Source organism: Nansenia antarctica, assembly GCF_963989245.1.
Source record: "Nansenia antarctica genome assembly, chromosome: 13".
NCBI classification, from domain to species: domain Eukaryota; kingdom Metazoa; phylum Chordata; class Actinopteri; order Argentiniformes; family Microstomatidae; genus Nansenia; species Nansenia antarctica.
In genome coordinates, this window is record NC_137683.1 from 27,131,609 (window position 1) to 27,203,697 (window position 72,089).

Here is a 72,089-nt window from a genome sequence, read left to right on the forward strand (position 1 = left end):
CAGCTGTGCTTATTTTACCTACTAGTAGAGCCGCCTTGGGGGTCTAATAGACCCCTTTTTAGTAAATGGGCCTGCCTCCTACACAGAAGAACGGCTAAATATCTTCATACTAGCTTATCCTGATGTGAGTTTGAAAATGTAAGGATACTGGGTGGTAGAAGAACGCACATATCTTCATGAAAGGAGGGTCCTGAAATTTGATCGAGTGCAAAGGTATAAACATTTTTTTACTCACAGGGGTCACCGTGACCCCATCACGGCTCTTAAATATACCTGATGCAACGGGACAGGCACAAACCCCATTTCTATGCCATGAACCAAGACACTAGATCCACAGAATGAATAATCTGGGGTACCAAGTCAGACAGGATGAATGACTGACCAGCACCAGTGTCTCTAAGAATCTGAGTCTTGGATCGACCCTTCAGACCTTTACTGACATTAGACCGTTTAGAATGAATGGTTTGTAGCTGAGGTCTGGAGAGTCAAAATTACACACACTAGACATGACTGCCACAGGCTGAGGAACGCATCAATCCAACCCTCTTTGGCTGCTTAACAGGCCGTGGATGATTTATCTTCAAAGTTAAACAGTCAGCAATGATATGGCCCGCCTTATGACAATGAAAACATTCCTGCTCCTCCTTCCATAAGGAAAGCAATATTGACACGCCAGACTGAACCGTGGGAGAGGACCTTATCTGTAGGAGTTCTACCGACAGTACGAGAGACACATGAACAGGCTTGTGTGTACGTACGAACTTGTCCACGAGCACAGCTGCCTGGGACGATGACAGGGACAAATCACGTGTTCTTCATTTGGATCATTAAACGTTAACGGTTTAACCGTAAACGGTTACGCTGCTCTTAAACTCTTCCAGCAGAAGTAATTCTCAGAGAGAAGAAACATCAGCCTTACTGGCGGTGTACCACCGCGATCAAACAAGGTTTCTCTCTCACGCTCTCTCGAACTCATATTAGGAGACTTTCTGTGATTTATGCTCTTTTGTCTATATGCCTCGGGGACTAGCTCGTAGGCATGGAGAACGTTGCTTTAACCATCTCATAATTTGAACTTAATCAATTACAAATTAAATAATCAAGTACAAATTTGTACTTCATTACTTGAGGTAATCAGGTGTGCTGGTGGTGGAACAGATCAAACATGTGGAGTGGCTGGGGGTCCCCGAGGAGAGGTTTGAGAACCACTGACTATGGAATATAGCTCTTTTTGACATAAGTTAATTTGATCCATAGGTGGAGCTGCCAAAAAGCTATTCAAATTAAAGGTAGCCATAGCTACACCACAAGCATGCAGTAATAAGCACAGGAGCTTATCACATACAAACTACTTGCACACCTGCACTTACAGAACCTACACCTAACTACTAACTTCCCCACAATAAGCTTGAGTCCTATGATTAATGTACTGTATGTTGTATTATGTTCCCTTGTGTTCCTGAAAAGTCATTAATATCTGATACCGTGTGATTAACGGACAGTGGTTACAGCATACAGAGTTCTGGCTGGCAGGAGATGTGGTCTTCATGGAGCCGTTAAGGTTTTGACACCATTGATGAACTCAGCCTCTCTGACTAAACCAACGTTAAGAGGGGGGGGGGGGTTACGCCTGTGTGGCAGTGTGTGTGTGTGTGTGTGTGTGTGTGTGTGTGTGTGTGTGTGTGACGGGGGGGGGGGGGGGGTTACGCCTGTGTGGCAGTGTGTGTGTGTGTGTGTGTGTGTGTGTGTGTGTGTGTGTGTGTGTGTGTGTGACAGGGGGCGGGGGGTTACTCCTGTGTGGCAGTGTGTGTGTGTGTGTGTGTGTGTGTGTGTGTGTGTGACGGGGGGGGGGGGTTACGCTTGTGTGGCAGTGTGTGTGTGTGTGTCTGTGTGTGTGTGTGTGTGTGTGTGTGTGTGTGCGCGTGTGTGTGCGTGTGTGTGTGTGTGTGTGTGTGTGTGTGTGAGTGTGTGTGTGTGTGTGACGGGGGGTTGGCAGGGTGGTCTCAGAGGATAGCCGTTGTCTTTCTTAGAAAAGTGAACCATCTCTCCAGAGAGACAGATGAGCCGTGTGTTAGAGGCTGTGGTTTAGGGACAGAGAACACAGAGGTTTCCATTGAATAAAGAAGATTCACACTACACAGAAACAACTGACAGTTATGCCTGTTTGTACCACCAAGTCAATATCACACAGGCAAACATTTGAAAACAAAGTTATCACTGGGACAGCTCCAGAAACTGATAAACACACTCTATGTCAGTTGTAAATGTTGAAACAACAAACATTTGTGGGGGCAAATATGAACAATATACTTGAATCGAAAGAGAGGGTCAATCCGTCAAGCACACCAGTGGACACAGTCTGGTTGCATGTCGGCAACCAATCAAAATGTTCAGACCTTTATTTTGAAACACAGAACTACGTTTCAACGTTGTTGAGAATCACAGACAAGAATCACACACAATACTGCATCTGGGCATCTCTGGCACTGCACACTCCTGGTTTGCTTCCTACCTGGCGGGCCGCTCCTACCAGGTGACTTGGAGAGAATCAGTCCTCTCCATGAACCCTCACCACTGGGGTACCCCAGGGCTCTGTCCTAGGGCCCCTACTGTTCTCCCTCTGTACCAAGTCTCTTAATCTCGGTAATCTCACATGGGTTCTCCTACCACAGCTATGCAGATGACACTAAGCTCTTCCTGTCCTTCCCCTACATGTGGCAACACGTGTCACTGCATATCTTGCTGACATCTCTGCATGGATGTCAGCCCACCATCTCAAGCTCAACCTGAACAAGACTGAGTTACTCTTCATCCCTGGGAAAGACTTCTCTATCACAGTGGAGAACTCTACTGTAACCCCCCCCCCCCCCCCTCCCAGACATCCAAGAAACTTGGAGTGATCCTGGACGATTGCCTATACTGTTTGGAGAACATCGCAGAAATCTCTTTTTTTTTACGATGACTGCCAATGGCCCCTGGCCTGAGCTAGATTACTCTTCCTGCTAGAACTGGTGAGTTGATGATTCACTTGCTTAGTCAAATGTATCGATTGTAAGTCACTTTGGAATAAGGAGTCTGCTAAATGCCAAAAATGTAAATGTAAAAAATGTACTGCAATGCAATGGATTCGGTGAGTAATCCCCACTGCTACCTAGTTAACTATAACACTACTTTACATTATTAGCAGGCTCACAAAACAAACTGTGTTAGTTGACTAGCGAGTGTGCCACTGATTTTCAACAACGTTGACATTTTATTTACATTTTTCAGATGTTCAAAGTCTGAACATTTGATCGGCTGCCGACTTGTTTCCGGTTTCACAAGCAGCTGTCACATATACAACCTAACCTAATCTAATAAATACATGGGACATCCGCTCCTTTGCCTAGTGAAATAACAGAGGCATATCTGACTGGACAAGAATGGGGAATGAATGATGAATGGCCAATTGCAGACGGACACCTGAATGTAGAAGGATAGTGAGAGCGGAAACACAGAAGGCATACATAAAAGACAACAAAGACACACATGCATACCGGTGTGGACCTAACAGTGTTGTTGGTAGTTTTGCTGTGTTTTGCTGTAACTATCCCGCCTTAAGCTCTGGGACCTAGTTTCAGCTGAAAGCCATCTGTTTCACATCACATCGACTCACATTGGACCAGGACCGAATACATTTGGAATTGAGTGGTGAAACAGTCTGATCGTTAACTGATCATTAGTTGGGAGGGTCTGCAACCCTGCTAGTATTGTGAATATTGCTTAAGTTGCGTGTGTCGGAATGTTTTTTATTGAGACAACCTCAAGAACTCAAAGGACTTGTCATATGGGCTAGGTGGAGTAATCTAGCTCCCACCCTCCTATAATCAACATCAGTGTCTGGGAAGACTGGCACAACAAGGCGTTAATGAATGGTCAAAGGGGTTTTACAACAATAAGCTCCAGGAAGGCAGCCAGGACTATGGGCGCCTATCCTTTTCCCCTTCTATCCTGAGGCAGGCTCCTCCACCATCCTGTCCACTCTTTCCTCATCCTTCAATTCTCTCTGTCCACTGACCTCAAAGCCAGCATGTTCCTTTCCACCCGCGCCTTGGCTGTCTGAAACCCTGCAAACTTAGAAGAAGAATAGGCCTGCACGCAACTGAGAGGAAATGTAGATGCAACGGCCTCCCTGATGACACAAACCCTTCTCTCTCTCTCTCTCTCCTCCTCGACGACACCTCCTCTGCATCAGCTGCTAAAAGCTTCTTACTATCATTCTGAAATTCAAACCTCCTCCTCCTCTGACCCAAGGAAAGTGTTCTCCACAATTTCCTCTTACTTTGAAAAGATGGTTGATGACATTAGCAGCTCTTTCTCTCTACCTCTCGCCAACACTCCCAGTAAACGTCCTAGAAAGACGCCGCCTGGACGTCCTAGAAAGACGTAATCTGAACCCACATTCCGGCCTCTCTGAGGACGTCTTTTGGACTTTGTTTACTGGGCTGCTACCATCCCTCCCAAACCCACTGCCCTACACTCAGTCTCTGGTTTATCAGCTTCTCCCTCCCTCTCCCCCTGACGATATTCTAAAACTGGTCACGTCTAACAGGCGACCACCTGCCCTCTCAATGCTATCCCCTCCCCCCTTTTCCTATCGATTTCCAAAGACCTCCTTCCTTACCCCTATAATCAATTCCTTTCTATCCACAGGATCTGTCCCAGCTGCCTGTAAGACAGCCAGAGTCAAGCCTCTTCTCAAGAAACCAACTCTTGACCCGTCTGCTGTCTATCACTACAGACCGGTATCCCTTCTCTCCTTTTTATCTCAAACCCTTGAACACACTGTCTCTAACCAACTGTCTCACTATCCTTGTTCCTTCAGAACAATCTCCTTGACCCTCACTAATGAAACTGCTCTCCTTACTGTTACGGAGGCCCTCCATTCTGCTCAAGCTTCATCCCTCCCAGATTCAAGACCCTGGTGCTCGCCTACTGGGCGGCTAAGGGAACCCATCCCAACTTGCAAGTAATGGTAAGTCCCCAAACCCCTGCCCGGTCACTCCACTCCTCGGCTGGCCTAGAATCAATACTAGACGTTATCTGCACAAATGATGTGACTGAGCACACCTGACCACCCAGAAACACCTGTCAAGCCAATTTGCCAATACTTTTGGTGCCCTGAAATAGGGGGACAACATATTAAAAAAAGGGTTGCAATTTCTAAATGGTGAAACCAATTGGAGAAAATCCCCATTGCATTAAAGCTGAGAACCTGTACTTTAACCTCATAATAATTGTGTGATTTCAAATCAAATCAAGAGCTTCCTCTTTCCGATACTTATGAAGGGCACTGTTTGTGTAGCCTTATCATCAGCAACCTGGCAGAGCTAATAAAGGGTGGCATTTATCTTATCTATTAATGCTGGAGTTCTGTTGAAATCCTGTTCTGTTTATACTGTATAGACAGTTGATGCTGTCACTCAGTGCAGTGTAATGCTTTATGACCTATCAGGGTTTATTACACTACAATACATGATTCAGACATATACGTCACATGCTCCTCCTGAGACATTACTACCCCCAGCACTGTGTCTGCTAAGACACCTGCTTTTCCCCTATACTGTGTCTCCTAAGACTTCTACTGCCCCCCTTGTACTGTCTCTCCAGTGTCTTTCTTTCTTCTTCCATCACGACGACTGCCAATGGCCCCTGGCCTGAGCTAGATTACTCTTTCTGCTACGACTGGTGAATTGATGATTCACTTGCTTAGTCAAATGTATCGATTGTAAGTCGCTTTGGAATAAGGCGTCTGCTAAATGCCAAAAATTTAAATGTAAAATGTTTATTATACAATTATACAATTAAAGAGTCTCTCAGTTTTATTAGGGATATTTCACATGTGAACGCCAAACTATGAAAACAAGCATTCGACCAGTCTGTAGAATCTACCATTGTGACTTCATTTCATTCCATTGGAGTTGGCGGAGGTCCTGATTCTAGTGTTGGACCCAGATGTAGTGCAGAACACAGTAGACGGAATGCGAAAGTAGAATTAAAAAATAAAGGTACTCTTTATTGAGCAATCGGGCAATAATCCATCCGAACTATAAGCGGCACAAACAAAAGTCGGAGAAGGTAGTCTCCAAAAATACTAATAAGTGCGCAATGCAGTTAAACAATCTCAGCAACAGGCCACAACAACAGGCCACATAACACTCACGTACATGAAGTGAACAACCGACACAGAGGGAAAAAAACAGGGGAACATAAATAGACCAAGACTAATCATTCACACCTGTTACCAATCACAGACATTAGGACAGACAGAGAAACAAATCCACATCAAAGGGGGCGCCAAAGGGTCGCTCAACAGTAGAGCGATCCCCAAACCTTACAGGTGCCGTCGTCGTTCAGGTGGAGGCGGCCCATGATGTTCTTGGGCTTGCTGGTGTTGGTGTTGGTGTGCCAGCAGAGGGAGTCCTCCTTGGTGTACATCACCAGGTTGCAGTCGTTCTGCATGCACAACGTTGGAGGTCGACAAAGATGACAAAGTTGCCATCCTCCTGCAGGGACAGGTAGACTTTAATACAGCCCCCCCCCCCCCCCACCCCCTCGCAGGACAGGTTACAGCGAGATAGTAGCCAGCCCGAAGAGCGCATCGAGAGGAACTGGGCTGGCATTTTTACATTTTGAACAGTCCAAATCTCAAATGTCATGGAGTTAGTCACAGAAACGTTTTAAACAAACAAAGTTGCAAATGTCACGCAGGCAGAGTTATAACAAAACCTTAAACAAATATAATTCCAAATGCCATGAAGACGGGGTTATAGCAAGATTGTAAACAAACATATTTTCAAAATGTCAAGCAGGCGGAGTTATGGACGGTCATCTGAGTTGGCAGGTGCGCACAGAGTCTTCCTGTGCAAGCTGGGAAATGACCATGACCAACTTGGGGACCTTTTCACCAGACCCTGTCATATATTTGTACATACCTCATCTTTCATTTTAGTTTAATCCGTATACACCATACTCTACATAACACATAACTGTACATATCTTATTGTTATCCATCTCTTGTATATACCTACTGTACTTATCATACTGTTCTTATCATTTCACAACTGTACATATCCTATTTTTGTCTACACTATCATGTCCTTGCACTACATATCTACAATATAATGTTTTGAACTATATCACTATTTGCTAATCACTATTAGCTTGGGTTAGATGCTAAACTGCATTTCATTGTCTGGTACTTGTACTCTGCAATGACAATAAAGTTGAATCTAATCTTATCTAATCTAATCTAAAAATGTATTAGATGGTGTGAATTGTGTTAGTATGTAAGTGATACATTGTAATATTCTTACTATAACTGGTGAAACATTTTCCTTATAGAATGTTATAAACAGTTTAGTAGTGCTTTCTCATTGCAGTTTCATGCATATATGTGATATATAAAGCAAAAAACATGTTAAAAAATGAATTAATAGACTAATCAATAGACTAATTGGTCAAGACCTAGGTTCTGGGCCCTGGACAGTCTGGACGGATTGATGGCAGCTGCTGGACTGAAAAAATCAGGTGTAGTGCTGAGGCACAAATATGTAAATGTCAAGCCTGCAAACTGCGACACTTTAAATAAATGTGCAATAACACTATTGTGCAATATGACAACCCTAGTCGTCTATCTGTACAGTATAGTATAGTGGATAGTGTACATAGCCTTTATTTATGTAAACCAGCTCCTTCCCTTCTTGTGTTTTTTAAAAGTGTTTTTTTTAAAGTTTTTTTTTCTTTTTCTTTCCTAACACCAGGGGAGCCACCCCTCCTAAATGTCGTTGTTTGGTACCTGTACTATAGCAATGACAATAAAGACCATTCATTCATTCATTCATTCATTCATTCATAATATATTTGAAAATAAAGTTGATGACAGACTAAAGGATAACACAGTATGTGGAAGCTATCAGTAAAGAAAACCCAACACTCACAGGCTGCAGGAAACCACAGATGCTGCTCCCCTGAATGAAGTGTCGAACATCTATGGAGACCCAATGATATACCTCTTGGGATAAGATGTTCTTACCAGTTATTATATAATGTTGCTGCTCAGATAATGAAAGGCAGACTTTAATGTTATCTGTTTTCTACTTGGTTGTGTAATCGGGGGGGTGGCTCTGATTTTTGAGTGAAAGCAAGCCACAAGGAATGTTTGTACATCCTGCAAGCCCACTCATTCCACTCTGCAGAGAGCTATCCTGCTCTGGCGGTTGACCATGTGAATATCAAGTGACCTGCTCAGAGCCCCTAAAACCAGATATTTTCTTCGCTTTGGAATGCGCTGTTGAAGAAAAAGGTCATGAATGTCGTAGGACAGAGGAGGTCTGAAAAAGAGATCTGTCTGACTTTCGTTAAAGGGGCAATCTGAGATTCGTACATCCGTTTTCGGACTACGGTGATATTGTAGCGACGGGGCTAACACAGTTAGCATTATACCTTCATGTTCCCAGCATGGATTGTGTGCATTGTTTTTTTTGTGGTGAAACCATGCGGTGATGTTGCTGTTTGTGTTCCCAGCATGCATTGCGTGTATTAGGTACAAACCTAAGGTTCAGCTTACTTGACCTACGGAGCGGCTACTGGCAGGTGGAGCTGGCACCAGAAGCCAGACACAAGATGGCCGTCGCCCTCGGCCAAGGACTCTGGCAGTTTTGTGTGATACTCTGCGGCCTCTGCAACGCCCCCCCCCCCCCTCACTGCATGGTGGTTTACCTTCTGGTCCATGCCACTGACTTCGAGATGGCCATGGAGAATCGCCGCCAGGTCTTCCAAGCCATTCAGGGCTACGAATGGGCTCCTGCCAGGGTGGAAACGGTTTGGTATCACCCTCCATTTCCACCTAGGGGGCACCAGTGCCTCCCTCTCTCTCCTGTCTGTCCCTGTCTGTTGTTTATGTTTGGTGTGGGTGTGGCCAGGCTCCAGGTTTCCATCATCATCATCTACCACCTGTACGTCAGCATACCTGTTCATCATCTACTCCATCACTACCAGTATTAAAACCCTGGCTTCCCATCCACTCATCGCCAGATCGTTGTGTAAACTCACTCAAGTTAGTCTTGTTCTCAGCCAGTTTTTCAAGTGAAAGATTCGCCAGTCCTTGTATGTTTATCGTGCTGACCTTTGTTCTTTAGAAAAAGAATGCCTCGCTATTGTCATTGCATGAGACAAAATCGACCAATACCTTCATGGCATGGTAGAGCATCACGGTGTACAGTGACCACAAACCACTCGAGGTGATCTTCCAAAAGTCCCTTCTCACAGCCCCCAAGAGGCTGCAGAGGACGCTACTGCGGCTCCAGCGCTATCAGGTGCAGGTACAATATAAACAGGGTAAATTGATTTTCTATCCAGAACTGCTCAACCAAATACAACACACACACACATGCAAACACAAGCCATGGTCTACTCTGCCATAGGCCTTGACCACTGAAGCCCTGGAACACGTGGATCACAGCAGCTGTACCAACATCTCCACAAAAACGCTAGAGTCCATCAGTGCCGGCGCCATGCTCAAAGATCCCTTATGTCAGGCTCTGTGTGCCCCGAATCTCTGGAGACTGGCCCACCTCTAAGCGGGGGTGATAGTCAAACACTGAGACCGTCCTGGACATTCAAAGTGGAGCTGGCAACCGATAATGGCCTGATATTCAAGGGTGACAGGGTGTTCATCCCAGAGCTACTACGACACGACTTCCTGTCGAAGATTCATTCAGGTCACTCTCAGGCAGTGAAGCCAGCCTCCCGGGACGGCACAGGATACGGTATTCTGGCCAGGAATAACAAAGGAGGTGAAGGACTATGTCAACAGATGTAGCACATGCACAACTCCCTTCAGAGGAGACAACCAAAAGAATCACTCAATCCCCATCATCTCCCTAAACTCCCATGGCCTAAGGTAGGCATTGACCTATTCACTGTGAACCACTCACACTGCCTCATAATGGTTGACTTCTCGGATTACTGGGAACCGGATGAATTGGAGCATCTTACTGTCATCGATCGCTGCAAACATTAGTTTAGCCGTCAGGGCATAGCTCACACTATCATCTCAGACAATGGCCACCCACTTCTCGGGACTTGACTTTCACACCTTCTCAAATTACTGGGAATTCAGACACGTAATGTCATCACCATACCACAGCCAAAGCAATGGCAAGGCGGAGTCAGCAGTTAAAATAGCCAAAACACCACTGAAAAAGACGGCGCTGGCAGGAGAGGGCCCATGGAAGACAGGTAATTTGAAGTGATGGTACATGGTAAAACATACCGAAGGAACAGGAAACACATCCGTCCAGTGGACGAAACACTCAGGCCATCACTGTCTGAGAACCCTGAAGGGGACGATGACTGGGGTACATGGGGTCAAGCTGAAGGGTCTGATAATCCGTAGGTTTGGTCTCAACATTGGTAGGAACACAACATCAGAATGATGTAATATATGACTTCACTCTGAAGATAATGCGAATGAGTTTGCTCAAATATTGTCCCTACCGTCCATATGCAAACCTACTCCCTTGGGAGAAATACACCAAAGACTATGTGACTTGACCATGATAATAATAATAACAATAATAACAATAATAACAATAATAATAATAATAATAATAATAATAATAAAAAATAAAGAAAAAAATAATAATGAGAGAGAATGATAATGTAATGTTTATCTGATTTGTTCATTGTGTATTGAGTAGTCATTGTGTGAGGACGTTTAGCTTAACATCTCTGAGAGAATCGCCTTTCACTGATTTACTCTTCATTATTTATTGAGTAACCACTGTGAGGACTAACTGTTTAAATGTAATATCTCTGAGAGATTCGCTTAATTTGTTATGTGAAGGGAGATGTTACGAGAGTTGGCCTGCAGGTGGCACCACCTACTTACCAGTGAGCTTGTTGAAGGTTATTGATTGATTATTATGCTAGCAGCACAAATGTAAGATTCTGTATTGTCCCTGAACTGAGAGTAAAAGCTATGCTTACAACCGCATCTGTGTGGTCTTTTAACAATGACATGTTCAAACGGGTTGGCACAGGACTGGACCTTTTGCTGCCCCCTGCCAATGTTGTGACGTCCACAGCTTAGACAGTTTTCACAAAATGTTTGTGAGAAATTAGTGAATGAGTGTGTATGCCAGTATCTGTTTACCAGGTCCAACATCCCTCCTTTTGACACACGGTCCCTACTCCCTCCCCTGTGCCAACCTAGCATAGCCTGGAAACAGAGACATAGGTAGGCTAAGCATTGTTAGCTGGGCCGTCCGTACCAGACACTGTGTCTGTACGTTCCGCCCTTGCTCCATCTGGAGCTTCTCCTGTGGGGAGGCATCCTGTTGACACGAGATTAAATCATCAAGAGAAGCAGTCAGAGTTAATTCAGGGTTTTTCCACATGGGAGACATGGGAGGTTTGGCTTAACGCTGCAGCAGCCTTGGCTCAGCCTCAGCATCAGCTCTCGCGTTGCCCACTGATACACAGCACTTGGCGACGGAACACTGAAGAAACAAAAATAAAAAAAACAGGGTTCCAGAGACGTGAGTCCGCAGGGTGTATAGTCAGCACTCCAGTTGGGGGGGGGGATGGCATCTCCCCCCCCGAAATAAAAACAGTCCAAATCATCCCCCTTCTAAAACTGCCATCCCCCCTTTCCATCCCTTATGTCATTTTATCAATGAACGTGGTATTACTGCTATTTCAACATTTAGTTTTGCGCATATTGAGTAAAATACTGTGGGCGAGGGGGGGGGCACGCACACATGCAATGACATTTTCACCAAGTCACTGACGCTGAAGTCACTGACGCTGTGGGGATGCTAACATTGTCCCCATATGATAAAATCCACCATCCCCCCTGACTTTCTTTTACAACTTGAGTACTGGTGATACAGCATCAGTACGACCTGTGTGAGCAGCATATTTGCAAATAGCTATTTGTTTTGGTAACAAAACAGCATCAAGCAGGTTGTTTAGTGGTGACATCCTGGGCAGTGGCGTAGCGCAAAATCCCGGGGCCCCCCCGCAAGGTGGCGGCGGGGGCCCTTTCGCAACGGAGTAAAAAAAAAAAAAAAAAAATGCGTTTTTTAGAGGCCGATGCGTTATTGACGTTGCGAAATTTCGCAATATGCACTCTACATTCTAAATGCTTGACTTAGCAAACGGTACAAACAAGTGAGAGCAATAGCCTATAACTAAATCCAAATGGTAGACTACACTACATCAGTAGAATGTATTATAAGTAGAATAGTACAAGCTTTATTTATTTTAACAAAGTGTGGTGTGCACAGCAGTGTGATATCTGTAAACATATCTGTAGACTCTCCGCTAAGGGTTGCCAGATGGGATTGAGAATTTCCAACCTAATCAATCTAAAAACTTCTAAATCCACCAAAAACCAGCCAATCTGGCAACCCTGTCTCCGCTGCATCAGAGTCTACTTGTTGCGTAAAATTGGCCAGGGTTAGTCAAATCCTTTGTTGGACATCTCGTTTCTTAAGTCCTGGTATATTGTGACATTTCTTTACTGTTTGCCATCTGGTCTAGGAATACCCAGGGAGACGCAGACAGCAGAAGTAGAATAGAATAGTAGAATAGAAAAAGAAACAGCTATATATAGCCTAACCATGCTGAATTATGTACCTGTATGATGCACTGACAGCCTGTGACTGTGAACCTGGCCGGACCCTGCCTTTCTGCCTGAGTTTGAGTATGATGCTGCCCAAATAAATGTTATTGTTTAGTGCTGTACGCTTTCGTGGTATTATATTGTGTGAATTATCATCTGTATGTTGTTTTTCTTTCACTCGACTAACCGCCGAGATAATACTTGAGACATGTACTTCCGTAAACATACATTTTTTATTAGATTTTTTTTACAATATCGGACCGACAGTCCCACATTTAGCGGCTATAATGTCCGAATAGAGAATCTATCACCACCTAAAGAATGCTTATTGTACTTTGTATTGTATTTTCGCTTGCTCATTTTCCTTGTGTCTCGCTGCCTACGTGTGACGTCAAAGTCATGTTGCTATTGGATACGGCTAACTATGTATATATTTTTAAATATAGGCCTATATATTAAAATTAAGGTTGACACAATGAAGGGCCACTTATTTTCTTTGTTTTATATTTTTTTAAATTATAAAAAAAAAAAAAAAAGGGGATCCAATGTTAGGGGGCCCCCTAGTGGCTGGGGCCCCCCCGCGGTACGTCGCTTGCGGGCCCGTCCGCTACGCCACTAATCCTGGGTGATGTTGCTCTGTGATTTGATGAGCCCATCGTTAGTTTCATGTTAAGTAAGTCTTCCTTTTAGTCAATAAAGTAACTGTGAAAGCACCTTTGTGTCCTACTCAAACGATCGTCACAATATAGCCCTTGTTCCTTGAAGAATACAACATATAAATGCTTCACAAGCTTAGTTCAAGTGTCTAACTCCATCATAACCCAAAATATAATCTTGTTTTATTCCATTGTTTTATATCAATGTAATTCTAAACTAACACTGTATTTTTTTTAAAAAGTAAGGAAATGAAATATTATGAGTTTGTGTCTCACACACAAGCAACAATTGTCTCAATACATTTGTTTTCTACTTGGTTATGTAATCAGGGTTGTAGCACTGATTTCGCAGCTGGGCTGTCAGTCAAAGCCCAGTCAAGGACCTTGTTTTTTCTACCTTCTGCCTTTTTGAATCAGCAAGCCCACTCATTTCACTCTGCAGAGAGTTAACTCGCTTTGGCAGTTGACCATGTGAATGTGCTGTTAAAGAAGAAGGTAATGATTGGTCTTGGGACTGAGTGGCCTGAGAAAGGGGTCTGGTAGTCTGGCCATGCTTTCATGAACACTTAATCAGCCATTTGACCCCTGTGAGTAAAAACAAAAGTTATATCTTTGCACTCGATAACATTTCACGACCCTCCTTTCATGACTTTTCCTAGATATGTGCGTTCTACCAGCCAGTTTCGTTACATTTTCAAAATCACTATTAATCACTACATAAACGAGTATAAAGCTTTTTTGCAGTTTTTCTGTGTAGGAAGCAGGCTAATTTACAAGCGGCCAACTAGTGGTCGTTGTGTGTAAATAGCAGCTTAGCATTGTAAAGACTATGGTCATTTGACCCCTGAGGCAGTTCTTTCAGTAGGTAAAAAAGGCACGGCTGTTCTAGTGTTTTAAAGGACATTTTAGGACTATGATCATACAGTATATAGCCCTTGCTGATATACACCCCTAGCCCTTGATATACAGCCCCTGCTTCACAAGGTTAGTTCAAATGTCTTACCTCATCATAACCCAAAATATAAGCTTGAAGCTTAAGTTTTACTCCATTGTTAGTAGACAATGTCATTGTAAACTAACTCTGTATAGCTTAAAAATCCTTAGCTCTGTGTTATGAAACTGAGAGTGGTCACATTTCTCCAGCCCAACCCCTCAGCTGTTGACCAAAAACAAAAAAAAGTAGCGGGGATAAAGCTTTATTGTTTGAATCCCAGATTACATAAGAGAGTAACCCTGAAGTAACAGTTATGTAACATCATCATCCTGAGAGAATGAACTGCAGGGATCGAATTAATGTTCTTGTTAGTATCTAGACCTCTTACAGCACAGCCGAGTCAAATTAATTAGTTTGTTTCCCAGAAGCCTGGTAGCAACATGTTTGTTTGCTCTAAACCTAGCAACGAACAGCAGCATGAGACCTATGTGGCAAAGACAAAAGGTTTGTTCATTTTGTTACGTTTATTAATGACTTCAGCACAGATGAGATTGTGCTGAATCTACTATACAGACATACAGTACACAGGCTGTTTTATCACTGTGTTCTAGATGATTCCTGGGGCTAACCCAGAGAAGTTGGTGATTAGGTAGTAGCGATGGAAGCCAGAAGAGTTGGGGCACCACTGATGTAACTCATTTTGTTACAGTGTTGAACTCTCGCTATCTTCATAGCCTGAAATGAAATTAAAGAACATTCCAATTACTTTTTAATACCAAAATATGGGTGGTTCACAATATTTAACAGAGTAACATTACTTCACAAAACATTCATGTGATACCTTATTGTTCTCTTTAGAAAAGGTAAATAAATTACCTGTGTGAGTTTTGGTTTGTGGATACAGTGCACATAAGGAGCAGGGGGGCTTTCTATCTCTCCGGCAAACAGTTTGTAGCAAACGGCACAGTCCATCAAAGGCTGTAACAATAAGGAAAAAAAAGGCACACCAGAGGTTATTAACTGACTCATGTAACAGTGTAGTGTGCTAACATAGATGATATACTTGATTGTCATTGAAATAAGTCAATATATTTTGGGGAAAAGCTTTGACTGTTTACAGTTGAAATCACCATGACAACAGTACTCACTCTGTCATTCCTGAAAGGGCATAGCCGAGGATCTGGGTTAGCGGCTCCCTTGGCACACTTAGTGGCTTTCAGGTAGAAGTTATGGTAGAGGTATCTCACACTGAACCCAGACTGAAATAGAACACAAGCACATTTTGTATTCTTCATATTCTCAATAGTTATATACTATTAAATCACTACTTTAGTAACACCTTCATCTAAATAATGATCTCATCTCAAATTCTTCTAGTGTTGTGGTTACCTGCCCCCATCAATATGCAATATGCACTAAGACACAATAAGATAAAAAATCCTAGGTTTATTATTACCTCTATATCTGATTTCGAGAGGCTCCTGAGGAAAAGAAAATGGTGCTGGACTCCAGAGTGAGAGTGGAGCTGTTGAAGGACGAGGTCGACTCCTTTCTTGTAGTTGTCGGGGAGGCGGTTATAATCCTCCTGAGCTTCGGCAGAGAACAGCAGAGCCCCAGCACTGATCAGCAGCAGCAGCAGCAGCAGAGCGGCCATCTTCCTCCTCGTGTGTGTGGACAGCTACACTGAGGGGACTGCTCTATTTATCTTTGGGTTCTTTGCCTCCTTGCCTCATAACAAGTATTACTCAGACTCTGGCAAGTAAAAACAAAAAGCAAGTGAAGACATGCTAGCAGCAACGGTGTTGCTAAATTGTTGACATTTTTCATCATCCCCCACCTTACAAGGACAGAATGATATACAGTACAACCCCCCCACTGCAATGTGTAATTAGACAGGAATGTAAACGCATAATGAACAAAGGAGATGAAAGCTTTATTGGACATGAGAGTACAATTAGAGTGAGAATACACAGTTGTTTAACTACTCCCCAGGGCACACAACTAGTTCACAATTAGTTCAAGTAGAATACTGAAGAGGTAGAGTATAAAAAACATGAACATATACTGAAACAAATTATTAACATAAGAAACAGCACTTTAGGATAAAGATTGATAAGATGAAGATGACAAATTGGTCAATTCAGAGCTTAAACTCCTCAGATTGAGAAGATTGTGATCATTGATCACCTGATTCATTGATCGCCTGATTATTAATGCTATACTCATACTTTCAATTGATGATAAGATGAGTGAATAAGTGAATACTCATCATGACTCATCATCAATCATTTAACCTTTACACAGACTTATGTATGTATAGTGAACTTTTCAACGTAAGAGTCAACGTTGGCTTCTCCTGAATGTTATGTGGTTACTGTTGCAATAACCGTTTGGGGATGACGACCCTATGACCCTATGATGAGTAGTAAGGAGAGGTGAAATGTGACGTCTGGTAAAGACTGAGGAGGACAAAGAGATGGTTGAGTATAAAAACTGTGTGAGGAGTTTGTCTTTGTTCATTTCTCTGACTGTGTCCATGTGTAGAGTACTCTGTGATTCTTCTATACATGTGATTTCGGTGGATTGAAAAAGTCCTGTGAACTTGTGGCGTAATAAATTATCTCAGAATTAACTTTCTTGATGCCTGAATATGTAATAATTGCTAGACTGTGACAACCTCATAAGAACTCAGTTGGAGGGATTTTTCCTCCACAAAACTTTGCATAGAGGAAACATTGAACATTGGCTGTCTACGTTACAGTGTTTTAGTTCACTTGTGGTGGTTAAGTTTTGGAGGCCAGAAGAGTGGGAGATCCACTGGTGTAGGACATGGTATTACAGTGGTTCACTCTTGCTGTCTTCATATCCTGAAATAATTCAGATAAATAAAATTAGACACATAAGGAAATTCCCATTTTTTTGTGCTTTTTGTAACTTTTATCATTCTTTTTGCGTTTCCAATTAAATCTTTATTCTTATATAATGTAGTAAATGTAGTTTAAAGTGTGTGTCGTCCCCCCCCCCCCCCCCCCGCCAATAATTGACTTAAGAATAGAGTACATCACACATGTTTATTGGTTCAACAAAAAATCTACTAATTGCTTTTAGCGGATTGGGACTTGTAAAACAGTTTAGTGCTGTGTGGAGAAAACTGGTAGGCCAACATACCTCAGTGAGTGCTGGTTTGTGGACACAGTGGATATAAGGCTTGGGATCCTGCTCGATTTCTCCAGAGAATGTTTTGTAGCAAACTGCACAGTCTATCAATGGCTGTCAAAAGATAGCAAGCACACAATCAGAGACCCAGCAACCAGGTATACATGTCCTCAGGGGGGTATTCCATCAACGTCGCTAAAGGAAAATCCAGGCTTATTTTGATACGTCTCACAAGACTTGTCAAAATAAGCCTGGACTGTCCTTTAGCTACGTTGATGGAATACCCCCCCTGGTATCATTTCAATACAGATGTCTGACAGATGTCTGACTCTGACTCGTAAGCTGCTGTCTTGTGTTGACCATGCGAGTACTCACTCTGTCATTCCTGAACTGACATTTCTTAGAATCGACGGTTCCTTTCGCACACTTGGTGGCTTTCAGGTAAAAGTTGTGGTAAATGTAGGTCACATCAAACCCAGGCTAGAGGAGGAACAACATGTATCAAGGACATTATCATCATTGAGCTGACTAAACAAGAACAAACAACACTTTAACAGAGTAGTAGACAAACAAAACAGCATTCCTGCCACACGTCCTTCCAGCAAATGGATACTGTAGTTAACGACTTCAATATGTCTCTCACACCCCGACTCACACGCATGTCAACAAAAATAAACAACAAAAAAACAACAAACAAACAACAAAACTAAACAACTAAACAAAAAACTAAACAACAAACATAAACAACAAACAACAAAACAAACAAAACAACAAAAACAAAAACAAAAACAAACAAACAACTAAACAACAAAAATAAACAAAACAAAAATAAACAATCGACGCTGCATCATAGCATACCTTGATATCAGATTGCAGGAGACTTTTTAAGAAGAGAAAGTGGTGCTGGATTCCAGAGTGAGAGTGGAGTTGGTGAAGGGCGAGATCCACTCCTTTCCTGAGGTTGTCGGGGAGTTGAGTGTAGCTCTGGGCTTCAGCAGAGAGCAGCAGGGCTCCAGCACTTATCAGCAAAAGTAGCAGAGCAGCCATCTTCCTCCCCGGGTCGGTGAAGCAGCTTGAATGAGGGGATTGTTCTGTAACGTAGACCACCCCCACTCCACCACTAGGACCCTCTAAACACAGAGAGACAGAGAGACAGAGAGAGAGCGAGAGAGAGAGAGAGAGAGAGAGAGAGAGAGAGAGAGAGAGAGAGGGAGGGAGAGAGAGAGAGGGAGAGAGAGAGAGAGAGAGAGAGAGAGAGAGAGGGAGAGGGAGAGGGAGAGGGAGAGGGAGAGGGAGAGAGAGGGAGGGAGAGAGAGAGAGAGCCTCTGATGTTTTTTTGGATAGGAAGTTTCGCAACACTGGGGACAATGCTTATGCTTTGACCTCCTTTTCCCCTGGTTAACAAGCTGAGGCAAGTTTCAACATGATGGAAGTCTGCATATCTGAGTTTCAAGTAATGAAAGTCCTGGATTTCTAAGTTTCAACATGATGAAAGTCTGGATATTTGAGTTTCAACATGATGAATATCAGAATTATTTTATGTCAACAATATGAAATGTTTAGAATTGTCACAGATTCTTTTGGCAAAAGACCTCAAAACAAACAGCCTTTATTTTCTTCTGGGATTTCAGCCTCATACGTCTCTTTGACTTTCGTTGACTCTCTTTGGTCCTCATGTTGACAGACACCAATAGCAGATTCCTAAGGCAAAGGCAAAGCCTAGAATCAACACTAGACATTGACAGCTCTCTTACGCCTGCACCAATGTTTTGATGGAACACTGACTATCTATAAACCTGTGTTAAGACAATTGTCATCATATTACTTTTGGTGCCCTGAAACAGGTGGACTATATCATTTCTATCATGTGCTCAAATACCATCAAATAATAGCTGAGAATCTGTACTTTAACCTCATGGCAATTGTTTGATTTCAAATCCAAATGTTTGGAGTTAAAAGAAGGCAAAATGCTTCACTGTCCCATTACATAACTATATCTCATCATCTGTGATATATTAAGCAGTAAGAAAATATTTTAAAAAAACAAGTAGTGTGAAGTGTAGACATCTTGTTATGACTATGTTGGTGGAATGACAATGACACTCATGTTAAATAGAAAATTAACTTTATTTTTCATCAATATTTGAACTACAGTATGTATTTACAGAGAACATAAGCAACAAACACCCAGAATGTTCTGCGTTTTCTTTTCAAATAGAACTACAGTATTTCAACTTGTATGGTGGCTTCTACGAGTCATGTACAGATATAATACCTTCCCTCAATCCATCCCTGGACCACAGACACAAACGGCAAAAAACAGATCTCGCACCCTACCAACAAACCCTCTTCATTTCCCTCTCTAGTCTACACAGGGTCCTCCTCCTCGTGATCAACTTCTGTAAGAGCTTTAAAAAACACCTCCAACCCTAACTCTCTACTAACCCTAAAGGTGCAAGCTCATATTGAGCTTGTGTGATATTCTGAAAACAAGTTTGTGTATGATAAAACAAAAATACACCTGGTCACCCAAACACGTATAGCATACATACATCCATGTGCTGCAGCTATCATAGTGATAAAGACATCATGCATGCTGTACCATCTGTGGCGCTAATACTGGACATGACACAGCCAAGCCTGGAGTGATGAGGACCGTAGTTTAGACTGAGGTGAAGAGAAGTGCATCACATATAGAGAGGTAAGAGGGGGAGGCATGGGACCCAGTCACCACACAATCAAACCTTGTATTTCATGTGAAACATATGTCCATAGCGTCTTATTCCAGACATGTATCCATTCCTAAAGAAGAAACACAAGACGTAGTAAAGGCCTTCCTTGCTGTGTGATGCACAGGTAATGAGATTGTCTACACAGATTGAACGAATGGACATTTTTGGTCAACAGTATCACTGATCACCCGCCGCACATGAATATTTCTAACTTACAATTGCAACTGCTTCTATTCCAACACTTAATTGATTACAATCACTAAAATCTAGAGTGTTTTTAAAAAATATAGCTTATGATAGACCGTGGAATGTTGCTAGGAGGGCAATGATGCTGAACCCCTTTGCCACCTCATAACTCAAACCAGGAGACAACATTTTGATTGTTCTAATCAACCACACGCAAAACCAACTTACATGACAGGGGTTTGGCAAGAAAGGAAACCGAACACACAAACACACACACACAAATAAACGAGTGCTCTCTCCTTCAACTGATACATTTTACACTAGACAAGTTGACAACTTGCACACACCCAATGAGCAATGAGAACTCAAGTGACCCGAAACATACAACATACACAACATTGCCCTTAATCTTAACCTCACAAACGTATGTTGATGACCTTCCGAGGGGATTCAGCAGCAGATGAGACTGCTAAACTGCACCATATTCAATAACAATAACACTACACGGAGGCTATGTACTGTAGCAAATGCGAATAATAGCAAATCACTGTTTTAGTGTGTATATATTGCACTTCAGAAATGTGTTGAGATGTGACACGCACATCAGAGATGTGATGACAAAAACAGTACCTGAAATGAAAAGTTGGGGGAAATACAGACCAAAAGTTTTCAGTCAATATGTATTATATATCCCAAAATATTGTTAGCACTTAAAAAAACATTTATTTGGTACTTTAGTTTACAGACCACAGTCTCCCCCTGGTGGAGAGATGGAGAATAATCACTGAGGAAGAAGGTATGCCTTTTTCATATCCTCTCATGGCTATACTCAGATATGACCTCATATCCCATCACATGCCAATACCAATCTGCTGTGACCTGTCGAGGTCAAATACCAGGGCGGTATAACTATAACCACTGCCTTTGACATAAGCTGATGCGTCTGTCTACCATCATACATTCGTGTCCACTTTACAATCACAGCGAATTCAATCAAAATCGCCAATCTCTTACTTGTGGATTTCTCTGGGGGGAAAACAATCTCTCTTTTTAACAGCTAATAATATAGATAATTCAATATGACTATAACGGCACTTTGTAAAGTAAAATATAAAACATTTATAATAATAAAAAACTAACTTCGTGTTCCAGATTTGGGGGTCTTAAAAAGTGCTGGGCGCTTCAGGGAGCTTGTTCAATGAACCAACGAAACAGCTTCAACGAACAGCTGTCTAGAAGGAAGGCAAAAAGGCGAAGGAAGGCTGAGAACGTTTCTCTGAGTACAGCTAGCGTTTTTTCTTCATAAGGCGCTTAGTGAGCTAAAAGGAGCAAAAAAACAAACAAAACAAAAAAAGCAAACAAACTTTTAATAATAAAAAGCTCAATATGTTAAATATATTGACTCAAGGAATGTATCCCATAAGATCCTCCACACATTCAATGTGAACCAGAGCAACCCTTTCTTTCGAGGTTGAAAAACGAATCATTGTGTACCACACTACCTATCATATATATATACTGTCATTGGAATAAACATTGAACATAAAAAAAATCTCTTCACGACACACAAACCGTTGAATTTGAAACCTCTCTTTCTTTTTCCCCCTGAAAACGTTTTTTTTAACATGGCAAATATGTTGAAATATATAAAAAACGACAATGTGTGATGAAGGAAATAAATATTCCGAACTGATTTGGAGAAGTCATTCATTCATTCATCCCCCCTGTGCCACAAAGTGCTCTCAGGTCAGGATAGGACGCCGCGCACAGGACAAAGAAGCTGTAATGGTTTCAATCAACTGTGTCCCCCGTTTCCTGAGGATGGTCCGTGACTCAGAACTATCCCGCTCACCACTGCCCCCGGTGGTTTGATTAAGGATTGACAGGGTGGGGGGGGGGTTATGAGAGATTTTTTTTACCCCCCTTTCTGGCAAAGCTGGATCTCAGAGAAACTCCTACATGCCACATCTTTTTCCCCTTGGGGCAGGTGGACCAAAGGACCAAACAGGGCTCGATGTAGGTGGACCACATTGTACCGTTCACTGGGGTCATTGCCTGTCGTTGCAGGTCGTTAACGTCGTTTTTTAGGCTCTTTGCTTGTGGATTCCTCTGGCAGGCATCCCATTGGCTGGTAAAGTGATTGGCAGGTCGGTGTAGCCTCTGAGGGATGAGTGTGGTGGTATCAGGGCGTCGGTCACACAGGCATGTGCATCTCTGTGTACTCGTCCTGGCCCTCTTTCTCGTCGAAGGTGGGCTCTGCTTCGTCCGCGTCCAGCTGTCACACAGAGGAGGAGACAGGATGGTAAACGGTAAATGGACTGCACTTGCATAGCGCCTTTATCCAAAGCACTTTACAACGGCCTCTCATTCACCCGTTCACACACACATTCACACACCAAAGGCGGCAAGCTGCCATGCAAGGCACCGGCCGTCCCGCTCACTGGGAGCAATTTGGGGGTTCAGTGTCTTGCCCAAGGACACTTCGACATGTGGCCAGCCGGGGCTCAAACCGCCGATCTGCCAACCTTGCGATCATTAGACGGCAGCTCTACCTCCTGCGCCACAGCTGCCACAGCCGCATAGAAAACCATACAGGGCTGTATTTTCAATCAATTCAATTGGAAATACATCTTCAAATACATTTATCACAAAGCCCTTCTCATCATCATCAGCCTGGGGCCTGAAACCCCCCCGAAGTGCACAGCACAACAGACACACAGACACACAGACACACAGACACACACACACACACACACAGACACACAGACACACAGACACACACACACACACACACACACACAGACACACACACACACACACACACACACACACACACACACAGACACACAGACACACAGACACACAGACACACACACACACACACACACACACAGACCAAGGTCAAAAACCTCCCTGGACGTTTCATCTGAAGGTGCTGTTCTAGTGATATAGAGTCCTAGCCCTACTGCGCCCCCCTGTGGCTGCACTTACACACTGCATCTCCCTGTGGGAGAAGATGCGCGGCATGAGGAACATCTTGACGGGGACGGTGAGGATGAGGACGAAGGGGAAGGCCAGCGAGGCCACGGTGGACATGACGGCCCACAGCGAGGCCAGACACACCAGCTGGATCAGCGTGAACAGATGCATCCTCAGGGTCCGCACCTGGGGGGGGGGGGGGGGGGGGCAGACACGGGAGAGGCTCATTAAATGGTAAATGGACTGACTTATATAGCGCCTTATTCCAAAGCGCTTTACAACGGCCTCTCATTCACCCATTCACACAGACATTCACACACCAATGGTGGCAAGCTACCATGCAAGGCGCCAGCCCGCTCACTGGGAGCAATTTGGGGTTCAGTGTTTTGCCCAAGGACACTTCGACATGTGGCCAGGCGGGGCTCGAACCGCCGATCTGCCGACCTTGCGATCATTAGACAGCGGCTCTACTTCCTGCGCCACAGCCGCCCCATTAGATTAGATTCAACTTTATTGTCATCGCAGAGTACAAGTACAATACAACAAAATGTAGTTTAGCATCCAACCAGAAGTGCAAATAGTGACATAAGGGCATGATATAAATAGAACAAGAGGTAGCGATAGGTAACTTTAGAATATACAGTATGTGCAGAGGTAGTATAGTAAACATCAGTATAGTTTATAGGGTGGACGACCCAATAAAGGGTTGAATGAAATGATAGTATTATGGTCCTGTGTGGCTTAGTTGGTAAAGCGTGGCGCTGAGATTGTGGATACGATTCCCGCCGGGATCATATTCAGTAAAAACAAAACAAAAAAACGGACTTTAGGCACTCACTGTTCCCTAGTCACTTTAGATAAAAAAAAGATGTCTGCTAAATGATATAACGCACACGCAAGACCAGACACAATCAACATGCAAGCGACACAATGACCCACTGAATAATAATAATAATAATAATAATAATAATAATAATAATAACGCCTTTCATAAAACCCAAGGACGCTTTACAATTGAAATGGTCGGACAGACAAAACAGAAAACAAACCAAACAAAACAGAAACAGTGACTAGGGGCCAAAGGCCTTGGTGAACAGATGGGTTTCCCTATGGGGAGAGAGTGTGTACTCGCCGCCTCACCTTGCGCACGTAGGTGTGGTCGGGGTGGTACTTGGGGGGCATGAGCAGCAGCATCAGGCGCTCTGTGAACTGGATGCCGTTGAGCGACATCACCCCCATGTAGAGGAAGATGCCAAACAGGACGGCGATGGGGATCTTACGCAGGAGGTCTCCGATCACTATGGACATGCCTGGGGGAGGGAGGGGGGAGGGAGGGAGGGAGGGTTTGTGATGGAGAAAAAGAGGGCATTGACAATCTGATCTGCAAGAAGACATTAAGTGTTTCAGATGCTGAACACATCAGCAAGATTCCATTCCAGATGTTCCAGATCGGAAGGCAGGGTTGGAGTAAAAGACATAGAGCGTGTGCTGAGTATAGCACGACTTCATGTCTTAAATAATAACAACATCAACATTATGTCATTGTTTGACACAAATTCTAGATTTCTAGATCTGCACATTCCATCACTCCGCTCTAGACACCCACCCACGAGAACGGCCACCAGCAGCCCCGTGACCCTCTGCTCTTTCACTTCCTGGATGCGGGGCTTGTCGCCGGGGGCGACCGCCTTGCTCATGACGGTGAGGGCGTTGGCGTGGGTGACGGAGCGGACGGTGGCGGCGGCCATCCAGGGGAGGCCGAACAGGGCCGAGGTCCCGCCCAGAACCACGATCAGCAGCAGGTCCAGGTGGAACCCGGAGCCCTTCACCAGCATACGCTCCTTCTTACTCACTATCAACCTGGGGGGGGCGGGGGGAGAGGAGGGGGGGGGAGAGGAGGGGGGGAGAGGAGGGGGGGAGAGGAGGGGGGGAGAGAGAGTGAGAGGAGGGGGGGGGGGGGGAGTGAGAGGAGGGGGGGGGGGGGAGTGAGAGGAGGGGGGGGGGGGAGAGAGAGAGAGAGAGGAGGGGGGGGAGAGGAGGGGGGGGAGAGGGAGAGGAGGGGGAGAGAGAGAGGGGGGAGAGGGAGGAGGGGGGGGGAAGAGGAGGGGGGAGAGGGAGGAGGGGGGGGGAAGAGGAGGGGGGAGAGGGAGGAGGGGGGGGGAGAGAGAGAGAGAGGAGGGGGGGAGAGAGAGAGAGAGAGGGGGAGAGAGAGAGGGAGGGAGGGGGAGAGCGAGAGAGAGAGGAGAGGGGGAGAGAGAGAGAGAGAGAGGGAGGGAGGGAGGGGGAGAGAGAGAGGAGGCGGGGAGAGAGAGAGAGAGGAGAGGGGGAGAGAGAGAGAGAGGAGAGGGGGAGAGAGAGAGAGGGAGGGAGGGAGATTGGAGGGTAGAGAGAGAGGTGAAAGAGAGAAAAAAGAAGTGAATAAACTATCTTTTTGACAAAACATTGTCATATTATGATAACACACATACTCTCTCTATATATATATATCTTCCGAGCCATGTCCTTTGGCTTATCCGAAAGCAGCTAACAAGCTACGTCAGAGGAGTTCTGCTCTGCTGTGTGACTCACGTGGTGATCTGCGTCTCCATGAAGATGAGGATGAAGACCAGCAGGGCGGGCAGCAGGCAGCCGAACATCATCCAGATAGGGAAGGTGTGGTCAGAGCCCAGGGGGTTCACCACCCAGCCTCGCTTGTCTGGACTCGTCACCGAGAAACCACTGGGCACGCTCAGTTTCTGCACAGGGACGGAGAGAGGAGGGGGGGGGGGGAGAGAGAGAGAGGGGGGGGGGGGGGGGAGGGAGAGAGAGAGAGAGGAGGAGGGGGGGGGAGAGAGAGAGGGGGGGGGGAGAGAGAGAGAGAGACAGAGAGAGAGAGAGAGAGAGGGGAGGGGGGAGAGAGAGAGAGACAGAGAGAGAGAGAGAGAGAGAGAGGGGGGGGAAGAGAGAGAGACAGAGAGAGAGAGAGAGAGAGGGGAGGGGGAGAGGGAGAGAGAGAGAGAGGAGTGAGATGATTAAGAGACTCAGAGTGTGATGGAAAAACAACCTGATGTCTTGGGGGAATGAAATTATTTGAAGGGGAATATATGGAGCGGTATTCCACTGACCTGTGTGTAGGTGTCCTGTAGGCTGTAGTCCACCAGGACCATGATGAGGATGGCTATGGGCACCCCGAAGTCTCCAATGACCCTACGGAGCTGAACAACACACAACACACAGGCTTGAGTGCAACAGGCGAAAGTCTGCTACAACTAGACACATCTACTCTCTGTGGTCACTCGTGTAGTATGACCCCCACCCATGGCTGTTCTAGTGTTAAGATGACGCCTACATTTGCCGGATTACATTTATGAATTGTAACGATGCACACCTGTTTCTATTGAAATAAATGCTTATGTTGGCATATTCACAAGGCTCAATGATCTGAACACTGATCCCATGTTACTGGGGTGTACATCTTTCTCGTCACCAGTGTTGCCAGATGGGATTATTTTCCAGCCTAAGCCCAGTCTAAAAACCGCCTAGTGTGATCATAAGTAGCCCAATTGGGCGGGAATACGCCCAATCTGGCAACACTGCTTGTCACACACAGTGTGTACTCTTACCCTGCCAGGGAAGAAGGCACTGTTCTTGAACTTGCGCAGGTAGAAGGCTATGAAGAAGGTTCCGGACATGAGCACCAGAGAGAGCAGCGCCGTGTTGGGTTCTCCTGTGATCTTCAAGGGCCCGGGCGAGGAGGTGCTGTTGCCGAGCGACAGCGGAAGGCTGGCATTCTCTGCCTCTGTCGAGACGTTCCCCGCTGTGCTGTTGTCAAGGGAACAGCGCCGCAGTGGGTGCTCCAGGAATGTCTGCCCGGCGACACAGAGTTCATATTAAAGCATCACACACACACACACACACACACACACACACACACACACACACACACACACACACACACACACACACACACAGATACAGATACAGATACAGACACAGACACACACAGATACAGACACAGACACAGACACATGACACATGACACATGACACATGACACACAAGACACACACACACAGACACAAATACACCACCACACATGACACACACACACACACGACACACACATGACACACACACACAACACACAGACACGACACACAAATACACCACCACACATGACACACACACACGACACACACATGACACATACACAACACACAGACACATACACAACACACACACACACACACACACGACACACACACACAAATACACCACCACACATGACACACACACACATACACAACACACACACACACACACACACACACACACACACAACAGAATAAACATCACTTCAACATCAACAAGGCTTCAGAGGGATTACCACTGACATCATACCTTTCGAGGGGTACATACATAAACACTTTGGGGGAGAATGGAGACTAATCCACACACACACACACACACACACACGTCCATTTCAAGTCTGTGCTACAGAGCTCTAGACTATAAATAGCAGCAGCATTCCTAAAATCATAAGCCAGGATAATAGTTTGGCTCTCAAATCCACTTAACTCTGCTCCCCCTGATCAGGGCCACTCAAATCACAACAGATCTTAAAGGACTGCAGCTGGGGAAAACACGTACTGGGGTTGGACCCTATGTTCTGAGTTTAGAGCCCAACGTGGCATCGGTTCCAGTCAGAATCGTTAGGATCGTTCCTTGACGTTCAGGTCGTTAGAGAACGCTTAAACAAACCTCCTTCATCACCTGTGATATCTCTCTTTCTTTTCCGCTCTATATCTAAATGATGTATCTTACCTTATCTTATCTTATGTGCACGTGATATTTTTGCTTGGAATGTGATTTCTACTAGGTTGTTCCTTTTAAAAATATATATAATTATTTAATGCTGAGTGAAACATGAAACATGAAACATGTCTTATTTTATTTGATCTGTGATCTTATTTGATCTTGTGGAGCTTTTTAATGTACTGCCCAGTTGTCTAAAAGGTAAATTGACTGACTTATATAGCGCCTTATTCCAAAGCGCTTCACAATGGCCTCTCATTCACCCATTCACACACACATTCACACACCAATGGCGGTAAGCTACCATGCAAGGCGCCGGCCCGCTCATTGGGAGCAATTTGGGGTTCAGTGTCTTGCCCAAGGACACTTCGACATGTGGCCAGCCGGGGCTCGAACCACCGATCTGCCGACCTTGCGATCATTAGACAGCGGCTCTACCTCCTGCGCCACAGCCGCTCCTGCGTCTTGGTTTGTCTGTTTGTCTAATGTATCTGTCTTTCATGTTATGAAAAAAAAAAAAAAGTGTAGCCTACCTTGCCCAGCTTGGAGAAGGTCTCGTAGATGAAGATGAGGGAGATGAGGAAGGAGAAGATCTCCTGGGTGAAGCGGGAGACGAAGCGCACCAGGAAGCTGCCCTCCAAGGCCACCACCGCCACCACGATGATGACCAGCCAGAACCCGATCCACACCCGGCCCGTCAGGTACTCGATCCCGTTGCCCTTGCAGAACTGTGGACGTACGACGACACACACACACACGGACGCTACGTCAAGACACACCCACACCCGCACAACACACCCACCTCCACCGTCCAAACACAGATCACAATCAGTCGCAGGAACATTATGGCACACTATCATGTCCTTGTTAAGCATCGAAGCTTAGGATGGTGTCTCAGTGAACCGATATACAGTATATACGTATATACACACCCTCAGTCTTCTATATAAACTCCTCAAAAAAAGTTTGGAAACGTTATTTCAGTCGATTCTTCCTCCCCTTTAATAATACCAATTGGTATTGTATTTTATATTGTTGGAAAGCCTGATTAGTCACCTTTACAACGAGGTACAACTTGTAAGGATCATGCATTCGTGGAATGAGTAACACAGCTAAACATGTGGGTAGCGGCCCAACATTTTTTGCCAAAATCCCCTGCAATATTCTTCTGAAATAACGTTTCCAACGTTTTTTTGAGGGGTTTATGTATATAATAATATATGCCATTTAGCTGATGCTTTTATTCAAAGCGACTACATTTTTCAGCATATACGGTCCCAGTGGGAACCGGACCCACAACCTAAGCGTTGTTAGCGCCGTGCTCTACCAACTGAGCCACAGAGGAGCGAGGATGTGATGTTATGTAGTTAGTTACTCACAGAGTAGAAGGCCTCTTCAAACACCAGCAGGGGACCGGAGAAGCCCACCACCAGGAGAGGCTGGGCCCCCAGCAGACAGAAGATCACCCCCTGCACCGCCGTGGCGATGATCAGCTCAGACACCCCGATCAGACCCTCCGTCTTCTCACCTACAACCAGGCACACACACTCAGCTCAGGCAACACTGTCTGCTTTAATATAATAATAATAACAATAACAACAACAATCATAATCATAATCATAATCATAATCATAATCATAATAACTTGTATGTATAGCACTTTTCCTGCAAAAGTTGCAGCTCAAAGTACAATCATTATATAATCATAATTTAATTATTTAGTCATTTAAAGGCAATATTAAAAAGATGGGTTTTTAGTCTTGACTTGAAACTGGCAGTGCATTCCACAATTTGGGTGCATAAAATGAGAATGCAGCCTCACCAAATCTCTTCTTTTGTACATTAGAAAACCAGCGTCAGAAGACCTGAGAGCTCTACTGGGCTGATATGCTAGCAAAAGGTCTTTCAGATATTCTGGTGCTGTGCCAGTGAGAGCTTTATAAACAAGCAGAAGGATCTTAAAATCTATAAATTCTATAAATAGAAATAAATCTATAAATCTATGAAACCTTTAAACACAAGCTCAAGTGACTGGTTGTGATGAACTATTTTGGGGCTATTTGTCGTAATCCCAACATTCACACCCACTGTTTGATTTGAACACATTCTTGGGTTTCATAATAATAATAATAACTTGGATTTACATAGCGTCTTTCATAAAACCCAAGGACGCTTTACAATTCTAAAGGAAACGGTCAGACAGACAAAAACAGAAAACAAACAAAACAAAAACAGAAACAGTGACTAGGGGCCAAAGGCCTTGGTGGACAGATGGGTTCTGAGGGCTGATTTGAAGGAGTCCAGGGGGGTATTCCATTAACGTTGCTAAAGGAAAATCCAGGCTTTTTTTCTCAAAGTCTCACGAAATTGATCAAAATAAGCATGGATTTTGGGATAAATCTCACGGGATTTATTTGAATAAACCTGGATTTTCCTTTAGCAACGTTGATGGAATACCCCCCAGGTCGAGCCGGTAGATTGGGACTATCGTGGGCTACAGTCTCTACTATCTGGTCATCCTCCATTCAGACTCACCCAGTAGGCCTCCGAAGGTGATGGCGGGTGAAAGGGCGGCAAAGTAGATGAAGATGACGGCGGCCATGCACTGAGGGTTCAGGGCGTCCTTGAAGTCGCTGACGTACTTGGGGTAGCGGCGTTTCACGTCGCGGATCAGCCCGCCGAACGGCCGGCCCGTCCTCTGCAGAGGGTCGTCTGAGGGCTTGAAGGGTGTGAGGAGGGCCTCTGAGGTGACACACAGAGTCAGCTATGGTTAGACAACATTAGTAGACACTAGAAGAGCACACATACCTTTCTCCTCCTGGCTCTATGTCAAACTAGCTGAGGAAGAGGAGGAGGTGCCTCACCTTTCTCCTCCTGGCTCTAAACTGAGGAAGAGGAGGAGGAAGAGGAGGAGGTGCTCACCTTTCTCCTCCTGGCTCTTAACTGAGGAAGAGGAGGAGTCACCCTCACCTTCCTCCTCCTGGCTCTTAACTGAGGAAGAGGAGGAGGAGGTGCTCACCTTCCTCCTCCTGGCTCTTAACTGAGGAAGAGGAGGAGGAGGTGCTCACCTTTCTCCTCCTGGCTCTTAACTGAGGAAGAGGAGGAGGAGGTGCTCACCTTTCTCCTCCTGGCTCTTAACTGAGGAAGAGGAGGAGGAGGTGCTCACCTTTCTCCTCCTGGCTCTTAACTGAGGAAGAGGAGGAGGAGGTGCTCACCTTTCTCCTCCTGGCTCTTGGGCTCCTTGGCCTGCAGCTTGCCCTCCTGCTCCTGCCTCTTGTGCAGCATCTCCTTCTGGAAGCGCGCCACGGAGCGCAGCAGCTCCTCCCCGCCCATCTCGGAGGGCGGCAGCACGATGCTGCAGTCCAGGAAGCCGTTGATGGCGTTCAGCAGGTCCTGCCTGTCGTCCGCCAGGTAGGCCGACTCATGGAAACTCTGGGGAGGGGGAGGGAGAGGGAGGGGGGGAGAGGGAGGGGGGGGGGGGGGGGAGAGGGAGAGACGTGAGATTCACACGTCATAGCATGGGGCGGATGTGGCTCAGGAGGTAGAGCTAGGTAGAGTCTAATGATCGCAAGGTTGGCAGTTCAGCGGTTCGAGCCACGGATGGCCACATGTCGACGTGTCCTTGGGCAAGACACTGAACCCCAAGTTTCACCCAATGAGCAGGCCGGCTATTGTAAAGCGCTTTGGAATAAGGCGCTATATAAGTCAGGACATTTACCGTTATAGCCAGTTGAGTGTTAGTTAGCATAAAGTAAGTGCTGAACACGAACGTAGTAGCAGTGTATAGATTTGTTCAACAATTGGACGACTATAATAGTCGGTATATAAAAAGCGACGACACTGAAGATGAAGGCCGCATTCGTAAATTAGCTCTGAGAGCACCGGAGCGTCCACGTGACTGCCTCTTATCCAATCAAATTACTTGGTCCCTTTATTTGATTGGACAAGAGGGAGTCACGTGAATGCTCCGGCGCTCTCAGAGCTCATTTACGAACACGGCCGAAAATAGAGACAAATAAAAGGGTTCCTACTGAACCTCCGTCCATATACGGTCCAAACGCTCTGTCCCACCGCAGCGCCACCTCTTACCTTGTCAGACATGAGTGTGGAGATGGAGCGTCCGATCTGGTGGTAGTCCATGTCGGTGCTGGGGGGCCCCAGCAGGACGAACAGGAACCTGACGGGCACGGGGACCTCCAGGACGGAGTCCAGCTCCACCGCCTCCTGCAGCCTCACAAACGCCATGGTGGGCTGCTCCAGGAAGTCCACGCTGCCTAGAGGAGGGGGAGGGGGGGGGGCCGTCAGGTCACAGGCTAGCAGCCTACAGATACATGGTATGTCAACAGAGAGCAGAACATTGGAGCTCTTGTGAAGAGAGGAAGGGAAACGTTTAAGAAAAAAAAGCTATCAGGGGAGGCTGGCGGAGGTAGAAATCTGGATGGAGGATGGACGTGTTTGATACCATTCCTAAAGTTATTTTTTCTGGGCTGTCCCACTCATATTTTTCATTTTATTGGACAGATACAGTGAAGGTAGACAGGAAAGTAAGGAGAAGAAGGGAGAGAGAGGGCATGTCAGCAGGGCACGGGCCGGATTCTAACCCATGCCGACATGGGCATAATATGTGTGCACTGTAGACCGTGGTGCTAGACCACTGGACCACCCCAGGCCGGCCACGTTTGATTCCATTCCTGCATTACAATGAGCCCAGCCTCCGATTTCTGCCTCCGCCAGCCTCTTTCTGAGTCGATAACGAGGAGGTAGAGAGAGGGTTACTCACCCACGAGGACCACGGTAGCCTCGGCGTTCTCTGGGATCTTCTCCAGCAGCTTGAGTTCATGCTTGGACTTGGACCGGTGCATCCCGATGGCTATAGAGGCCTCTTTCTACAGGGACACACAACGGCTGAGGTCAGATATAACACTTAATGTCAGGACCCTCCTTTCATGACTTTTTCTGCGTACTACCACCCAGTATCCTTACATTTTCAAAATCACACCAGGATAAGCTTATATGAAGCTATTTAGCAGTTTTTCTGTGTAGGAGGCAAGCCAACTTACAAGGCGGTGAACTAGTGGTCGATGTCATTAGTCTAGGTCATTACACTAGGTAATTTGACCCCCGAGGCAGCTCTTATAGTAGGTCAAAAAGGCACAGCTGTTCTAGTGTTAACAGGTTTTCTCCTTACTTCACCATCAAAATAAAAAATAATCATATGTGACAGGGACTGCTGAAAAAGTCAGAGTAGAGTAAGGGCAATTTTTCACATTTTGACAGATTATGAAAGGGCTGATTGTAAGCTTTCAAATGATGCGTCACATATGATATTAATTTCTATATTCTACAACCACCTGCACACAAATTCATACCTACTCTCTACGAGTCATTTACATTTACATTTTAGGCATTTAGCAGACGCCTTATTCCAAAACGACTTACAATCAATACATTTGACTAAGGAAGTGAATCATCACAGTCCACCAGTTGCAGCAGGAAGATAGAAGATAAAAAAAAGTTATTTTGGGGTTTTTCATATAGACACTGGGGAAACAGAGAAACAGTACAAAGGGGGCAGTAGAAGTCTTAGGAGACACAGTATAGGGGAAAAGCAGGTGTCTCAGGAGACACAGTGCTGAGGGGTAGTAGATGTCTCAGGAGGAGCAGTTAAGGTGTAGCCTGGAGAGATGGGTCTCTAGTCTCAGACTGTCAGTCAGTCAAGATACCCTGCCTTAGCACCTGGCTACATTCTCAACCCCTGTGTGACAAGCCTCGTACCTCGTTCTTGTCGTTCTTGTCCATGTCGATGTGGATCTCGGGATCCCCCCCGGTGCTGGTGGTGCCCATGAGGGGGTCGGTGACGGAGGGCTCGGGCTGGGACACGTGGTTGGTGCTGTGGTGGTGGACGATCAGGCTGCCCAGGCTGGCCGCCGAGATGTTCCTGGGGAAGGTGCTGTTGTGGTGCTCCTTCTCATCGCTCGGGTGACTGAGGGGGGGAGGGAGGGGAGGGAGGGAGAGGTTGAGCAGGAGATACATCCTCTCTTAACCGGGCCACAAGACATCCACTAAGGAACGAGGCCGTGGGGGGGGGGGGGGGGGGGACCTACATAGGTTATGTTCGAAAACATTATGGGCGATCAGTGGTGATCGTGTTTGATGGGTACAGCAACCAGCCATCTACAAAGGATGGTGCCCATAAAAGGGGGGTTGTCCGGAAGGTTTCATGGGGAAGGGGGGGGGGGGGGGGGGGGGGGGGGGGGTGGTATACTACCTTTGCACATATGTCAAGTCTAATGTCAAGTCTCATGGAGTTCTGATAAATGGGTAAAGTGGCCTTTCCACTAAGCTGTCCTTGCTGGTTTAGTCATGGTAAGGTGAGGTTCTAGGTTACCTGTGTTTAGTCATGGCGAGGTGTTACCTAGGTTACCTGTGTTTGAGCAGCAGGGCTCGCAGCACGTTGGAGCGGTCCTCGGCTTTGATCTGGTCTGAGATGATCATCTGTTCCACCACCTGGTGGGCGATGCCAGGTAGGGTCTTCTGGTCCAGGTCCAACAGAACCGCCCCTGGGAACACAAGGCACAATCACACTGGGTTATAGCAGGACAATCTCTCTCTCACACAATCATTCTCCCTCTCTCACTCTCTCAGTCTCTCACTCACACTCTCTCACTCACACACTCTCACTCACTCACTCACACACACACACACACACACACGCAGGATCTGGGCCTGAACACAGCAGCGTGTGACTGGATACTTGACTTTCTGACGGACCACCGACAGGTGGTGATGAAAGTGGATAATTGCACCTCCTCACCGCTGACCCTCAGCATAGGAGCATCACAGGGCTACACCCACGACTGGCAACACAAGCTTCAAACATCTGTAAAGTTTGCGGATGACACAGCGGTTTTGGGGCTGATCACCGACGGCGATGAGACGTCCCAACAGCGGTCGTACGGCCTCAGGCGTCTAAAGAAATTTAGCCTGAGGCCTCAAATAGTCCCAGACTTCTACCGTGGCACCGCAGACAGCCTCCTGACGAGCTGCTTCACCACCTGGTGCTGCAGCTGCACCTGCAAGGACCGTCAGGCGCCGCTGGGAAGGGCGGTGGTGCGTGGGCGGGAGCTGCCCAGCCTGCAGGAAGTGTACAACCAGCGGTGCCTCAGGAAGTCCCTGAAGGTCATCAAGGACCCAGCACACACCCACACACACACACACACACACACAGACACACACACACCCACACAAAAGCCTGTTCTCCCTGCTACCCCCGAGCCGGAGCTACAGGAGCCTACGTCACGCACAAACAGACTGAAGAACAGCTTTTTCCCCCAGCGTCATAAGGCTAAATAAATAACACACACACAAATACACACACACAGATACATACATAAACACGACCACCTCCCGCACACCACACATAGAAGGACACCACACACACACACACACACACACACACACACACACACACACACACACACACACATACACGTACACAAAGTGCTATCCAACTCCTGTACAATATTCTGATGATTGTATATTTTGTGTATCTTTCTTGCCATAAATGTATTAATTTTACATTTTAAATTAAATGTATCTAATTTTATTTGATTATTTTTGCCTCTTATTTTGTATCATATTCTTTACGTCTTTATATCTACCCTCAATGGAGCCCCCTCAGCGAAAGTATCTCACCCGATTGTACTAGTGTGTAACCAGAGTGACAAAAACACTTGTATCTTGCAATCTCTCACACACACACAGACAGACACACAGACACAGACACAGACACACACACACACACACACACACACACACACACACACACACACACACACACACACACCACAGACACAGACACAGACACAGACACAGACACACAGACACACCCACCCCCACCCCCACCCACCCCCTCCCCCACACACACACACACCCACCGTGTGAGATGGTCTTGCGGAGCTCTAGCAGGCTGCGGAAGGAGAGCGAGGCGACGTGGGGTTTCCCCCAGCGGTCCGTCTCCTCCTCCACGTCCTCCTCAAACTTGATCCAGCGGGCCGTCTCCCTCCACTGCATCTCCTGGTTCTTATCCATGATCAGCTCGTTCAGCTCCACAAACACCTGGGACGCACACACACAAGTGTTAGCCAGGGAGGGGTGAAGAACACGGGGAGGTAGCGATAAGGGGTCGGGCAGATCTTCATGCATATCCAACAGGTTTGAATTGTTAATGTTTCGAACCAGCTTCCTCCTCGACCTCGACCGCTTTAAACAGCCCCAAAACCTACGCGGCATTTCCAGCTTCGGTTGACCTGTTTTCGTTTTCTTCTCAGACTTTCTGATGCTGAGAAAGTGAACTAAGACTGTTTCTTAAAACCATGCAGGAAAAGCATGTTGATGTCAAAATGAACATACTCACCAGTGTTCATCGGTTGCCATCAACATTTGGGGGGCAATAATTAATAGCAAAAATGAGCAATCTTTCAATAGGTCTACCTTCATTGGACAGAGCAGCCTGACATCCATGCCCATGTAATGGATCCGGAGGAACCTCAACAGCTAGAGACTGCACTCTCAACGACCTACTGTATGTGAAACGACTGGATCTTAGATGTACGGTATTCGCTTTTTTGCAACTTTGCTATTTTTTGCTTATATTTGGACAACGTTGATAATGCTCCTCCCAAATGGAAAATAATGCAAAACGTGAAGCGTCTTCCGGAGCCTCAGGGCCAAAACTCAGACGACAACCGACAGCTACGTCCCCCAGGCCATCAGGCTCATGAACAAGCCAACTGTAGACAATTTACACACCCCATGTATAAGGACTACCTAAACCTTAAGCTCACAGCCACTTTACTACTTGAACTTGATCTATTTTATTACTACTAATTGTATCCTGTCTTATTTGTCACTTGTGTCCTGTACTATTGTCACTTTTTTATCTTGAATTATGCCTATTGCCTTATTGTCTGCAAATTGTCTGGATACTGCTAATTGTATCCTGTATTATTTATCACTTGTGTCCAATACTATTGTAATTTTTTCTTAAATCTTGAATTATGCCTATTACCGTATTGTTTTGTGCTGCAATGTCAGGAACCGAAGCCTTTTAAGGAATACAAATAATTGTACTCTCTTACACTTGTGACGTAACAATAAAACGTGAAACGCAATACATTAATGTCATGTCATTAATTTGATCAGAATTCGTTCATCTTATTTTGTTGGGACCGTTGAGCGTCTCTCCCTCTGTCTGCCTCTCCTAGTGCTCCTGTGTGTACACACACACACACACCTCCACTGGCCTTACATGGCCTCCCACCACCGTATCTTCTAACCTCCAGAAAATGCACATCCCCCTCACAATATTCTGCGTGGCTAAGTACATCCAGAAGAAGAGAAGCAAGCTTATAGCTCCACGCTGAAATCTACTAAAACTAACACGTGTCGAGGTGTCCCTGAGCAAGGCACTGAACCCCTAATTGCACTGGGGGGGTCGCTTTCAATGGCTGTGACAACCCATTGCCTAGATGCCCCCTCTAGAGCATAAATGCATGTCGTTGTACTTGTTGTGCAATGACAAACTTTTAATCCCTGTCCCCTTTTCTAGCGTGCGCAAGGTTTCTATTAATCTCTGCATTACATCTCTTACATCGTGCGGTGTGTTTTGTCTGTGAGCGGAAGCTCTAATATAAGCATTGTTTCTATGTGAGACATAGTGCACTTAGTAAACCTTTCATCTGTGTCAACCTCAACAAATGTTCTTCTTATTTTTTCGCTTGCCTGTCCTGATCAATTTGAATGTGGATATACAAAAATGATGGTTGCTCATCGGTGCTCTATGCGGGGCTGGCGCTACACCAGGTGTTATACCCTACCGGCTGCACAAGGGCCCTGATGAGCATGTGTGGGTGCTCGGCACGGAGCGTCTTAAATACAATACGTTTCTATCTGATACGCAGGCGGAAAACAGCTGCTCGCAGACGCCTGCAGACACATGCGGGTGGTGTGGTGATGAATTGATTCATCTATATGTTGAAATACTTGCATGTTGTTGGAGTGTGATACTCGTATCATTGAGACCTGTTAGTGCTGCATTGTTTATAAAAAGACAGAAATATGGCACATTGAAAAACACGATATAGCAAATTGTAGCCTAGGTTTTTTTTTGCATAAACTTGCAATAGGACCATTTGAATATGCTATTTTTTTTTGCATAAACTTGCAATAGGACCATTTGAATATGCACTTTTTTTTGCATAAACTTGCAATAGGACCATTTGAATATGCTATGGTGCCGTGTCATAAACTGCAGAATGTAAGCATAACTGGACAAACTTTTGAAAACGTGCCGGATGGTAAATAAACACAACACAGTAAACACGTCTTTTCACATCCGATGTGGACTGTTTCGCCCCGAGATTACAGGTGTTTTGCCCCAAGTTTTCAAGCTAAATATTTTATCTGAGTATTCAGTCATTTGCTTAGTTTTTCGCCCCGAGGTTAAGTTTGCCAGGTAAATATTAGACCTCACTAATAAACTCTCGCTTTTCTCCTGCCTTTGATCTGACTGTGGATGCTTCGCCTCTAGGTTAACGTTGTCAGGCTAAATATGTAGTTATCATAATATGGAATGTGGAATGTCTATGATTATGACAAAACAATACAGAAGTCGGTATAACTTTGTGTCGTCGGTATAACTTTGTGCCGCCCTGCTAACAGCGTAAATAACAAGAGTATAGGCTCTACACACATCCAATGTTGTAACCTCACCAGCTCACCAGGCTGGCTAGTGGCTACCAATGGAAACTTGATCAAGTCGGCTAAACACAAAGGCTGGGTTGCAACAACATGGATTAACTTTTAAACTGGATTAAATCAAGGTTTATCAAGGCTGATCATTGCCACGTAGGAAGGGGCAATTCCCTTTGCTGCCAGGTAGGCGACAAGGGTCTTAACCTAATGCAAGCTACGACCGGGAGCCAGTGAAGGGCACGGAGGAGAGGGGAGGATTTGAAGACCAGACGGAGGTTGAACACCAGACGGCCAGTAGCATTGTGGATGAGTTGCAGAGGTCTTTTGATATATTTGATAAGTAAGTAAATAAGCAAGTTATGACAGGAAAGAAATTAGTATACAGTTAGGGAATTTATCACTACTTTGGCTGATGTGATGTGGCTTTGTTCGGCTAGTTAACTAGCCAACTCAGTAACATTACTGTAGGAAATTACTCACAGCTTACTTACAGCTGTTTTAATATAAAATGGCCCTGCCAAGACAAAAGCTATAGCTGACTAGTGAGCCTGCATCAACCTTAATGCTATTCAAGTGCGAGACGCTATCTATAATTTATTTAGGGCCATATTTATTTAGCCTACATTGTGAATTTGTTTACATTTTGTCGGAATCCAAGATGGCGGATTGTTTTTTTTATCCTTTATCCTACTTTAATCTTGGTTTAAACTAATTCACATCTGAGTAATTTTAAACCTATTTTAAACCTAGATTTACTAAACCTGGATTAAGAGGCGATTGCTGAGTTTTTGCAAACATACTGTACAAAGCGAAATGTATGTACACTTACCTAGATGTTTTCATAGCTACATACAGTATTGCAGTATACAGTATGTATCTTGTATGAGAAGTGGCAATGACTTTTTTTCAACCTGGATTTAAACCATGTTGGTGCAACCCACATATTTGAATAAAACCCATTATTATTCAAATATTGCCATTTTTCAATACCTACTTCGTGCACATAATAAATATATATAAAGGGCTGTAGTGTCTGCAAAGAGAAAGGAAGACAAATCAAAATGTATTTCATTATTACGTTATTTGTTAGTAACTAAATTCCATTCCTATCCAACCGGTATCTTTCAAGGAACTCCAGCTTTGTTTGTGGAACATCTCCCCTCTCTGCGGGGCGTGACCACACCAAGCCTGCAGCCATCGGTCAGTAACTCATAGTCTACTCATAACAAGGAAGGACAGCTCTTGAGGTCTCCTAAATACTTTTGGTGTAATGAGAACCTGAGTATCTAAGCAATGTTGATAACTCTACGATAGCTTTATTTTAAAATTCATAATTAATGCTCTGAGAGGCTTGATAACTACTGGCCCTGATACAATATGAGACAAAACAGAGAGTTCGCTGGGGTACGAGGAGTGCATAATTGAGGGACCCTACTCAGCACCTATGCCGGCGTTTTAATACATTAGTAACATCACATATGCAATCAGTTATCATCATTGTCAAGGTACAAGGTGTCAAGGTACTTTTCAAATACACACCTTAGTTTTTTTTGCACTGCAAACCCAAGCAAATGCAAGATAATACTCCACCAAATGCAACATTATTCTAGTTAACACAAAAGCCCATAAATCAATCAGCACAGCAGGAAATATCAAACCCACATATCCATTAAAATATCACACCACCATACAGTAGTAGCAATCTTAACCTAGTTAAAGGGCTAGTTAGAGGACATTAGTCAAACACCATGCTGGTACGTTAGGTGTTTACCACTGCCTGGTTTAGTCACATAACCTGAGCTAAGTAACAACATAACTAATCGATGGCTGTACCCATACGTGCGTAAAGAACGTAAACAACACGCTACATGCACACACGCAAAAACACCCCTGGAACCTGGCTTTGGCCCGTTAAACCGACCTTCTGGCGGTGAGCCACATGGCTGGAGAAGTCCAGCAGCACCATGCCGTCAGGCCGGGAGGCTGAGCGGTACAGAACCACCGGTACAGACTGGAGGAGTGAGAGGGTGGAGGACCGGGCTCAAACAGCACACAGAGACACAGGAACTCTTACCTCTCTCCCCCCACACACACACATACACACACACACCCACCCACACACTCTGACTCTGTCTCTCTCTCTCTCTCTCTCTCCCTCTCTTGTGCACACACTAACTGCCTGAGAGGAACCTGTTGTTTACCTGACTGCTGGGGGCCTGTGTGTGTGTGTGTGTGTGTGTGTGTGTGTGTGTGTGTGTGTGTGTGTGTGTGTGTGTGTTTGTGTGTGTGTTAATAAAACATAGCTCCCTCTCTCTCAGGAGCTCCTTGGATCTAGTTACCTGAGCTCCTCTCTTCCCCTTTCTTTTGGGTGTGTGAAAGGAAAGAACTCATTCATTCATTCATTTTTAATTGTGTCGTGCCCCCTGTCCTATCCACAAAAGACAGGGGGGGCTGCGCCAAAGTTGAGAGAGGGAATCAGGGGAAAACATTGTGCAGGACTGCCAATCCTAATTCATTGGTTTCTAATTCATTATCTCTCTTCAGCAACAATCCCCCTCGTCTAATTGTTTTATTAATTTGATCTGCATGGGGCAGAATAAGAAAATATCGACCCTCTATTTCAGTCACTATAACACCTTGTAAAATGTTGCACCTGCTCCCTCCCAAGGAAAATCTTCACCCATCCCACATTAAACAAGGCAACAACAACTCTTTTTAAACCTCTGTTTAACCCTTCACCTAATGCACCCTTAAGCCCAGCAAGTCCCAATATTCCACACATCAGGAAACCCATAGAACCATCTGCCAACTATTACCTGCTCGTATCAGTAGTAATGCTGAAAGAGCACATGGGGTTGAGTGACACTGCCCTTACGTCATACTATGACTGTGTATGGAAGCGCTCGTCAGTGGCGTCTCACCTCATGTGGTGTCCGGTTCTTCTTCTGGCTGCGTGTGCTGGGCTCCTTGTGGTCCTTGCTGACATGTACCACTTGACCCTTGGTGCTCTTCCTGACCAGGTGTCTCCGTACCCCAGGGACATCCTCAAAACGATGGCCTAGAGAGAGAGAAGAGAAAGAGAACAAGAAGACAAAGAGGAGGATGAGTGCGAGTACAACCATAGCAAAGAAAACAAAAAAGGAGACAGTGGACAACCTTTACACAGATACCTTGAGAATTACAGCGTCCCTTTATATAATGGTCGTGAAGGACACTCAGATCCCAAGCACTATGACGAGACATCTTACAGTCGTGAGCGTTCGCCATCGAGGCAAGACGAGGGAGCCTTTATAAGGCGACTAGGCCACTCCTATTCATTTTAAGGCTGGTTTTCCCAAGCAGAGACCGTGTACTCCTGGCTCTGGGGTGACCTCACCCCCGCAGATCAAATCTCAGCCCAGTCACAGAGGCCAGAGCAACGTCTTTGTTCGGTTGTCCCCTGCTAGAGGTAGGGTTACCAGGCTGGCCAAACAACAAGGACAGAGACAGGGAGACTGTGAGAGACAAGAGACAGACATCTCACTATTGCCAATGGGGTCGGTACCTCACAGAAGCACGGTAGGTGGAAAGGTGAACTTTGTTGCACCAACAAAGTTGAAGAAAAAGCGAAGTGCATGAAAATAGAGGCAAACCGACCGACCAACAATATGAACTTGTGGGAAGTAGGAATGACATTCAGTACGATGTAGTACGATGTACCGAAACAGGTCCCCAGGAGTAGAGTGGAGTCAGTATCTTTCAGCCACAGCCCCGTCCGTCCCTCTGGAACGCTCTCCCCAACCACATCAGACAGGCCAACACCCTCCCAACATTTAAACAGGCCCTCAAAACCCACCTCTTCAAGCTTGCCTTCACCGGTTAACCCTCTCCCCCTCCCCTTCCCATGTGTCCCCAGCACTACCTGAATTAGGCCCCTATACTTTCTTTTTATTACTACTACTCGATCTTTTCAGTTTGTAAAGCGTCTTTGAGTGTCTAGAAAAGTCTAATGTATTATTATTATTATTATTATTATCATCTGGCCTTACCTCCGTCTGTGGTCCTCTCCTCCGTATGAGGAACACCGTGATTGTTGTTGAGCTTCATCAATGTTTGCACTCATCTCCTAAAACTCTGATATCTACCAATCTACCAGGGACTAACAAGGCCTGAGAAGAATGGCAAAAGGTCAAGTGGACCCTCCATCTTAACAGCTCCAGGATATGTCCTGCTCCATGTGTGTGTCTGTGGTGTGTCGGGAGTGGACAGCCCTCGAAGGAGTGGGACCAGGACCTGACTGGCACTCTTGAGGAGGGAGAGGAGATTTGTGGTGGGGGCGGGTAGGGCTAAAGCTGAAATGGGCATGAAGAACTATGACCTCATGCTTGTCCAGTCTCCGGTTCTGTGTGTGTGTCCACAGCGAGTTTTGGAGAAAAAGACGAAAAAGCTACCGTTCCTTTCTTGACCGCCACCTCACCCTCTCCGGGGTTGAAACCGTCCGAGTGCATTAGCCGGGAGAGGTGCAAACGACGGAGGGTCGGACAAAAGGGGAAGGACAGTGATCTAATAATTCCTATTGTTGAGCAGTGGCCAGCCACAAAAGCCCTTTTCCCAGGCTGGTTTGACAATGGCGGGAAGCAGATAAAAGAGGAGGAGGACGCACCAAGAGGACCTTCTGATGCTGTCAGGGACCGCTAATAAAAGCCCCGCCCTCGCGTCACAAAGGCACGACTTTTCCCCGCACTGGATCACAAATCACATCAATCTGACTCAGATTCCCTGTCATGTTTCTCTGACTACTTAGCTCTCGCCCCAATGTTTTTGCGTCACAAAGGCACGACATTGAACCCGGAGCACCTGGACCACAAATCACATTTATCACACTATCATCGACATCAATCTGACTCAGATTTCCTGTCATGTTTCTCTCATGTGTCCCTGACTACTTAGCTCTTCGCCCCAATGTTTTCTAATCGGCACTAATGGCTCCCGGGCGAACGGGAGGCGAACTGGCGGACCTGGGACAAGTTTTCTCAATTAGCCACTGGGGTTGACTTTGGCCCGGTTCCAGGGGCCTCAGCTGACAGCAGGGAACGGCTAATTTAATTACGCGGGCCGGTCTGACACTCTCTCTGATAAGCTGCTGCTCTCCGCTGAGGGGTCGGTCCCCTGACGTAAATCACCCTGCCCTGTCGGGGGGGGCCAGGGGGGTCGGGGGGGGGGGGGCGGGGACAAGGGACGTCACAGGGCAGCAGGGGGAGTTCCAGTCGGTTCCAGTCGGTTCCAGTTGCAGCACCGGAGTGACTCACCGGTGCCCCTCATTAATGTACCCCTGTGTGTGCCCCCCCCCATCCCCCCGCCCTTCACCCCCACCTCTCCTTACCACCACCTCTCTCTGCTCAGAGCATTCCAGCCTTCACTGAGGCCAAAGCCTCAGGACTCCAGCACTCTAATCAAGGAGCTCAGCTGGAGGGACAATAATGTAGGATATCAAACGGGGCCGAATTCAACACACACACACACACACACACACACACACAACAGTCACACACACACACCAGACACACACACACACACACCAGCCAGAACACGGTCCACACCCGCCCTGTCAGGTACTCTCTCATTGCCCTTAAGAGAACTGAGGACATGTGTACGTGTGTATGAACACACACACACACACACACACACACACACGCACACGCACACTACACACACTACACACACTACACACACTACACACACACAGGATAAAAATGCCAGGCCCCCCAGAGAAGCGAGCAAAAGATATTAAGCACTCGATTAAGTCGAATTTAAAAAGACATCTTTAAAAGTTCATCTGGCACGGCAGTCCTGGCGAACTCTCAGGGAGGTCAGGCAGAGTTCAGAGCACCGGACTCCCAGCGTAATCTCCCCACGGACAACAACAGACTATAAAAGGGCATCTGGAGACAGGAAACCTTCCGGAACACTCTGAGGTAAAACACGTTATCTATACACAAGAACATCTCATTTCATTCAATGCCCTGAAAGTCTTATATGATTACAAACAATGTCAATAAAGCGACTAATCGCTTTTAGTATAACTGCTTTAACTGCTCCTCCTGAGACATCTACTACCCCCAGCACTGCGTCTCCTGAGACACCCGCTTTTCCCCTTTACTGTGTCCCCCAAGACTTCTACTGCCCCCCCCTGTACTGTTTCTCTGTTTCTCCAGTGTCTACAATTTAAGGTTTAGGATTCTGTCTTTTTTTGGTTTCTTCCTGTTCCTTCTATCACGGAGACTGCCAATGGCCCCGGGCCTGAGCTAGATTACTCTTCCTGCTACGACTGGTGGATTGATGATTCCCTTGCTTAGTCAAATGTATTGATTGTAAGTCGCTTTAGAATAAGGCGTCTGCTAAATGCCAAAAAATGTAAAAATGTACTCACTCTTGATGCCGTCCAGGTCGGCTGAGACCAGCGTCTGGGCCTCGCTCTCGTCCGTGGGGATGCGCTGGTACTTGGCCTGCTCGGCGCCCGTCATGTTGCCCGTGCGCCGGCGCTCCGTCAGGTCGTAGCTGCGGCTGGCCGAGGAGACCCGGGCCAGCGGGTTGGCGGAGGTGGAGGCGTCGGAGGTGGAGGTCGGCCCGCTGGAGAGGGCAGGGCTGGACACAGCGCTCGGAGTACTGGGTGCGGCTGGACAGGGCTTTCTGTGAGAGAGAGAGAGAGAGAGAGAGGGAGAGAGACAGAGACACAGAGAGAGAGAGAGAGAGAGAGAGAGAGAGAGAGAGAGAGAGAGAGAGAGAGAGAGAGACACACACACACACAGAGAGAGAGACAGAGAGACAGAGAGAGAGAGAGAGAGAGAGAGAGAGAGAGAGAGAGAGAGAGAGAGAGAGAGAGAGAGAGAGAGAGAGAGAGAAAAGAGCGAATGACTTAAAGGTCAACGTGAGATTAGAAATGAACCGGAGGCATGCAAGGCAACTAAACACAGAAAAGACAGAAGACAGGGCCAGTAGGTGACAGGAGGAATGAAATGTTCTGGGCTCTGTACTTCTTGTAAAAACACACATTACCAAAACACAGAGGAAGCTAATTTTAGAGTACAGTAGTACAATAGCACAGTTGAATCAAATCGTTCTAAATTAAGCAAGTACATGTCTACTTAAAACTTCAACTTAGTATTCATTAGGACCAGAAGGTCTAGAAGATTCTAGAAGGTTCTAGAAGGTTTTAGAAGGTTTTATATGGTTTTATAAGGGTCTATAAGATGCTATAAGGTTAAGCAAATACATGTATACTTCTAGAACGTTCTAGAAGATTTTAGAAGGTTTTAGAAGGCTCTAGAAGGTTTTAGAAGGTTCTAGAAGGTTCCCACTGAAACCAAAAAGCACTCACCTTTTCCCTTAATGAGAAACCCTCTCCAAAGCTGTTCAAGGCAGTCTCAGAAAAAAACTTTGGAGGTCAAAATCCTCAACTTTATATTTCAAACCTCCCTCTGCTGCAGTCAAAGTAATCCACTATTTGACCCCTCTGTCTTTCAATCTGTGGTATTATCAAGTATTATGACTCGAGTCCACAAAGACCAAGAATACAATAGAATAGAGAAAAGAGAACCAATCCGGCTAGGTTACATCCAAGACAAGACGGGGAGCTAATGTGCTAAGAGACTAAAATGCGAAAGGTGGTGAAGGAGGGAGAGAGGTGTGTTGGTTGGTTGGAGAGGTCAGTGTTTTCTATGGAGACAGGTGATATATGGGTCTCTGTGTTGGGGAATGATTCAGGTCTATTAGATCAGGCCCCAGCAGGCTCCCGAGATGCCTCTGACATGGTAACGTACAGTATGTGCCCACCAGCCAGTCACAGCCCAGGAAACACACTCACCCTCGTCTCTCTGACCCAATCAGTGCACTCTAGTGTGTCTAGCGCTATGACTAGAGAGGTGCACTGATGGGGCCTCTTAGAATGAGAATTTAGAATGAAAAAAAAAGAATGTTTCACACTCGACTTCCAATTGTTACATCATTACAGAATTGTGGTAATGATATGACAAGGGAGTGTAGGGGTGCTTAGGTGACGTAGCGGGTTAAGCGTCGACCATTAAACCGCAGGGTTCCTGGTTCGATTCCGGCCGCGGACATATCCTGCTTGTCATCCCTTCTCTCTTTCTCTCACCCATCCTTCCAAACATAATATACTGTCTCTATCAATAAAAAGAGAAATACGAGTGGGACTGCCACACTCGGAAAAAATAACTTTAAAAAAGAATAAAAGGGTGTGTGTTCAGAGATGAGGGGTGGGGGAGACGTACTGAGTGGGGGCGGGGGGGTCCTCTGGGCCCGGGGGGGCCTGGGGCAGGACGTCCGGCCCCCGGGCGGGGCGGGGGCTGTCTGTAGTGGGCGTGGCCGAGCGGCGGTCTTCATCGGACAGAAAGAACTATGGAGGGAGGAAGAAGAAGATTTAGGATTCAGGATTTCAGAGAGGCCATCTCAGTTCAACAGTTTTAAAGTACTTGATATTACCATACTGAAAATTGTGATAATTGTGTTTTAAAATAAATAAAACATTTGATCGTTTGACAAATTGTTTGCTTTGAGAAAAGCGTGGGGATAATGGAGGCGGGGGCGTTATACAGTATGTTACAGGTCAACACTGGTCATGTTTTGTAACCCCAAACGCAGTAAATTAATTATTAAGCCCCCCCGATGAAATATTCATAGAGGAACATATGACAATGCTGTGTGTGAAAGGGTGAGTTAATCCGCTAGCTATCAGGAGCGCCCTATAATTAAATCAAAGCCGCTATCTTAATTCTAGCGGCGCTCAACCTACGAAAGACAAACTTTAGTTGTGTGAAGTTATCGCATGACAGTGCTTTCCCATTCTTTCTATCGCTGAAGCAATAGAACTATCGCTAAGCCACCCACACCCCAAAATAGAAATTGTCCAATCATATCACAGCAAAAGTCACTACAGGCAGAAAACTCTGACAAAAACTCGCTAATATCTGATGGTGAAAAGCTTCTAGACAAAATATTCTTGTCATCTTTAAAAAACATGTCTATTACTTGCTGTGGTAAATCTGAAATTTGAACTCCCGCCATTGTAAGTCATTGAATGTCTTGCAGTCACGGTCGGTCAGTCAGTCACCGTCAGTGAAGCGTTGTTTGTTTGTCCGAGTTTTCAAAGGGGGCGTGGCTTAGCGATACGGTCAATTGGCTTGTTACTACTTGTAAAATCTTCTGAAAAGAGGAAATTAATAGTTAGTTTGACTATAACTGTTATTTAAGCTCTCTGGTGAATGTGAAACGTCGTTACCTGCACATCTCCTTCGACGGCATCACCGTCTGTCTCTGCGTGGCCCTCTGTCCCCTCTTCCTCCTCCTCCTCCTCATCCTCCCCTTCCTCTATGGTGAGGGCTCCGCTGGGGCCTGGGCTGCCCTTGCGGTCTTTGTCCTTTTTCCTTTTCTTGCCGCTCTTCTTCCTCCGGCCCTCCGAGGGCAGCTTGGACAGCGGGTGGTGGATGTGGTGGGAGGAGTGGCGGTGGTCTGGAGGGGGAGGACAGGGGGGGGGTCAAAGTGTTTAATCATTTCATGTGCTTTTCGGGGAAAGTGTCTTGAAAGAAATGTATTGTTTGCTAAGATGGGGAAAATCCCCCACATTATTTCTGTAAATTGAATACAACACTTATGTTCTCGTCTGTGTGTGTGTGTGAGAGAGTGTGTGAGTGAGTGAGTGAGTGAGTGAGTGAGTGAGTGAGTGAGTGAGTGAGTGAGTGTGTGTGTGTGTGTGCGAGAGAGAGTGTAACACCGAAGATGTTGGTGAAATGGTCAGACTACTACTAAGGGGATGTGTAGATAGATAGATAGTTTATGTGTTATGTGTAGCCATATACGTAAAACACTGTAGCCTGGTCTGACAATATAACACTATTATTATTATTATTATTATAACACTGTGAGAGTGAGAGAGAGAGAGGCGTGGTGAGAGACGCCTGGTGCTTACACTCAAAGTCCTCCTCATTGTAGGTGCGGTGCTGCTCGTCAGGGACTCTGGGGGCGGGGCTGAGGATCTGCTGGAAGCGCTGGACCCCCAGGGATTTGTTCAGGTCCCCTTCATCCTCCTCCTCTTCCTCCCGCTGCGGCCCTCGCAGGGATGGGGCGGGCGCCTCCGGCTGAGAGGGAGGAGATGAGAGAGAGAGAGAGAGAGAGATGAAAGAGAGAGAGAGAGAGAGAGAGAGAGAGAGAGAGAGAGAGAGAGATGTCAGCTTAATCGTGGGAAGAGAAGATGAAGGGATGTGGTGGCTTCAAAGTTTACTGATGAAATTAAATATCCTTCAGCCAAATCTCAGTGACTCGCACCGAACCGACACTAGAGGGAGTTCTTGTCATGAGGAAACACAAGCGCTCGCTTGTGCTAGGTCCTTTACTCCACGTGCTATATCAACATCAGCCTTAGATTCCAAAACAGTGAGTGAGTACGAACTTTGACCAATTGCTGGACTTGAATGGTAAAAATAGATTATATAGCGCCTTATTCCAAAGCACTTTACAATGGCCTCTCATTCACACACACATTCACACACACAAACGGCGGCAAGCTACCATGCAAGGCGCGCTCCCCGGCCCACTCATTGGGAGAAATTTGGGGTTCAGTGTCTTGCCCAAGGACACCGACACATGGCCAGCCGGTGGATCGAACCGCCGAACCACCGACCATTAGACGCCGGCTCTACCTCCTGAGCCACAGCCGACCTTTGCCTTTGACACGGTCGGGCAGTAGTGGTCGTGACTGAGGCCATGTGGGCAGGTAAGTGATCTGTGTTCCCCTGCAGGGCTCCAGGCGGGCTGCAGCCCCGTCACCGTGGGGGGGCGTGTTGTACTACCAGCAGGCCGCAGAGGTGGGGTGGGTGAGGAACGCACCCCCCCCGCTCAGGGATATCCTATGTCCGGGCCAAGCAGATGTTGCCATAGATACGGCACAGATCCCGTGGCTCACGCCGCGCTCCCCCCTCCGGCGACGCAAGCCTGAGAGACAACGGCACCACGCCTCATTGGACGCCCCTCCGAATGTGTCTCAGACCATTTAACACGTCATTAGAAGATTAAATTCTTCCCCGGCGCTGGAGGGAACCGTGGAAAGTATCACGGGCTGGTGATCAGCTGTTTGACGACTGCTCTCACCTGAAGCTCCCGGCTGATCAGTGAACTTTGACCAATTATCACAGGGTTTGGCCCTTTTTAACTGACAAACGTTCACCAAATATCAAAGTTTTGGTCCATTTAACTGACAAACTTTCACTAACTATCAACGGTTTGGTCCTTAATAACTGACAAACTTTCACCAGATATCAAACGGATTGGCCCTTTTTAACTGAAAAACTTTCATCAAGTATCACCTGGAGGAAGCATTCCTGACTGATAAGGTGAAAACAACTAGAAGCATATTTGAGGGAGAATGCATATTCTCAACTTGCTTGAATATGGTGTCTATGCTTTTTAAACTTCAACATTAGAGTTATAAAGTACCTTTATGGAAGTGTCAGCAATGGCGTCTATGTGTAGGACATAAATTACACAGACAAATACAGTCCACAGTCATTTAACGATGTTAACACAAGCGCAATACTGTTTATCTTCACAGCTCTGGCTACCAGGTCTCACACAGAGTTGTTGTGGTTGAACTGGGTCGTGAACACAAAGCAGACAGACACAGGTTGGACCACAGAGCCCTGTTGGCACTGAGAGGTGTCTCTAATGGGTCTCCTCGTTCTGAGAGCAGAAGACAGAGGGGCCAGGTTGCACACATTCAATATTGACCCAAGGTGAAATTCCTCTTAAACCCTGGTCAATCACTGGTTTTGACAGTCCCATTTTTGTCCCTTTAAGAAGACTGCGTGGAACTCCACCCTTACCTCAGTGACCTCTGAGAACCTGCCATTGGTGAGTCAAACACCCATCCATTACCACTATTTTCTTGTATATTTTTTAGTTGTCCTGATGGTCTGAGAGTTGCTTGCTGTGTCTGTGTCTCAAGCCTCGCTTCCTGCAAAGCTACAATCTAAAATTGGAGTCTGACTCCACCAAATAGTACTTGTAATGTCTGAGTGGCAAGGTGATGGTCAGTTACTTAACTTCAACAGTTGACTACGAAAGCGATCGTGGATTCCAGACCCACAACAGAGATCACATGCACCATCAATGCTATAAATCTCAACCACATAATAAATACGTTAGTAAATATTGATTTAGAAGAGCCAATTATGACAGTCAGGTCAACCCTCGGAAAGACAGATCTCCCATTCAGACACATTGTTGCTCCTGGAGCACTGAAGACGACGGAATTCATTTTGCTTTTTTACCGTCGACTCTCATATCGTTTCTCGGTAAATCTCTAGAGCTGGAGAGGATATGTGAGGGATTCTCAAAGAGGTGAAAGAATTTCCCCCAACCAGAAACATGTGCAACAACAAACCCCAGAGTGGTTGGGTTGCAACACCGACCGAAAGGTAAGACCGACCGGTAGGGACAAATCCATGAAAGGGCTAAAAAAAAAAAAAAAATCACAACTACAAATCAAATGTCCCCAAAACGAAAAATACTGCTCTATGAAATGATTAAACATACTGACAATAGACTTGCTAGTCTAGTGCTCCTCAACAATCAAAAGTGTTTTGTGGGACTTACCAGACTCATGGTGTAATAGGCAAGACGACGCAAAGGCAACTGAAATCAGGAGCGTCGGCGGTTCGGGTGGCGAGTGTTTCCTAGTCTACGTCCAACTCTGTGGAGTTCTGAATCTCAACGCCTCTATAAACCACTGCAGGTAGGAGAAAAGCCCTCTCCCCCTTGCCCACCTGAGACACGGCGTGTGATTCCCTAATCAGACCCCCTATCTCACAACCTGGCACTTACACCTATCTGCCTATTGTGGCATTGTAGAATAAACAAGCCTCTTGTCGCTCATGCGAGGACAAACGTCACCTGAAAGGGCACGCCGTGCTTGAAACGCCTCAAACAATACCTCGCATTCATCTCTGCGTTTTACCTTGGACACATGGTCAATATTGACCACGGTGCTTTTTGGTGCCCCTCAATCTCTGTTTTCTGTCAGAGAAAGCCCTGGAACGTGCTGCGGCCGCTAGGGGAGGACTGTGCTAACAACATCGAGCAACGCTGCACGGTACTGGAGATTTACAAGACGTCTAACCTCAGGAGAAGGACTGTACTTACAGTGTACTACTGAAATGCCACGACCTTATTTAAAGGAACGTTCTGGAAGCTTTATCGTAAGAGGACACGCACTGAAAACGTGCTGTTGTTAGTTGAGTAAGCAATGGGGTTTTTCTATGACTTGCTGTCTGGGTTGTAGCAGTCATGATACATTAAGGTATTTACATTTGCTGGACTTAATGAGGTCAAATAAGCTGCTCTAATGCTTCACTATAAAACATTGGACAAGTTTAAAACAAACAAATTTGAGCTCACAGACATAGAACAAGAGGACTAAAGCCCAATGCACACAGCGTGCGATTTCTGTTGCACGACAACATTCCATTGTTGTCATGAATGGAATCGAATTTTCGCCATGCGATTAAAATCGGGGCCGTGTGCATTGGGATGCGATTTTCTCATAGACTTCCATTCAAACTTCAAAATGGAATGTTGTCGTGCAACAGAAATCGCACGCTGTGTGCATTGGGCTGAAGACATAGAAAGATGTCCGACAGGCTTCAGAACAGTTTCGTCTTGTGCATCTGGCCCAACAAGTACTGTTGTTATGGACATTTTTACTTTGGGCTTTTATTTGGGATGACTTGTGTTTATGTTTGAATGTTATGAGTTTGTGTTTATGTTTGTGTTTGTTTGAATGTTTTGAGTTCTGTTTATATTTCATGATTAATGTTTATTTTATGTTTTGGGTTATTTATGTTCTGAATAATGTTTCCTTTTTGGTTATATAATTATTTGTGTTTTATTCGTAATTGATTGTCACGTGGTGAGGTGACAGCATCAGCCCAGGTGTATATTAGATAGACACTTAGTTGCACCTGGGCCAATGGAAACAGGTTAGTTTAGGAAAAACATTATTTTGACCACGATCACGCTACTCTTTAATCTCATACCTTACCGTCAGCTTTGTTACTTTTCTTTTCGCAAGTCATTGTCCACAAAGACTAAACGCTTCACCAAAAGCTTCTTCCCCATAGCCATCAGGACTCTGAACGCCTCCCTCTAGCCCCCTTCTCTCTGTCATGACCGACATGCATACCATGATTGTCTGTTGTTGCCTATTTTTTGTCTGATGTTGTTTATTGTGCACTTGTTTGTCTGTGTCATTTGTGTGCTGCGGAGATGAATATGCTGTACTGAGAACAAAGGTCAAACTTTGGTCGTGTGGCCAATAATCTGTCTGTCTGTCTGTCTGTCTATCTAGTCTGCGGTCCCGTGTACAACTATAGATTACTGTGGTCATGATGGCTTCAGTTGCGACCTGGGGTGGTACAGTGGTCTAGCACAGCGGTCTACAGCAAACGCACATGTCACATTGGGTTAGAATCTGGCCCATGCCCTGCTGACATGCCTTACTTTCCTGCCTGACTTACTTTCCTGTCTTCACTATCTCTACCTCTATCTCTCTATCCAATAAAATGAAGAATGTGAGTGGGACTGCCCCAGGCTTCAGTCTACCAATAACAAAGCTTTGCTCAGTATCCCCATGCTCTCATAGATACTGTGCATGTCCTAAATATAACTGTGACCACCTAAGAGGTGTCTGTGACATTGGGAACGAGGCCTAATGCAGTAGACGCATAGATGCAGCAACGATATGACCGAAAGTGAAACCAGTTCATACATAGAGTGCAGCTATGACAACATGAACAGGGGAAGAACCACTTTTGGGGGGAAAAACCACAATGTTGTAATATCTATGCATTGATACAGTCAGGCCAGTCACTTATAGGGTCCAGTATGTGTGCCTGCACGTGATAGTTAACAGCTAAACATGTGTGCATCATGTTCATATCAGGCTGTGGAAACCGTCGTAAGCTAAGAAAGAATGCTTCGCTAGGAGGTAGGTTGAGGATGGGCAAAAAAAGACATGCAAGCCCAGTTAGCGTTGGGACAATTTTGACAGAGTGCTTTTAAGAAGTGAAGTACTTACTTTTTAAATGTATTTTTTTACTATTTGGAAGTGTGCCCGATTTCACACTATAGTAACGTGCAGATGCTATCGTTTTTTTGCAGGCACTTTTTGCTAGGAGACTGTATCGGATACTTTAAGTACCCTCCCTCCAGCACCAGTATAATTACCACTATCAAAACGAAACATCAAAACCCACAAGTAGTGGAGCAAGTAAAAATAGAGATACAATCAACCACACATGACGTGCATGTGTTACCGAGAGCCCGCGAGAAAGCTTTCTGATATTTTATTTCACTTTCATTTCTGTATTCACTTCAGAGAGTGAACACAGAGAGTCACGTGCCACCTTACAGTTTAATATTAACCAGATGGGTTACCTGCCAGCAGCGTGTAATTGATCCCCATACAGAAGGCTGTAGAAGAGATTATCTGCACGGTGCGATGGTGGCTCACGTCCCACACAGTCAGCGTTCTGAGAGGCAGACAGCGTGGCAGGTGGTCTGTAGATGGAGTGTATAGGATCTTGTAATACCGTCACTGAGGACGGACGTGGGTCATCTGAGGCCAACCTGAGGCCAGCTCAGCGACGGTCCGCCTAGTCTGCCTGCTTGGTCAGTGGTAGGGCTGGGACGACGCGTCGACGTAGATACGTCGACTTGCGTAATGTGCAACGGTGCGTCGCAAAAAAAAATAGCTGCAATTGCGGCACTGCGCCGACGTGGTGGCGGGGGCGCTGTTTCGCAAATAAGTTAGCTTTCATTTTTGCTAGCGAAATAGCTGATAGTATGTTGACTGCTCAAGGAGAATACATATTTGAAAGTACAGAATGCCCGAGAGCCTTATATTGCATTATATTATATTATATTTTGAATGGTCATCTGGTGCCTGAATATTGTGTTTTGCTTTACATAAATAATGACATTTCCACCATAAATTGATGCAGAAAGGGCACAAATTGGTGCATATCAATTCACCAGAATGCAAGAAATTAAGTGTTTGATGTTTAAGGATCCCCAGACAGCCCTGCTTCATGGGTCCCCCCCGATGTCAAACACCACTGGTACCACCTCCGCCTCATTTTGAGCCAGGAAAAACCCTGATGGCCATGTTGGCATTCAAGTTGGCTAAACATAGCAGTGATTGGGCCTGTGTCTGGGGCTGTTTGACTGAGGCAGTTACAGTAGTAGTAGTAGTAGTAGTAGTAGTAGTAGTAGTAGTAGTAGTAGTAGTAGTAGTAGTAGTAGTAGTAGTAGCAGGTCGCCGAATTAAAGGTGTCTGGGTTTAATTGCGGGCCCACAGACAGCTCCCATACATCAGCTGATCATTTAAAGGGGTGGCCGTCTGAGTAATGTGCATGTCACACGCTGCTTTGTTTTATAAGAGCAGCAGCTATTACCCAGAGTGCTTTATAAAGACACTGTTAAACAGAGAGAGACAATACAGCCATTATTTTGGGGGGAATTAAGTGATACATTAATCGAACAGTAAAAAAATAATCGTCAGACTAATCGTTAAATTAGTCGTTAGAGTAATCGACTAACCGGAAAAATAATCGCTAGATTAATCGTTAGAAAAATTGTCGTTTGGGACAGCCCTAGTCAGTGGTCACACCCCCTATGGAGGGTGGTATTGTGGAGCTCACCACACATGCATGGCCTACCGTCCAATTACATCATCAACTTGCGTCGTCAAGTTATTGACGATATAATAATAATAATAATAATAATAATACATTGGACTTATATAGCGCTTTTCTAGACACTCAAAGACACTTTACAAACTGAAAAGATCGAGTAGTAAAATAAAAAGAAACAAAAATAGATAAAAGAAAGTATAGGGGTCTAATACATTTTTAGATTACTAAATCTAAATCTAAGTGTCTTTGTAGGACAATCTACTCTGTATACTGCAATTACACCTCGATTTCGGGCAGAGAAGCGGAGAACAAGCAACGCCAGCGTCCTCTCTCGACCGGCATTTTTGAGAAGCTCAAATTTGTATCAAGGTTTTATGAAAGTCCTTGGTTATAATTTTTTGATCACTAAATCTAAATCTAAGTTATGGAGGGTGTTACTGTGGAGCTTACCAGACATGCAAGGCCACTGTCAATTACATCATCGAATTGCATCGTCAAGTCATTGACGATAAGAGGCTGCATTCTCATTTCATGCACCCAGATTGTGGAATGCACTGCTAGTTTACATTAGGGATGCAACCTCAGCAAATATGTTCAAGTCAAGACTGAAAACCCCATATTTGTATTATTGCCTTTAAATGACAAAATAATTAAATCACGATTATATAATGATTGGAGCACTTTGAGCTGCAAGGTTTGCAGGAAAAGTGCTATACAAATAAAAGTTATTATTATTATATTATTATTATTATTATTGTCTCATCACCTAAGGCTTTGAAGGGGGCCAATTAAGCATCGGGCTCAGAGAGATTTCGAGTCACTCAAAGGACACTTGAGGGGAAACACAGCAGCCAACTAGGCCATGACTGGAACTGACCTAAGCGCTATCACTGCTGCGTATTACCTCACTGATAAGGGGATATCTCCTCTGCTGCTACGTATAAGGAGAAGTGAACCACAGCACACACTGAAACGTGTTCCTGAGGATGGATGGAGGACACTGGATGAGTCACGAAGGACACGCCGAAGGGAGGGGGGGGGGGGGGGAGTCAGGGGGAGGGAGGGAGGGAAGAGAGGAGTCAGGGGGAGGGAGGGAGGGAAGAGGGGAGTCGGATGAGGGAGGGAGGGAAGAGAGGAGTCAGGGGGAGGGAAGGAGGGAAGAGGGGAGTCGGAGGAGGGAGGGGGGAAGAGGGGAGTCAGGGGGAGGGAGGGAGGGAAGAGAGGAGTCAGGGGGAGGGAGGGAGGGAAGAGGGGAGTCGGGTGAGGGAGGGAGGGAAGAGGGGAGTCAGGGGGAGGGAGGGGGGAAGAGGGGAGTCAGGAGAGGGAGGGGGGAAGAGGGGAGTCGGGTGAGGGAGGGAGGGAAGAGGGGAGTCGGGTGAGGGAGGGAGGGAAGAGGGGAGTCAGGGAGGAAGAGGGGAGTCAGGGGGAGGGAGGGAGGGAGGAAGAGGGGAGTCAGGGGGAGGGAGGGAGGAAGAGGGGAGACGGGTGAGGGAGGGAGGGAGGGAGGGAGGGAGGGAAGAGGGGAGTCGGGTGAGGGAGGGAGGGAAGAGGGGAGTCGGGTGAGGGAGGGAGGGAAGAGGGGAGTCGGGTGAGGGAGGGGGGAAGAGGGGTCAGGGGAGGGAGGGAGGAAGAGGGGAGTCGGGTGAGGGTGAGGGAGGGAGGGAAGAGGGGAGTCGGAGGAGGGAGGGGGGAAGAGGGGAGTCAGGAGAGGGAGGGAGGGAGGGAGGGAGGGAGGGAGGGAGGGGCGTAATTCTGATACCTGTCTGCTGGCTTCTATGGAACTTTACTAGCGGTGTGTCACTTCCAGCGGAAGGGTGACTCACTCAATCACTAACAGCCTGGGCTGTGTGTATAACACTGTTGACATAAATGGCGATTTATGAGAAACACTTATTGTAGTCCGCTGTTGAGAGATCCAGCACACTCCGATTGCTGGCAGCGGCGGCCGAGGGGGGGGGGGGGGGGGGGGGGGTGCCTTCAGTAATCACTGACGCATTAAGATAACCATGAGAAGTAATTATCCCCTCAGTTCACAGAAACCCTCGACAGGTCGATTGGGCTGTCGCCAAAATAACAAGACCATCACAGATGCCTGTCGAGTTGGACGCCGGTGTGACCAGGTTCATGTGTTGTAACAACCTAGTAGCTCATTATTTTCACTGTGACTAAGCTAAAAGAAACAACCCAAATTAGAAGATGCATTTTTTTTTGCCTGAAATGTTCCAAAATTATAAAACAAATCTGAGGAGGACTCATTCATATTCTTTCAGCCTTGAAAAACCCTTTAAAGATTTGCTGCTGGGCACATGTTGAGTGGACAGGAAATTAAAAGAACACCAGCTCCAAGTCCACAAAGGACAGGAGAGGGACTGCTGCACGGGATCCCACACCGTGGGCAGTCTTACAATATGTTGCAACTGTCTGCCTGTGTTCAAACCTACAGACTCACCTTGTGTGTGAAGAGAAATTCCATTCAACTCCAGACCGGGTTTTCTCAGTCAAACTGTCACTCTTGCGACAGTTATTTCCCCTATTTTTGTTCGAAAAATAACAACCACACACGACACGGTAACCACCGTCTAACCTCTGTCTCCTGTCACTTTAAGTTGCCCCCCCCCGAGTCACATGACAATGGTAGTAGCATCGTGACAGGAAGAGGACATCATAACGTTTCACAATGCTGCTATGCCCATCCCAAATCCAAACAGAATTATCTGAACTCTCCTTAAAAACACACAACGCATCGTTTGGGAGATAATTATTAACTTTAAGGGGAGCAACCGCAAAGAAAACGACCAATGACGACCTCTCCTCCTTGCCATATAGCAAACAGAGTTATCTTTAGTTAGTTATCTTAGGTTTGTCCGACTGGCTTTGCCTTAACCCCTCTGAAACGTCCATATATTGGTTAGCAAAGAGGTTGTATGTTGACTGCAGTGAAATCCTCAATAAGTCGTTAGATGTCGTTGAGTCGTAGATGGCTGCCAACAGTCTGACTAAGACAGACAGACAGACAGAGAGAGAGACAGAGAGACAGAGAGACAGAGAGAGGCAGACAGACAGAGAGACAGAGAGGCAGACAGACAGACAGACAGACAGACAGACAGAGAGACAGACAGAGAGACAGACAGTGAGACAGAGAGACAGAGAGACAGACACACAGACAGACAAACAGACAGACAGAGAGACCGACCGACCGACAAACAGACACAGAGACAGACAGAGAGACCGACCGACCGACAAACAGACAGACAGACAGACAGACACACAGACACACACACACACACACACACACACACACACACACAGACACACAGACAGAGAGACAGACAGACAGACAGACAGACAGACACAGACAAACAGACAGACAAACAGACAAAGACAGATAGACAGACAGACGAGACGGAGAGAGGCAGGCAGGCAGGCAGACAGAGAGACAGAGACAGAGAGACAGACAAACAGACAAACAGACAGAGAGACAGAGAGAGGCAGAGAGGCAGAGAGGCAGACAGACACACAGACAGACACACAGACAAACAGACAGACAGATTCTGCCCCCTGCAGTCAAAGCTAAGTTCCCTGTAATCCTACCCCTAAGGCTATCAATCACTACCGAGGAGAGGGAAAGGCCAAGGGTGAATAAAGAAATAATGTCACAGTCAATGGGACAAGTCTCGCAGGACATAATTACGAATTACCAGTCATGCCACTCCCAGGGCGGAAAACATGTCACATACTGTCTAACACACAACACACAACTCATTGTGTGTTCATGTTGTTAGCGGCTCTGCACGTGCACTCTAGACTGCGGCAGCAGGATATGCAGTTCATTAGCGTGTTGTTCAACCAGAGAACTCTCTCCCTCCATGACATCGCAACCTTCTACTACCAGAGGGAGAGACTGTAGACATAAGCAGGGCTGGTGGTTGTTTATGCCCAGGGAGAGTCAGGCCTGGTCCCCAGGGGGAGGCTGTCAGGCCTCGGGGGAGGTCTGGGGGAGGTCTGGGCTGCAGCAACACATGATGGTGTAACAAGAGAGGAAGCATGGCTGAAAAATGCCCAGCTAAGGAGAAAAGCAGGCATTTTCTGCAGGGGTAGTAGATCAAGTTGTACAGTATATTTATTCACTAATGTATTGGTACTGTATGTATATATTGTCTTGAGTATTGTTGTGTTGTCGTCTTGTTGTTGTATGTACCGTAGCTTGTTCAGCATGGTAGAATACCAAGTCATGTTCCTAGTGCACTGCACATGGCGAATAAAGTTGAATTGAATTGATTGCAATGGCTGGAATACAGCAGCGTGTGTCTGTGTCTGTCTGTCTATGTGCACATAAATATATGAATCAGATTGGGGAAAAAGCATTATGGGAGACATGCACTCAAAATGACAGAAAACGTTGATTTGTTCTTCTATACAAACAAGAGCACCCACTCAAAGGAGTCCACTAAGAGAGTAAGCAAACTGATTGAATAAGCAACTCTTTGTTTTCTTCATTGATTGCTGAAACAAAGCCATCTTAAGAGAGACAGTGTGTTTTTTAGGACTAACCTCTATTGACTATTTCTCCTGCCAAAGCAACTCAATCTTCCTGTTAAGATGATCTTATTTTTAGGACGACTCTCTCGAATGTAAGGCTCGCCATTGACCTCGATCAAAGCCAGCTGGCTCTCTGAACCCTTACTTTACTTCTGAGCCCTCACCACAACGCTTCTTCTCCATGCCAGTACGTCTAAATAAATAGCCCTCATGACAAACTGCACATTTGTAAATGCTTAGAGAAACAACAGCAGCTATTTCGGTGCGGCTAGTTCCGTCTAACAGGGCGCTGGCTTAAGGAGAGGAAATGATCAGATTGTGTAACCTTTTGACGTCCGCCCTTACACACCCAGGCAGCTAGTGAGCGTACCAGGCGGTTAGTGAGCGTACCAGGCGGTTAGTAAGCAAACCAGGCAGTTAGTGAGCGTACCAGGCAGTTAGGCGAGCAAACCAGGCAGTTAGTGAGTGTACCAGGCGGTTAGTGAGCAAACCAGGCGGTAAGCGCGCAAACCAGGCAGCTAGTGAGCAAACCAGGCAGCTAGCGAGCAAACCAGGCAGTTAGTGACCAAACCAGACTGTTCGGTGTGCCCAGGGAAGAGGGGTCTGACTCTGAAACCCCATTTCATTCTCTGAGTCTGACTAAATGAAATATGTTCATAAAAGCGGTCTGTCAGAGGGGATTCAGTCCTTAGTGGTGCCTGGATCTGAACACAGTCTTCTCTCCTAGCGGGAACAGAGCAACCCAAGACGTCGAGCACTCAGACGCCAAAACATTGTGGACTGGAGAGGGCTGACGAAGCAGAAAGCGAGCGCAGAGAGAATGTGTGTAAGTAAGGAGAGAATAATAAAAAAAGAAAAGAAGGCGTGTGGGGCAATCATAGATTAAAAGCCTTTTTGGCGGCACACCAATCTGACATAAATGTAGACGTTGCATAAAAACGCAATATGATATCAATTTATGCTGAACGCATCTCGCTGTGACTGTCAACCACACGTCTCTGATTAATAACATCGTTGTTTTATCGTGCGGTAGGCGTTGGGATTAGATGCTGATTTGGGAGACCAATTCTGCATCCCTAAAGGGCTACCACCCTTTTTCTGCAGTGTGCAACTCACCCTCAAGGATTTAAAACGCCTAAGATTGGGGTACGCATGGTATCCCCCCCTGGGAATAGGCCATAGTGTATATAAGCATGTAAGTTTACATAATAGATACATTCTCAGATTCCTACCGATTACTTATCCCCCTACTTATATCCCCCCTATTTATGTCTCATTCTTGTTTTTTATTATCTTAGGACTGTGTTTTATTATCTTAGGACAGTGCTTTATTATCTTAGGACTGTGTTTTATTATCTTAGGACTGTGTTTTATTATCTTAGGACTGCGTTTTATTATCTTAGGACAGTGTTTTATTATCTTAGGACTGTGTTTCGCTGTGCTTTCAATTTCGCTGTACCCGTACAATGACAATAAAGATCATTCATTCATTCATCCACCCTCTCTCTTCTACCAGTCCATTTCTATTTCAAATCCATATGGGGGGAGTGTACAGTACAAGTGCACACTTCAGGTAAAGGGTGCACAAAAGATTTAGGACACAGGAGCACTTCCTGTCTTGTGTGGACGGACTTACCGTGTGGATGAAGGCGTCTGCCACCTCGCTGGGTGCGTCTGTGTTGCTCATGGCTCTGTGCTGGGGTGGGGGGGCTGCTGGAGGGGCTCTGGAGAGCTGCAGGAACAGGTGTGGGTGGCGCTGCTGTGGCTTTAGCCCTTCTCTTTCTCACTCTGACTCAGGCGGCTTTTGGGCAGCATAACCTGGGAACACAGAACAAGGTGGGGTCATAACCTGGGGTCATAACCTGGGAACACAGAAGCCAAGTCAAGTCAAGTCAGGTTCATTTATACAGCACATTTACAACGATAAACAGCCGACTAAAGTGTTTAACAGATAAAACACTAGTAAAAAGAAAACCACAAATAAAAATATACAACAGGTGCAGAAATAAAAGTACAGAAAAGTGCAGTTGTCGGGAGGCAGGCTCAGGTCAACTCAGGTGGGAACGTGGTGGGGTCATAATCATGGGAGCATAAAACGAACACACAAATGCAACGTATATGATCCTGTGTTTATTACACAGTGAAATAGGACACTCACATGACGCACAGCCCATAGCCAAATTCCTTTACATAGGAAGATACTTCTGTCTGATCGTTAGTCAGAATTAACTGCTAAAGAGGTGGGTGAGGTTATAATGCATAATCTTAAAAAAACTAAACGCAAACGTATATGATCCGTTAATTACACAGTGAAACAGAACACTCTCACAGCCCACTGCAAATTCCTTCACATAGGAAGATACCGTCTGTCTGATCGTTAGTCATAATTAACTGCTCAGTTGTTCAGTCATTCATTCTGTCCTAGTGAACAGAATCACTACGTCAAAAGTGAGGTAAACTAGGTGGCGTTGACATAGGCCTTTACAACCATGATATGTCGTCTCTCTCTGTGCATAACTGGGACTCTCGAAGGCCTGCAGCAATTCCTCACCGCCAACCAAGGTTATTAGCCTGATAACAGACTGATAACACACAGATAACAGACGGATAACAGGACCGCTACTGTGGAGAAGAGGTTGTGATAAGTGGTGGCGCGTGGCGCATGCCTCCTCTCCTCTCCTCTCCTCTCCTCTCCTCTCCTTTCTCCCCCTCCCCCTGCAGGGCCAACGCATCACTGCAGGAGTGGGTTGTGGGTAGTCATCGGAGCGAGAGGAACAGAGAGACAGGTAGACGTGGGCCAGAGACTGGGAGGGAGGCTGGGAGGCTGGGAGGCTGTCCAATCTCAAGCGGCGAGCCGAGCCGGGTTAAACAGAGAGGCAAAGTCTGCAGAAAAAGAGTGACTGTGGCTTAACTCCACAACAATCTAAGAAAAAAAAAAACGAGAATCAGGGCAAGCTAAATCAGGACTAAAGCGCTTACAATCCCTGCACACAAATATGGACATGACTTTGTTCAAATTCCCACGAGATATTAAAGTTAGAGAGAGACAGTGTTGTCGATTAATTGTTTCTTATGTTATGATGTAATAATTACAATTATTATAGAGTTAAGAGTTTCAGGTTATTAAGAACAGAAATCAGTTTCTTAGAATTCGGAATTTTCCACTACAACAGTCTGTTCTTATCAAACCGTAAACTACAAAAAACTGAGTGCAGGAACAACCTACAAAAACTAGGCTACAAAACTACCAAAACTGAGTGCAGGAACATGACCTTCGCAACCCCGCCCTTTGATGTCCCATGCGGTGCCATTGTCACAGCGGCGCTTCGGTTTACAGAGGACTTGGTGAAACATTGGTGAGTCAGGGAAAGGCCAGGAGGCTGTTTCATTCATACAGCAGAGAGGAGGTGAGGTGAGGAGAGGAACAGGTGACCTCCTCTCCTTTTCTGGTCATTCATTTATTTCATTCTTTCCCCCTCTCTCAATGTCACCAGCTTACTGACACTGTCATGTCAAAGGCACCCTCTGGGGTTTTTTCTTGGCAACGACTATCAAAGTCACCACCACACTTTTGTCTCGCCTTGAAGCCAGAGCATAATCATATCAGTGACCTTGTTTATGAGACGGTAGCTTAGCTTTTAACGCTAGGCACAATCAACCGCCGCACGGAGATTAGGCGCCGACACGTGGTCGTGTTTGTCGGCTGGGAGGCTGGATAATGTAGCGCTTTGTATTTGATTGTTTAGTTTTTTTGTCCAAATAGTGGAAAGGGATCGTAGGAGGGATAAGGAAGGAGGTGATGGAAATATCAGAAACCAGACTGATATGAATATCGTTAGCCTCATAGCATAATTGCCTACGTCATATTTTGGCCAAATTGAGATATCTGCCTAACTCTACTCTCCTAACACTGCTGATTCACTGTGCATTATTGCCTCTATGACATCAGCCTATCAGAATGCTTGTTACATTCCAAAATCACTATCTGCCCAAGTCATCTCTTTGACGTAGGCATTTTTGACACTACATACAAAGATGGCTCGGCTGACCACAAGTGAAGCAATTATGCTATGTGGTTAAAGATATGTTAGTAAGGCATGGGCTGGATTCCAAATCATGCCGACATAGGCATGTGTGTGCACCGTAGGCATGGGGGCTAGACCACTGGACCACCTCGGCCACTCTCCGTTGAATGTCAAACACCATGTTGACCAATCGAAACGAAGAGACAAGCAGTACGAAAAACTGGACTGTGTTAAGCTGCCCAGTGCAGTGAGCGTCGCCAGTTATCTTTGTGATGGTCAAAGATTATTTTCTCAGTAAATCTAGGGGCCATCACCGAGGAAGGGAAGGGGAGGGGACCCCAGGACAGTTACAGCACATTGGGTTCCCGACCTCCGGGACCATGGGAAAAGGATTATGTACCACCCGGCCCGTGGAAAGTCTGTAATAACAACAACTATTACGATAAGATAAATAGAAACAATTCACAACACAAATCACACCAATCACAATGAAAAGGAAATCGAGCCGGAGCAGAGCAGAGCAGCGGATGACGTACAACACCAGGCGAGACGTACACAGCCTTACAAGGACCTGCAGGATAGTTTTTAGCCTTTAGCAATCGATATTCTTTTCATACCGTCAGTCTGGGAGAGATTTGATTCTAATCTGTGAGTAATAAAAACCTCTCAAAGACTAATTGACAGCCTGACCTGAAGAGATGAATGGTAGTGACCTTTCAAGAGGATGAGAGGAGAGAAAAGTGGACACTTTCCTGTGGTGGAGGATTGATTAACCTCGTTATCATGGTGGACGCTGTGGCCCCCCTTATAATGGCCTTCTGCACTCTTTCCCTTGCACAACAGAGGAGAAAAAGTTGCTGCGTCAAGAAGTCACCGGGGAAAACGTTGCTGTGTCAACACCTCACCTTCTCTAAAACATTTAGTCAATTCACCAAAATGTGCATAAGTGCTGCGAGAAGTATTGTTCAGGGAGGAAGTTGGTATCAAAAACAGGAAGGTGGTAACTAGCCAAGACTGCTACAGAGTGTAGTAGGCAACAACGGACTGTTTAAAAAACTAACATTTTAGTTCAACAAATGGATGATGTTTTTTTCCCCCTGGTTTTAGGGACAGGGTGAGTCTTAGCACATGGTGACTCAATAAAACCGTGTCTTTTTTTTTTCTCTGTGTGTGAATCTGTGTTTCCACCCACTTAGCATTGAACTCAATCTGTCAAACAGGGGAGGAGCTGTCAACTTCACCTGTTTCTGCTTTCCTGCTTTCTCAAAACAAATGACCGCGTATCGGGTAAGTTGCAAATTCAATCAAACGATTGCATTAGCTATGATATCAAACTACGTATTCAAAAAGCATAACAACTTCTTCATCCAGCCACCAGTGGCAGAGTTTCCACAATTGAGAAAGCTCCTTGAAACTACCACAGTATTTCAAAACATGGAAATCATGGAGAAATGTTTAGCATATTTAAAATGTTCACTCAACTAGAACAACAGTTTAAAGTTTAAGCTCAGTGTTGTGCCTCCCAGGCCTATATGACCTGCATAATTTGGCCTTTCAGGGACACAGTTTACATTTTTGGTTTAAGTGTAGGCTACATTTCACACAGGGTCACAACACACTTCACGTTGAGATAAAAAAAACACCCACACGAGTCATTGGGTTTTCAAAGATGATTTAACACTGTCTGACACTGACTGCCTTTGGCTCCCTGACATGGGTTGGCAGGCCTAGACAGACCCCTAAGGTCACACAATGTAGCCTACAGTACGTTAATGCATTTTCCCTTAAACTCAGATCACTTTGTACGATTCTGGTCGTTTCTTGGGTCATTTCTAAATGGTAAATGGACTGACTTACATAGCTATGCCTTATTCCAAAGGGCTTTACAACAACCTCTCATTCACCCATTCACACACACATTCACACACCAATGGCTGCAAGCTACCATGCAAGGCGCCGGCCTGCTCATTGGGAGCAAGTTGGCGTTCAGTGCCCAAGGACACCTCGACATGTGGCCAGCCGGGGTTCGAACCGCCGATCTGCCGACGTTGCGATCATTAAGATGCCGGCTCTACCTCCTGCGCCACAGCCGCCCCATTTCTACATTTCTCCATTCTAGGACAGCCAGTATCAGTTGGTTGAGAGAGGGATCTTATTGCCAATGCAAAGTAGATCGACTCGAATCCCTTTAGCCTGAAGCCAGTAGCCTAAAAAAACCCACATGCGGGTAAAAACCATGCAGGCTAATGTTGTGTTGCAAAGATAATTCTGGACCTTTTTAATGTCACTGTGGAGCCCAGGGACCACAAATTACATTTGTGGGAAATACCTCGATCAAAGGGCATGTATGAAAAAAAAACAGTCACATAAAAAAAAAAGTCTGACATCTTATGAAAAAATGCCATTCTATAAATAGAGAGTCAATCATAGTGTCAAAACCTCACTGTTGACAAACAGGCAAACGCCTATACTTATAGAAGATGAATGCAAGGGGAGGAAAGGGGCCGTTTTACTTTATTGGAGTACTCTAGTAAATGATGGGGGACACTCTTCAGACCTCAGACTTCATAGTAGCGAGGAGGAGAGGAGGGGAGGGGAGGGGAGAGGAGAGGAGGGGAGGGGAGGGGAGGGGAGGGGAGGGGAGGGGAGAGGAGAGGAGAGGAGAGGAAGGGAGGGGAGAGGAGAGGGTTAGTGACAAGGAAGAATGTTTTTTCGAAGACAAGTCAAATAATATTGAGACTTCAGTATTACAAAATGACCTCATCCTTTGTGTGTGTGTGTGTGTGTGTGTGTGTGTGTGTGTGTGTGTGTGTGTTATCTCTGATGCTCAAATGTCCCTCGGATGGCGGTGGCCTTGGTGGCCTTAGAACTTTATCAAACCTCAGAGAAGACATGATGTAATTCTTTTCCTGGTTGCAGATTCACAGAATGGAGCTCATTATCTCCAATATAACATGATTACCACCGGGCATCAGGCGGCAGGAGGATACAGTATGCGGGACAAACAACAACATTTCTCAAAGGAAGACCTTTTAGCTCCTGACACAGTTAGTGTCAAGTACAACTCATGCAATCATGCAATGCCCTGAGGTAGCTACCGCTAACAGCCTCATCCACCACCATCCTACCCACGCTAGTGCACAATGTATGTAGCTACACAAAAGAGATCTTATCTTAAACTCTCTAAGGGGATACAATTACACCACAGGGAGAAATCTCAGACTCAGAGTGTTCAACTTCCCTAAGACTTGACCCAACAACTCAACAAGACAAGGACTCAACCCAGACAAGGGAGAGGTTTGGAGGAAGTGAAAACCACCAAAAGAACAAACAAAGAATGTTCTTTGAATTAATCATCACACATTCAACATGCCATTTAGCTTAACCGTGTGCTCAAAACAGGTCCATAAAACATCCTTATACGACAATGGGAGAGTGTGTTAGAGCCACTACAGTACAAACACAGTGTCACAGGAAACTTCCAAGTCATGCTTCTTCAGCAGGTTTTGAGGTCTAGTTTGGGGCAGTTTTCACTCTGCCCGGCCACTCAATTGATTTCCTTATCAGGTATATACAAGAGGCAAAACAACAAAGCGAATCGCTAAGGCTTTCTAAACCCTTCCCTGCAGTGCAGCTCCAATCTGGAGAAGTAGGCGACAATGGTATCACTTTTCACACTGAACAACACAGAGAGCTCACACCCTTTTGAACACTGAACAGTCATAAAAATAACGAACCCAGTCAAACAGTAGCCTATAAAATGCAACAGAAAAACAGTCAAATGGGGAAAAGCTAAGGGAAGAAAAAAAAGTAAATGCTACTACTACAACACGTCAACGAATGTAGACAGACAGCTACTAAGTACTACAACACGTCAATGACAGTAGTAGCCTATAAAATGTCACAGAAAAAACAGTCAAATGGGAAAAAGCTAAGGGACGAAAAAAAACTACTACAAACACATCAACGAATGTAGACAGACAGACATACATACAGTAAAATTAATTAATTAAAATTACAGTACCAGCTTACCTTTGTGTGCTTACTGCAGAGGAGCTACCGCTGACATCTTAGTAGCACGCTGAACACTGCTGCTGCAAACGGGGGTTGAGATCAGGAGCCGGACAGAGAGAGAAGCAGAAAGAGAGAGAAACAAAACAGAGGAAGAGACAAAAAGAGAGAGAGAGAGAGAGAGAGATAGCAGTTAGAGAGAGCTGTGTGTGTGTGTCTGTCTTTACAGGCTGTATGCTCCCTGTGTCTTGTTCATCCAAGTTCTCTGTTACACTAACATGGTCAGACTGATAACAGCTGCCTGCCTACTCAGGATTATGTTTCCTCCTGCAGCCACTGACAAGCCAACTAGCCATGTGACTGTGGGGCTGGAGTGACTCCACACTGAGTCAGAGGCTTCCACAGCCAGGAACACACATGCACACACACACACACACACACACACACACACACACACACACACACACACACACACACACACACACACACACACACAGAGACAGACAGACAGAGAGACAGAGAGACACAGGAACACACACACACACACACACACACACACAGACAGACAGAGACACACACACACACACACACACACACACACACACACACACACACACAGAGAGAGAGAGAGAAAGACAGAGACACACACACACACACGTTTTTCAGAAAAGTAGGCTAAATTCACAGTAATTCGAAACATTTATTTCTCCCTCCGATGATCAGTCGTGTGTCCTTGTAGAAGTAGCCTAACATAGAACAAGTCCAGACAGAGTGATACCTTCACCTTAAGAGTCACAGAGTCACATTCCATACACAGCCATGATGACATCAGGCTAAATCAATAAAGCGCAGACACAAGTCTTTGGATGCAACCAACCCACGCAGACCTACACACCGCCGTTTCTCAGATGTCCTTCCAATAGCGAGCGAGGAGGACCATAGCAGCAGTTCATCATAGCGAACGACACCATCCGGCCGCTTTCACATTCATGTTGACAATACCAATCCATCATGAAAGAGTGGTTTCCATGGCATACTGTAAACAAGTTGGACCTTGAGCTGAATAGTACCTTTCTCTCCCAACAATGGCAAACAGTGCCCAATCTGCCCATACAAGACACGCAATGAATCACTCCCAACTCCCTCGCCTGTCGACAAAGGATATGGGGCAACCATAGGGTTGTAATGGATTGCTTCATTCAGACTTAATTCTGATGTAAATCAGAGACGCTTATACAGTACATCAGGGAAAAGGAATCTGGACTCATGGAGCCTTTGTGTTACGCCGTGGCAAATTGAGATTCAGAGGAAAAGAACAACGTTTTTATAGTTCAGTGTATAGTTTAGTTTAGAGGGTTTTGGGGGGGGGGGGGGGTTGTATCTATCTATTATGTGATTCCTGGTCTAGTGTCAAGGGGCATAGTGCCCAGTGTGACCATAAATCGCATTTTTGTTATAAACTGCAGACAGAATAATCATCTCAATCATCTCAATCATCAAACCCAACCTCAAATCATCCTCGAGTAGGCCATACCAGATTATACGCCTACACGTTGTTAGCTCTAGGCTAAACAAAGCACAGGACAATAATCTAACACACCTACACGTTTCGCCTGTGGGTCAAACTTAAAACTGGCATTCCACATCATCTTAAGTGAGACTTTAGGGCTGAGAAATGCCTGTGGCCATGGGTGACAAAGCCTGCGTGTGTGTGTGTGTGTGTGTGTGTGTGTGTGTGTGTGTGTGTGTGTGTGTGTGTGTGTGTGTGCGTGAGCATGAGTGTGTGTGTGTATGATCGTTTGTCAGTGGTTAAATATACGCCCTCTTGAGAGTCACATGCCTCTGTGTCTTGGGGGAAAGAGAAGCAGGACAAAAGCCACAAAAAGCTAAATCTGAAGCCCGTTTTCAAAGGCTTGAGGTTTCAACTTCCCCCCGCGAGCGCTCCAGAAATAGCATCATCCATCCATAGGGAGACTGTTGTCACTCCTATTAAAGAAAAGGTGAGAGAGTCCCTTTAGACTGTGAACGAGGAAGAGCATCTCAAGCTGTTTTTTTGGTGTTTTCACCTTGGCCAGCAGACAGTAAGGCAGCAGATACAACCATCAAAACAAGAGTCTTTCCCCAGACTGTAGCTGCTGCTGCTGCTGCTACTACGCTGCCAACTTCACTCCCGTGGTCATTTCCAAATAAATACAGCTCGTCACTCAAAGTACATATTTGCTTGCAGAAACAGTTGACGATGTGGTCGAGCTTTTGCAGCAGCTTCCATCCAAACTAAAGCCCTGGCCTCTCTCTCTCTCTCCAGTGACCAAAAACACAGTTCTGGAACGGGAAGGGTATAACAAAGTATACAGAGTAAAATGAACATTTAAAAGATGATCATAACAAAGTTAAAAACATATTTCGAGGAAACTTTATTCCTTGGAGTGATGCTGTCATCCAAGGTGTTGTGGATACCACTACTCCAGGGACGGTTTTGAACCCATCAGCAAAACTCTGCTAACCCTCGGAGCAGCAGATTCTCCCAGGCTTCCTGTTATTCCTCTACTCCTGTTAACCCTCTCACTAGTCGCTGGTCTGCTCTTCAAAAACATTCACTAGTTTATTTTTCCAATGACTCTAGCGTGCACACAAATATAGTTTGATTCCAATTCATAATTTATAATAATTTGCCCATTTAGCAGACGCTTTTAATCCCAAAGCGATTTACAGTTACGAATTACAGGGACTACATTCCCCCCTGGAGTAACTTGAGGGCTAAGTGCCTTAACTCAAGGGCACACTAGTGGTGGTGGTGGTGTTGTTTCAGGCGGGATTTGAACTCACAACCTTCCGATCACCAGTCCAACTCACTATCCACGACTAGACCACCACTACCCCCAATTACAGTTGATATCATTGCCAACATGATAAGGAACCTCCAGGTCAACAAGTTACTGTAACCCTTTTGGTTTTCTTTGTGTACCACATGTACAAAAGAAAAGATTTGGTGAGGCTGCATTCTCATGTTATGCACCCACATTGTGGAGTGCACTGCCAGTATACATTAGGGATGCAACCTCAGCAAATATGTTCAAGTCAAGACTAAAAACCCATCTTTTTAATATTGCCTTTCAATGACTAAATAATTAAATTATGATTATATAACGATTGGAGCACTTTGAGCTGCAACGTTTGCAGGAAAAGCGCTATACAAGTTATTATTATTATTATTATTACCCTAACATGTCACGGTCACACCTTCGCAGGCTCCGTTCGTTCGGCCTACCGTAAACAACTCACCAGTTCCTCAGTCAGAGCTCTCTCCCAAGTCTCCAGTCCTGAGTCCTGAGCACAGCCTAGTATAAGAAAGCCCCCATGATAGGTGTTAGCTGAGTCCAGCTGTGGCCTAAGACTATTTGTTTATCTCTATGGGGATCTGGCCACGGTTTGTGTTGATAGATGTTCGCTGTTGTTGATAAGTATTTTTTTTCTGCTCAAAACCGCACCACCGCTTAAAGGTCTGACTCTCACCCTGGCTCTCTACAGGCAGACGTCTCTGTGTTCCTCCTCCCTCCTCCAGGGCTTTTCACAGCTCTGTGTCCAGACTTCGCAGAGTGCCATGGGTTGGCAGGACCGGGGGCTTTGCCATCACTATGCTAAGTTCTGTGTACACACAGTAACTGGAGGGCTTCCAGCATCACACAGCAACAGCTGCTCTGTGACTATATGTCCATTTCTCTCTCTCTCTCTCTCTCTCTCTCTCTCTCTCCCCCCCACGCCTCCCGCGGCCCCCAAGAGAATTCATTCAATGGGGCCTGGTCCCATTTTGGCTGCAAGTTAAGCAGCACCTGTCTTGGTGTGCGGATAGGATATAAATGGGTGATTGAGGACTTTCATGTTCCTCCATTGTCAACAGAACCCCCCCCCCC

The 72,089-nt window shown here is 45.8% G+C and overlaps 3 protein-coding genes across 3 annotated transcripts; all 3 read right to left on the reverse strand.

Annotated features, from left to right (window-relative positions):
• Positions 1-14,905: 14,905 nt before the first annotated feature.
• LOC308169473 (uncharacterized protein) lies at positions 14,906-15,914 on the reverse strand (the record flags this gene model as incomplete). Its single annotated transcript, XM_080544155.1, has 4 exons — positions 14,906-14,995; positions 15,137-15,238; positions 15,409-15,519; positions 15,717-15,914. The coding sequence occupies 4 exons, from the start codon at positions 15,912-15,914 to the stop codon at positions 14,906-14,908; spliced, it is 501 nt and encodes a 166-aa protein (XP_080400281.1).
• Positions 15,915-16,225: 311 nt separating this feature from the next.
• On the reverse strand, positions 16,226-18,463 carry LOC308169119 (uncharacterized protein; the record flags this gene model as incomplete). Its single annotated transcript, XM_080543764.1, has 4 exons — positions 16,226-17,127; positions 17,429-17,530; positions 17,792-17,896; positions 18,275-18,463. 4 exons carry the CDS (start codon positions 18,461-18,463, stop codon positions 17,044-17,046), a joined length of 480 nt encoding a protein of 159 aa, XP_080399890.1. The 3' UTR covers positions 16,226-17,043.
• Positions 18,464-22,438: 3,975 nt separating this feature from the next.
• slc4a2b (solute carrier family 4 member 2b) lies at positions 22,439-58,176 on the reverse strand. Its single transcript, XM_080544251.1, has 22 exons — positions 58,053-58,176; positions 48,826-48,994; positions 48,139-48,368; positions 47,132-47,256; positions 45,271-45,530; positions 41,783-41,919; positions 36,044-36,224; positions 34,531-34,666; positions 33,882-34,089; positions 32,883-32,992; positions 32,196-32,376; positions 31,322-31,538; positions 30,642-30,848; positions 29,486-29,634; positions 28,640-28,834; positions 26,916-27,158; positions 26,418-26,507; positions 25,882-26,048; positions 24,920-25,173; positions 24,454-24,623; positions 23,326-23,499; positions 22,439-22,609 (listed from the first exon to the last, which is right to left on the reverse strand). Exons 1-22 carry the CDS (start codon positions 58,074-58,076, stop codon positions 22,529-22,531), a joined length of 3,708 nt encoding a protein of 1,235 aa, XP_080400377.1. The 5' UTR covers positions 58,077-58,176; the 3' UTR covers positions 22,439-22,528.
• Positions 58,177-72,089: the final 13,913 nt, after the last annotated feature.

Bases quoted from the DNA above. Each gene is read 5' to 3' on its own strand.
- slc4a2b (XM_080544251.1), bottom strand. From the start codon at position 58,076: ATGGAATTTCTCTTCACACACAAG. The intron at 45,531-47,131 runs GTACGTCTCCCC...TCTCTCTCACAG, and splicing joins GACCCCCCCGCCCCCACTCA to AAAGCCCTGTCCAGCCGCAC. The intron at 36,225-41,782 runs GTGAGACGCCAC...TGTGCGTCCCAG, and splicing joins AGAACCGGACACCACATGAG to GTGTTTGTGGAGCTGAACGA.